The sequence below is a fragment of the Sturnira hondurensis genome, unplaced genomic scaffold, assembly GCF_014824575.4.
Source record: "Sturnira hondurensis isolate 20B ecotype Veracruz unplaced genomic scaffold, ASM1482457v3 Scaffold0002039, whole genome shotgun sequence".
NCBI classification, from domain to species: Eukaryota; Metazoa; Chordata; class Mammalia; order Chiroptera; family Phyllostomidae; genus Sturnira; species Sturnira hondurensis.
The window spans coordinates 507134-578077 of record NW_028074670.1 but is presented as its reverse complement, the minus strand read 5'-3'; the positions used below and the strand labels follow the sequence as shown (position 1 = coordinate 578077).

The 70944-nt window shown below is 48.8% G+C and overlaps 1 protein-coding gene across 1 annotated transcript; it reads right to left on the bottom strand.

Annotated features, from left to right (window-relative positions):
• Window positions 1–36392: 36392 nt before the first annotated feature.
• Window positions 36393–50773, bottom strand: SLC20A1 (solute carrier family 20 member 1). Its single transcript, XM_037038699.1, has 11 exons — window positions 50597–50773; window positions 49764–50361; window positions 49493–49633; window positions 49221–49306; window positions 44590–44686; window positions 42074–42193; window positions 40366–40635; window positions 39697–40255; window positions 38924–39109; window positions 38287–38371; window positions 36393–37505 (listed from the first exon to the last, which is right to left on the bottom strand). Exons 2-11 carry the CDS (start codon window positions 50095–50097, stop codon window positions 37344–37346), a joined length of 2040 nt encoding a protein of 679 aa, XP_036894594.1. The 5' UTR covers window positions 50098–50361; window positions 50597–50773; the 3' UTR covers window positions 36393–37343.
• Window positions 50774–70944: the final 20171 nt, after the last annotated feature.

Sequence of the window (70944 nt, the reverse complement as noted above, 5' to 3'; positions counted from 1 at the left end):
TGCAACGAAGAAATCTTCCCCAGCAGAGGCTGGCGACCAGCAGGTCCTTCTGGGGTAGAATGTCAGGGTCGTGGGGAGGTTCCACAGGGACTCACCAGCTCCAGGGCCTCCCAGTACAGCGAGCTGAGCAGGGAGAGCAAGATGCGGAGGCAGACGACCATGTAGCGGTCTGCATGGCGAGTCGGCTGTCTGGAGGAGGGCAGCTGGCGGAAACCACAGGGGAAAGGCTGAAAGCACAGGTCCAGCCCTCAGGTGACTGTCTGGCAGAGAGTCCATCACACCTGGGCCTGGGTCACCCACAGGCAAGCCCATCTCCTGGCCAGCATCTGTCACCTGGGTCTGTCACCGGAGACACTGAGGCTTCACCCACCACAGGGAATGAGCTGCGTTCCCCAAGCCCAGTGGCCACACACATGACGGACCAGCAGGTGCCCTGGGAGGTGGGCGGCTCCACACTTTGCCAGGGGCCTCACTCCCTGTTTTCCTCCCTGTTCCTGCCTGGCCCTGGAGAACGACCACCCCAGACACACCCACGGGGCTTGCAGAAGCTCACACCCAGATCACTGCTGCCCCCTACGGGCCCCTCCTTGTCACTAGGCCCTGCTTTTAAATAACTGGTCCGACATTTATTCCCAGAGTGACGGAAAGCATGCTGTTCTCCTCTCTGAGCCTCCGTTTCCTCCTCTGTAAAATTAAGGTGACAAGCCCTGCCCCACCCATACTTGCGGCTGTGGTAGGATCACATGGCACACAGCACTTTACACTCATCACTGTTGGCCCCAGCTGCCCCTGGCTGCCAGGTGCCCTGAATCCCCTTGGGGGCTGGTCAGCAGTAAGCCATGAGGATGTTTTCCTGGCTCCTTTTCCCAGGACCCATCAACACAGACCCCTTGCCTGCCCACTCCAGACACTGATCAGAGCTGCCCATCGCCCACAGAAGGACCCCACCCAGCAGGCAGGTGCTTCTCAAGGAGCAGTCATGGTGGCAATTGAAGGAAGGGCCACGTTCCACCAATCACTCCAGAGCAGAGCCCATTGCTGTCATTGGGAACATGGGCCAGCAGAGGGCGCTGCCTGACAAGGTCAGAGGGAAGTGCGTGGAGGCTGGGAGAATCAAGTGACTGGGCTGGGGCACCTGGGACAGAAAGCTGGGGGTCCATACCCATCCCACCCCCACTTTCCCATTTCCCCAACCCCACCCCCTACTCCCCACTGGGGCCTGTTTCCCTCCTCGCTGGTCACCTGCTCTTACCCAAATATCCCTCTAGGTGGAGCTGATGACTTGCCGCCTGTGATGGCTCCCACGTGTGACTGGACCTCCCAGCTGCAGGCAACAGCCGCCCTGACCCTTGGGGGTGGGCGCACACAGTGGGGGCGCTGGGCTGGGTGTGTGCATACATGTGAAAGGTAGGTGACCTGGGCCCGAGCTGGGTGGCTTAGGAAGAAGGACTTAGTGGTCAGAGTGTGGGTGGTCTCAAGGGGGTGAAAGTAGTTCCAAGGTCCAGTCCACTAGGAAAGCACAGCACGAAACAGGTCTTGACTCCTGACAACCGACAACCACGGCAGGACCTAGCTGCCAGGCTTGCACGAGGGCCAGCACCCTCATCCCTCTCTGCTCCCCTGAGCGGGGCCACAGGCCCCTCACCAGTACGAATGGCTCTGCCAGGTACAAGTCCAGCCTCTTCTGCTCCTCTATCCGCTCTGAAATGGATGGGGGACCGTGGGGTGAGTGACAGCCCTACGCCCTTCATCTGCCCCAGGCCCCGCTGAGCTATTTGAGAGGGTGGCAAGGGTTCACCAGGGGCCTAGGCACCCGCTTCCTCATATCAGTGACACTGTGCCCAGAGCAGCAGGGACAGCATAAGCCCCTCGGACAAGTAGAGCCAGTCAGGGGGCAGCTCACACAGTGACGCAACCCAAACTGTTCCGGCTCACAGCAACTCCTGACCCCAAGGACACTTCAGGTCATTCTTGGTGGGGGAGCTCCTTCCACTCACTCCACATCCTCAGAGCAGGTGGGGAGGTGGGGGTCGGGTGAGGGAGGAAGCCCAGGTCACAGAAACTTCTCCCTGCTCTGGACTCAGGAGACAGGGGTTTGAGTCTCAGCTCTGCCCTTGCTGAGTGTGTGACTTTGGGTGGGATGCCTAACTTCTCTGGGTCCCTGTTTCCTGGCATATAAAAATAGATCTGCTCATAAACCAGAGGTGACAGTGGGCACTGCTAACCCCCCACAGGAGAGGAGACAGTGACAATGGGACAGCTTCTGTGCTGGAGGCAAACTCCTCGCCTGTTCCCAACTCCAGGGCTCACCTTTCCCTCGGGCCCAGGTGCCCAGTTCCTGGGGTAGCTCAGGGACCACCAGGGAGTCCACCAGCCCAGCCCTTGAGAATGTCCCCAAGGATGGTGCCCAATGTACAGGATGTCCTTCCCTCGCACTCTGAGAAACTCACACATCACGTCCATCGATCTTGCCCATGGTGGAAGACAGGCTTACTCACGTCCCTTCCCTTCCCCGTGGTAGGTTGGAGACATGGGCTGCAAGTCCAGGGACGGCGCGGGTGGGATCCGGCACCTGCGGAGTAGACAGTACAATGCTGATGGGGCCTCATGTAGGTGCCTACACAGAGCTCAGCTGAGTCCTAGCGGGGGCTGGGGCAGCAGGGTGACCGTAGGACAGAAAGGGGAGGCAGGGGAGGCAAAGGGTCCTGATGGAGTCCCCTGTTTCCTGCCTCAGAGATGAGCCTGAGTCATGCCTGAGGGTGGGCTCCCTCCCCCAGCCTGGTCTCAAGGTCATGGGGGCAATGGCTTCTGCCACTACTGTGTTGACCTGTCTCAGCCCCATTCCCTACAATCAGGTCTAAGTAGGACTTCCAGGGCCCGGCTGAGGCCTCGGCCTGCGGGGTGGGTGGAGGGGCACATACAGACACGCACCCAGTCAGGAAAACCTGATCCTGCCACAGCTCACAGGTCCTCATCCAGTGGGGTGCTCCTGCCCACCCGTCCTGGCCTGTGCCCACCCAACCTCAGCCAAGCCCTGGGCTGGCGAGGGCATCCAGGCCTGGAGTCACAAGCCTCTTCCCATGCTCTCCTGCCTCCCAGCAGGATGAGGACCAGGGCACTTAGCCCCCGGCACACCAGCCCCAGTGGCACAGGGAAAGGCACCTTCAAGGCCTGATGTCAGGTACCAAGTGGGCTCCGAGGTAGCCTCCAGAGCTCCTCACGGCAAAGTCTATTCCCAGGGACACCTGACAGCCATGGAGTTAGAGCCCACGACACCTGCTCACACACTCCCTCCCCTGGGCCCACCACGGACTGCCTCCCCTCTCTTCCCCACTGAGCCCCTTCCCAAACGTCTGATTTCCTCTGACCCCCTTTCTCCTCCCCCCTTGGCCTGGGGGGAGGGTTTCAGGGAGGCCCACCCATGTGACACAACCCCTCTCACACTCTCGGTTCTTCTTCTGAGGGGAGAGCTGGCGCAGCCCACCCCAGCCAGGCACCAGGCCCTCACCTCACCAGCACCAAACAGGTAAGTCAGTAATGGCCTGAGAGGGGCAGAGCAAAGGCCAGAGCGCCCAGCTTGGCTGGGCGAGGGGCCACTGCCTGCCTCTGCCCTTACCCCACTGGAGACCACAGGAGGAAAAGGATGAGGAAATCGCTCGTTCCACTCAGGCCTTAAAAGGCCAAGAATTGTCCCTGGCCAGGTGGCTCAGTTGGTTGGAGCACCGTCCCGTACACAGGGGTGTACACAGGTTGTGGGTTCGATCCTAGTCAGGGCACATGCCTGGGTTTCAGGTTGGACCCTCCACCAGGGTGTGTATGGGAGGCCATTGATCAATGTTTCTCATATCGATGCCTCTCTCTTCACCCCTCGCCCTTCCTCTCTCTCTAAAATCAATAAACATAGCCTTGGGTTGGGATTTTTTTACAGATTTTAAAATTTTTTATTTATTTATTTATAGAAAGAGGGGAAGGGAAGGAGAAAGAGGAGGAGAGAAACATCTACGTGTGGTTGCCTCTCATGCACCCCCCCACTGGGGATCTGGCCCACAACCCAGGCGCGTGTCCTGACTGGGAACCTAACCCATGACCCTTTGGTTAGCAGGCCTGCACTTAATCCACTGAGCTACACCAGCCAGGGCAAGGATTTTTTTTTTAAGGCCAAAACTTTGACCCCGAAACGATAACCAGATGGTGGGGGTAGCAGGCAGGGCCTTGGTTCCCCTGCCCCTCGCTGTTCTGCGCAGGGTCTCAGTTTCCCCTGGGGCGCCCCCCGCCCCGCCCACGCACTCACGCCGGCGCCAGCGGAGCTGCAGCTGCCGGTGGTGGCCGGACCCTTTCCCAGCCTCCTTCATTCTGCCCCGTGGGGCAGCGATTCGTTCCTGGAGCAGAGGCGGAGCAGCTCCCCAGGTCGCGCCTCCCACAGCTGCCCTGGGAGCCCCTTCTCAGGTCTCAGCCACAGGGCAGGGGCCCCAGTCCAGGCAGGAAGTTGGGGAGCAAGGCCAGGGTGCAGGCTCTGGTCAAATCTTGAGGGAAGGAGAGCAGCCCCACTGCCCTGGGAATGAGGGACAAAGGGATAGGCCTGGTCATGACCCTGGGTCTTTGGCCACCCACACCCTTCTCCATGTAATTTTCCAGGTCCTCCGGGGTCTTCTCCTTAAGACAGAAGTGCAAGTGCACGCACGTGCATGTGTGCACCAGTGTGCATGTCCAAGATGGGGGAAGCCCAGGCCACAGTCCTCAGTGGGAAAAGGAGTGGAAACTCTGTGGGGCTGAAACCCCCAATGCCCTGTGCTCCCACCCTCCCTGCTGGCCAGAGTGCAATCCACATCGAAGCCAAAGCAGTGAATCTTCCGCAGAAGATTAGGCTGCAGTTGACAAAAATACTAGGGGGCAGAGAAGGAAGACATTGGGGTCAGCCCACCAGCCCCCAAACTCTTAAGAGCCAGGGCCATGTCCTCAGGTCTGACTGTGTCTGAGCACATGCATGTGAGCACACGTGTGTGCACACACACACATGTGCTCATGCATTCAGAGAAGCTGTAGCTCATGTCTCGCCACAGGGAGTGTATTGTGGGCATCTCTGAGAGCAAGGCATTGACCATCAGGGGTGGTCACTTTCCTGAAGTGTCTAAGTTCAGAGACAACTCATTTGTCACACCGCGTGCAGGGGAGTGAGGCGCACTCTGCCCCTCCCCCAGCATGTGTGGTCAGTGTGTCCACCCTCGCAAGCGCAGGCATCTGTGTTTTGAGTGTCACCGTATCTGTCTACTTAATGGAGCCACTCTCGGGGCTGCTGTGTTATGTGGGATAGGCAGGAAACGGGGTGCTTACATGCTGAGACCCCCGCCCCCGCCCCAAGTGCCCGTCTCACCACTGGTGCCAGTCCCCCTCCAGGCCTTGGGAGACCATGCCCCTTGGCTTCCCTCTGGGGTCCCTTGGGTCTTGCCCAACCACACTGGCCATCGCCACCAGGAGTCCCCTCCCCTGGCACTGCATGCTATCCATGGGACCCATCAGCTCCCCTCTCCCTCAAACCCTTGAAACACCACAGATCCAGCCAGCCCCACCCTGGGCCCCTCCCCCTCCCCTGTGGGGGAGGAGTCAGCCAGGCCCACCTCTGAAAGAAACTATGATTAAAGAAAAATTCGTCTGTAGTAGGCCACCTCCATTCTAGGGCTGACGCACCCAAGGACCTTAGCCACCTAGAATGTAGCCAAGAACCCAGAATGAAGCAAACATGGGGGTTGTAAAAGCAGAAGACTCAGGTACCTAAAAAATAAGAGTCATAAATGAATAAATAAATAAATAAATAAGTAAGTAAATAAAGGCTCTTACTTTATAGACAATTTTGGCATAGTTGTTATCAGCCCACAGCCATTTAAAAAATTGTTCAGAAACATACCAGAGCTATAAGAAGTGGCTGATAGCTAGAATCTCAGAATCAGGAAAAAAGTACAAACGTAAGCAAATTGGCATTATTTGCTCTAGAGCTGAGGGCTCACATTATTGCCTTTACACATTATTACTGTTGTTACACATTATGACTTCCATTAAGAGTTTTACCTGAATCATACGGAGAGAATTCTATGATGTGGTATATCCTTTTTCTTTTAAAAAAGAGAAGTTAATGGTGCGCTTTAGAGAACTTTCTTTCCAAAATGGCTAAACTGAATGATGTTCGGCAATCTAAAAGGAGTAAGAATTATTTGGGAAAAAGGTAACTCAGTGAAATAGTCCCTTGGCAAGGCCAGATGAGAAACCACTAGGGTGGTGGAGCAAGGCCTGGAGGCTGAGGGGCTGTGTCGCTCATCGGGTGGGTGGGTGGACAGAGGAATGGGTGGATGGATGATTAGACGGATGGATGATCGGTTGACAGATAGTGGGGTGGATGGATGGTTGGACAGATGCGCTATTCCAGATGCCCACAGCGGGTCCACAGGTGCCTTACAGCTCAGGACCTGCAACCGGGGGCTGAGGAGCCCTCCATCCCCCTGGGCTTGGAGAAACCTGTCAAGGTCAGTAGAAACCTCCCCAGTGAGGGGCTTCCTCACACACAAGGACAACTGGTATAGGAGACTGACAATAGTAATGCACCACCAAGTCGTTTTAACAGAGCACAGTCTTGAAGGACATCTTTAAAGAAATATGGGGTTGCCCTGGCTGGTGTGGCTCAGTGAATTGAGTGCCAGCCTGCGAACAAAAGGGCCTCAGGTTCAATTCCCAGTCAGGGCACATGCCTGGGCTACAGGCCAGGTCCCCAGTAGGGGATGCACGAGAGGCAACCACACATTGATGTTTCTTTCCCTCTCTTCTCCCTCCCTTCCCCTTGCTCTAAAAATAAAAAAAGAAATGTAGGGTTTTTATTAGTGTAGAGGAGAAGGAATTTCATGTAGCAGCAATGAGCCCAGTGCTGAGGTGTGGAAAGAAATGCCCACAGGGGACACTTGGGAGGTGGAGTAGTGACTCAGGCAAGGGATGCTGGGCACCTGAACCAGCCACCAGTGGGGGTGAGAGCCCAGAAAAATATACAGGAAAGAAAGCACGTTGCTTACAGACAGATCAGTGACGAGGGCGGGTGGGGAGAAGAATTAGGGACAGAGGCAGCTGTCTGCAGGGGGGCTCAGCATCACTGCTCCTGGGTGGAGCAGAGCTGGGAGACAGAGCTTTGCTGGGGACACAGGCAGTGAGAGGCAGGAGGAGGGCCTGTCAGAGAAACTTGCTGCAGGTCGGGGCTGGAGATCAGAGTCCTGTGTGGCTGGCATGAGTTCAGAGGAAAAGGTGTTACACAGCTTGGAAAGCTATACTGGACTCTAGTTCAGTCACTGATTCTGGGACAGGACAGTAAGCACGAGCGTGACCTAACCCGGAGCCCCAGCCCTGGGGGGTGGAAGGGAAGGTGTGGAGGGCAGGACGAGGTCGCTCTCCTGACTTTGAGTAAGGAGTCGCGTAAGAAGTCCAGCTTTTACTAGACTATTCCATCACAGACTTGGGACTTCGGGAGCAAAATTTAGAAGCAGGACGACAGAAGAGTTCCTTTCACCAAAAACAGGCCTTTTGTAGGGACAGGACTGTGCTTGCTCTCAGTTCCACTGCAGAGAAAACCTCAGTCAAGCACAGAAACTGTGACACCAAACAGGACAGCAGCCCCACCTCGCACTGGCTGCACAGACTGGGAACCAGCAAAGCCGAGGCAGCTTCCCTCCCTGGTCACCCTGGGCTCAGGGGCTTCCTGGTGCTCCTCCTGCAGGGGAGCGTGGCTTCCTTTGTGTGCTCTCCCAGTAGCACCATGGCTGGACGAATGCCACTTCGGGCTTGAGGCCTAGGAAGAGGCTGCTCAAAGGCCACAGCTGTGCAGCCTCCAAACCCTCTTTTGGGTTCCTGAAGGGCCCTGGAACATGAATTCCAAAGGGGCAGTTCCTTTCACCTACCTGGGATCCGTATCTCCCAGACCCACAAACATTCCTACAACACTTCACCATGCATATGAATCACGCCCGGTGGATCTGGTTAAAATGTAGCTTCTGATTCATCAGGTCCGGACCTGGGGTAGGGCCAGGATTCTGCATTCCCAACATGCCTAATGCATCAGCGGTGTGGTGCCCACCGTTTGAGCAAGGGTGGAGCATCCATTTGCACAGCCGAACCACCAGGACAGCAATCCAACCCTCTGACACGGGAGAACCAGCCAGGCAATGGCAGGGAGGGGAGGGGGCCATTCCAGCCAATGAGGGCCATGACCCGAGTGAGCGGCAGCCTGGAGGGTGGACCTACCTCCCGAGATTTATGTGAAACTGTCCCCAGGTGGGACCCAGGAATGGGCTTCTTTTCTTCCCCGGGTGATTCTCAATACAACAGTTCCAGGACCTCAGCTTTAAAAAGACATTGACAAATCGTGCTGATGCTGGATCTGGTGGGCGCACACAAGGCTGCCCCCTCCTACGCCCCGTCTCAAGCCCCAGGAAGCTCGTCTCTCAAGGGAAACACCCAGAGTTTATTGAGAGCAGACTGTGTCCTCAGTTCCCTTTCTCATGGGATTCTCACCTCAGCCCTGGGTGCAGACATTATTCCTAGGTTTGAAAGCTTGAGAGTTAGGGAGGCACGGGGGTGGTGGTTCCCTCTGGGTGACAGTTCACAGGCTCCTCAGCCAGCAGACTGAGCTAAATGCGGGTGCGCCGCCCCTCCCACCCCCCACCCCGGGTAGGGGCAGCACAAGCTGGGCCCTGTGCAGAGATGGATTCTAGGTCTGCAGGCGAGTGACCTAATTAAACACACAGGCTTATTCTTAGACAAGAGCCCAATTAAGGGCCCTGGGCAGCCGCAACGCAAAGGCGCAGCCCTAGAAGTGACCGGAAAAATTCTTTTTTTGAAGTAGCAATTATTTACTTCTGATTATAAAAGTGGTACCTATTCATCATGGGCCATTTGGAAATACAGAAAGTACAGAGAAGAAAACGCTGCCTGGAGAGAGCTAACCACTGCTTTTGCTTATTTCTTCTTAGCCCCTTTTTACACATACATATTTGACACTGGGAGAAAATGCTTCTCCACATAATGCAGGTGAGGAAAAGATACAAACTATCAACAGCACAGTCCCAATTGTGTTACTTAAATGAGAACTGTCATCCACTACATGTTCAGCTACTTGATTTCTCAGCTGCATAATGTCCATCACATAGAATAATGCGTATGTCCCATTCCCCTGCGATGGGCCACTGACACTGTTTTCAATTTTCAAATCACTCTACGGCAGCCTCCCTGTGCATCTCTCATCATTTTCTTGGGCTAGATTTGCGGAAGTAAAAATTATTAGTTTGCATGTTACACATTGCCAAATGGCTGTCCAAACATTCAAAGCAATTGGCCCTGCCACTTGCAAGTGTGGGCTGTTGGGTTCCTAAAATAATCACTAGAACTGTTTTTATCAATTGGTGGCAGATCCAGATCAAACACAGAAGCCGCTGTTCATAGATACTGTTCATCAGCACTCAGAGCTGTCTGGGACTTTGTGGCAGAACAAGCCCTGTATTAGTCAGCTTCCATTAGATTCAGCTGCTATAACAAACAACCCTGGAATTTTAGGGTTTATAACTGCAAGATTTGTCTTTCACCTATATTACTCAAAAGGTGTGGGTTGACTGTGCTTTATTCCAAACATCTTCTTGTTTGGGGACCCAGGCTGAATGAACAGCCTCCATCACCATTCTCATGGTCAAAGACAAAGAGACAGAGCAGAATCCACCTGGCTTTTCAGGCTTTAACATGATGTCACTCCCACTGTGGAGTGAGGCAATGTGGCCCGTGAAAGGAAGGAGTACACGCCTCCCGCAGGGACTTGCACGGGTCAAATCCAGGGTGCTGAGTCATCACAGAGTGGGCACAAGATAACAGGAACAATCACGGGAGCCCTCAGGACACCTCATGTCCGTCATCACCTGGGTCCCAACTCTGACCAGGTCCCACGCCCTCAAAGCCTTCCCCATGGCTTATGAAGGGGTCACCTAGATTTGCTTTTTGTGCAAACACAAGAAAAAATATGCATGTGTATGTTTACATGCATATAAGTAGTGTCATTAAAAAGAGTAAAGAAATATTATCAAATTTTAAAAAGACAAAAGAAAAGGCATTGTAGAACATACTATCATTTACTTATTAAAGGCAGAGAATACATACACACGATACATGTAAGTTATGCTTAGATGTGTATAAATCATTTTCAAAACATCAGTAAGAAGGTGGTGACAGCAGCTATTTTAGGAAAGTGAACTCTGTGACTGATGGTGGGGGAGGCTTGTTTTTCACTCTATTGTCCTTTTTACAGTTTGCTTTTTCCCCTTGCCTTTATATTGCCGTTTCCAAAAAACAAGTAATTAAAATTTTAAAAATTGCCCTTTCCCAATCCTTTCTCGCTGATGTCACAGCGTCTCTGCCTCCTGCTCGGTTGCTCCCACGCTGGGACCCGCCCTGATTCCCACACTGAGTGCCTTAGAAAGCAGACTTTCCAGAAAGCACTGGAAAACCCAGAAGAACAAACGGAGGGACTACAAAGCAAAATAAATAAACAAATAAAAGTTTTTTCTCCAGCCATGCTTTGTATGGCCTCCCAGACGAGCTCCTTTCAGTGAGGTGGTATGGAAAGGCAAAGCTAAGTCTCTCGCATGAGTCAGGGGTCTGCACCTGAGAGGGGGGTGGGGCAGAAAGGAGGAGACATCATGAAAGCAGCCACACAAGCAAAGAAGCTGGTGGTGCCCCTAAAACAGGGCCCTGGAACACTGGGGCTGCCTCTGTGTCCCCAGCTGCCTAGACCCCTCCTCTGCTTCCTTGTGTCCTGACGTCCAGATCTTCAGAAAAGTCCCGGGTGCCCCACAAGCTTGTGTGAGCAGGTCTCTTTGTAGACATCTGAAGGGCTAACGTTCACCATCTGAATGCATGGAGCAAGGACAGCACCCATGGGAACAGGAGCTACAGTTGAAGACAACGCGAGCACACTGTCACCAGGGAAATGGTGGGGGGACCTTGGGGAGCTCTTCGGAGGTCTAGATGCCATGGGACCTGGAGCGCAAACCAAGCCTGGGCTGTGTGAGCCTGGCGCCCACGGTGCCCACTGGGTCACACAAGCCACGGTGCTGAGTGTAGGATATCACCGAGTGAGTGGTGGCGGTGAGCGCGGTCACAGCTGAAGCAATGTGAGCAGCAAAATAAACAGTAGTATTGGCTTATAACCCAAAGCATAGAGTAAATATCTGCAAATTCCTATTGACTAAATAACTTAATAAATAAATAAATGGGGGGATAGGGACAGCTCTTTCTTACAGAAAAATTTCAGTGAATAAATGTAGAAGTAATGAGGGAAATAGACTCCCACAGTGGTAACTGAAGTCCCGTGCTTAGTTTAACACTCAGCTTCACCATCTTGAAATTCCAGTTTTTGGAAAAGGGGCCCCGCATTTTTATTTTGTTCTTGGCCCCACAAGGTATGTAGCTAGTCCTGGCTGTAAATGAGATCCACAGATGAATGCTAAAATTAGTGAGTGAAAGTTCAAGGAAAGATAGGATGCTCACATAACCTCAACACATCTGCCCTACACACTTGTCAGTTATGAAGAAGGAAATGGTAACTTCACACGCAGACACCCGGCAAACACCGTGCCAACCAAACGAACAGTGTTAATAACAGGTGCCCCATATGGTGGGCTCAGAAAGCAAAGTCGTCCTGTGCTGTTCTTCCCAAAACGCACAACTTTAATCTAATCACGAGAAAACAGTAGACACATCCACATTGAGGGACATTCCACAAAATACCTGACTGTGACTGTTAAAAATTGTCAGGGTCATGAAAGACATGAGAAGAGCGAGAAACTGTCACCAGTGGAAGAAGATAAAGAAGATGTGGCAAACTAAATGCAAAAGGGGTCCTGAGTTTGATCTTGGGACAGAAAAAGAGGACTAGCTGAGAAACAGGGAAACCTGAATATGATTTATAGATTTCTTTTTTTTGTTTTAATTTTTTTATTTATTTATCTTTAGAGAGGAAGGGAAGGAGAGAAGGAGAGAAATATCAATGTATGGTTGCCTTTCATGTGTCCCCTGCTGGGAACTGGCCTGCAACCCAGGCATGTGCCCTGACTGGGAATCGAACCACGATCGTGTGGTTCGCAGGCCCGTGCTCAATCCACTGAGCTACACCAGCCAGGGCTAATTTATAGATTTCTTAACAGTACTGAATCAGTATTAGCTTTCTGGTTTCAGTAATTGTACTATGTTGTGGAAGGTGTTAATAGTAGGGGAAGCTGGGAGAAGGACACAGGAAAAGTCTGAAATTATTTCAAATTTTTAAATTTGAAAGCAGTGATAATTAGGCTGAAAGAAGTGGCCAACAGCCTGCAGGGCAACGTACCCAAGTCGTTCTGGATACTGCGTAACTCCTGACCCACGACTGTCCCTCTGCGAGAAGGGCTCCCTGTGCAGAGACTGTGAGAAGCTACTGTCAGAAATGGAAGGAGAAGCAGGCACAAAGCCTGACAAAACAGCTGCAGCATTTGGACAAGGAAAGATACCTCCTGCTCCGTTCTCTGCCTGCCTCCTGCAGGGGAAATGATCCCACCGCCCCTCACCCCAGTCTTCCAGGCCCTCCTCACGCCGCTATGCTGCCAGCGCCCTATGCAAGGGTCCTCCCACGGTGCCAATGATGGGCCCTCCTCCTCCTGGCATGATGACAGTGGGACAAGCTCCCACAACGAGGCCACCTATGAAGCCCACATGCCAATGATGCCTGAGCCCCAGTGAGACCTCCCACCCATCCCATGATGGTGCCCCCTGGGCCAGGAATGATTCCGCCAGGCAGATAAGGAGAGTGGAGTCTCTGTCAGTTTCTCTTTACTTGTTTTACTTCCCCAGGAGACCATGGTGCTGTGACTCTGGACGTTCTCTACCTGCAGGACAAGGAAGACTCACGCCCTCTTCCTATCAAAGAGAGAACAGTTTTGGAGGGGAGTAGTGGGACCAAAAAAAAGCAGTTTTTATTCACATTGTGTCAGTCGATGGTCATTGGTGTCAATTCAACGCCAACAGAACCCCCCAGTTCGGGATGCAGTGAAAAAGGAAACTTCATTCAGTGCACAGCAGCTCAGCTGGGATACAGCGCAGCTCGGAGGTAGCCCTGTGGCCAGGCACCTCTCCAGCTAGACAGCCCTGCTCTGTGTCAGTCTGCTTTGCGCTCCGCAGTGCTGGTCCGGTCTGCTCCACTCTAGTGGGGTGTCTTCAGCGTTTCAGCCGAGCCCAGGAGATGCAGTCTTCAATTTCCAATGGAAAGGGAAAATGTGGTAACCTAGCCAGAGAGGAACTGGCTTATTTGGACAAAAGTCTTCCTAGTTCCTGCTTGTCCTTTCTCATGCAAATGAGGATTCCAAATCCTCTGTATTTGATTGGCCCAAAAGACACTGTCTTGATTGGTCAGAACAGTCACTCATCCATCTAATCGGATGGGGAAAGCCTCGATCCTATTTGTTGAAATAGGGTTCCAGAAAACCTCATAAGGGCTGGCTCAGATGGCAGGAACACAGTGTAGGCAGGCAGCTCAGCAGGGGCTTCTCCTTGGAGTGCAGTTTGCGGGAGAGGTCCCTGTGTAGAAACGGTGGCTAAGCTCCATTTTGTTTTGTTTTTCTTTTTTGTTGTTGTTGTTTAATTTGAGCCCAGTTAGCCACCAGGGGCCCTTCTTAGTAGGTGCCTTTTTCTCCCTTAAGTTTCACAATGGTGAAATGTGAAAATAAAATTGTCAATTCTTTCAGTTAAAAAAATAAAAAGAAAAAAGAAAAAAGCAATGATAATTAAAAGCCAACTATAAAATGCACCACATACAAAGCCAAAAGACATGAACTGCAAAGGGGGAGGCTTGCAACCCCTCTCACAAAGGTGACCTCTCCCCCAATACACGAGGAACTTCTAGAAGAATGTCAATAACACAATAAGAGAAATAACTCAATGAAAAATAATGCAATGGCTATTAAATGTAAAAAAAAAAAAATCGCCCTGTCTGGTGTAGCTCAGTGGATTGAGCACGGGCCTGTGAACCACACGATCGAGGTTCGATTCCCAGTCAGGGCACATGCCTGGGTTGCAGGCCAGTTCCCGGGAGGGGACCCACAAGAGGCAACCATACATTGATATATCTCTCCTTCTCTCCTTCCCTTCCCCTCTAAATATAAATAAATAAAATATTTTTAAAAAATCATCAAACTTACTGTGAGTAAGTACAAAAAAATCATTTGCACTTACCAACAAGAGAAATGCAAATTAAAACTACAGATACCACTTTTCACCTATCAGGTTGTCAAAAATCTAACCGGTTGATAATGCACACTGCCAGCAAAGCTGTGGAGAACGTGGAATTTTCACAAATCTTTGTAATGGTGTAAACTGGCACAGCCCCTTTGGGAAGGTAGTTCGGCGGCCTCTGTTAAAAGTCAGATAAACCCTTTGGCCCAACAGTTCCACTTCTACACTTCGAATGGACTTGCACACACCCGGAACGACCACATGCACAAGGATGCTCATTGCAGTAGTTTGTAATAGTGAAGTAAATAGCATTCATCACTTCTCATCCATGAAGGGCTGGGGAAGTGATGAAGGTCCCTCCCTCATGGGAGATATCACATACGCCCAATTTTGAAAAAAAGTGAGGAAGTTCTCCAACTGCTCACTAACAAGGAGAGATCGCCAAGGTGGCAGAACCGACGGCACACTACATTCTATGGAAAAAGAAGGGAGTAAGGGTCTACAGGCGTATTTGCTTCTATTAATACTCGCACAAAGAAACTCTAAAAGAACCTATAAGAAACTTTAAAACAGGGTTTCAGAGGACCAGGAAAGTGGTAGGAACTGTAGATAGGAAGTAAGGAAGAGACTTTTTATCATATAATGGCTCAGATTTTTGAATTGTGAGCCATGTAAACATATTACTTGCTCAAAAATTAAATTAAAAACTACAGGAAACAAAGTGTGATTGTAACCAAAAGTAAAATTATACCCTGAACACAAGAGTCATTCCTTGGCATGAAAGAAGTATTTTTAACTCTGTATTGACAAGACAAAAAGCATGCAGAAGACCAAACATTTTGAGATAATTTAAGTTATAAAAACACACAAAACGTTAGACTGACAAGGTGACGTGACACAGTAACACCAAGTCTTCACCCAGTAGCTGGATGCCACAGAACCAGCTGACCCACCTGAGAAATTGTAGCGTACCTTTTATTTTTATTCCTGTTTTATTACTATGGAAAAAGTAAAGTTTTCCTTGTCCTTATATTCTCTTTACACAAATAGAATATGCTGTTAATTATACTGCATAGTTATCTCTTCACTTATTACCATCACAGCCATCTTTCTGCTTCAGTCCATGCTGAAATCCACCTCATCCTGCTGAGTGCTGCATTTAGGGGGTCACTGTAATTTAACCGTGTGCTGGTGATGAACATCTGGGCAGCTTCCATATTTTTGCTCTATAAAGTATGCATTAAATATCTTTATATGCCACATCAGTTACCTGTCACATAGCTGTGAGAATGTGTTTGTTGGGTCCACTGACATCTGTCAGTGATGGGTAACTCTGAGGAGTGAGGCCAGGGGCAGTGGTAAAGGAGGAGATGGGGAAGACCACTTGGAAAATGTTCACTTTCTTGGACAGATTATGCTTACGAAGTGCATGTGTTATTGAGTTGACCCAAAAGTTCATTTGTTTTTTTCCATAAGACGGCTCTAGTAGTGCTTAGTTGTCTTTAAGTTCATTTGAAACAATTTTGTTAGGCTGTATTGTAACAGCTGTCAAAACTGTGAATTTTTTTAAAGACTGACCAAAATGGGTGAATTTTTGTGTAGTCATTTTAATATTGAAGATGGAAGGAAACAAGCAGCATTTTTAGTACATTATGCTTTATTATTTCAAGAAAGATAAAGACACAACTAAAACACAATAAAAGATTTGTGCAGTGTATGGAGAAGGTGCTGTGACTGATTGAACTTGTCAAAAGTGGTTTGTGAAGTTTCCTGCTAGAAATTCCTTTCTTTAAAGAGATTTATTTATTTATGTATAGACAGAGGGGAAGGGTAGAGAAGGAGAGGGAGAGAAACATCAATGTGTGGTTGTGTCTTGAGCGCCCCCTACCGGGGACCTGGCCCACAACCCAGGCACATACTCCGACTGGGAATCGAACCTGTAACTCTTTGGTTCACAGGCTGGCACTCAATCCACAGAGCCACACCAGCCAGGGCCATACTGGAGATTTCTTCTTAGATAAGGATGCTTCACGGTTGGTAGACCAGACGAAGCTGGTAGCGATCAAATCAAGCTGTTGTGAACAATCAGCATTCCACCATGTGGGAGATAGCCAACATTCTCAAAATATCCAAATCAATAGTTATTCATGAAAATGAAAACTATGTCTTTTATTTTATGGAAAAAACTGCACAAATATTTGGCCAACCTAACACTATTTTTATTATGGTAAAATATAGATAACATAAAACTTGTGTCTTTAACCATTTTTTAGTGCACAGTTCAGTACACTTACATGAAGTACCTTTAGACTGTTGTGCAACCATATTAACCATCCACCTCCGGAAGGCTTCACCTCCCAAACCGAAACCCTGTCCCCATCAAACACCAGCTCCTCAGTTTCTCTCTTCCCCAGTTCCTGGTAACCTGATTCTATTGTCTGTGTAACGTGGCCCGTTCCAGGCACTTCACGTAAGTGGAAACACACAATATCTGTCTTTTTGTGGCTGATTCATTTCGCCTGTTTTCCATGCTGTAGATGTTTATCTATGTTGTAGCATGTGTTAGGATTTCCTCCTTTTTAAGGCCGAATGGTGTTCCATGGTAGGGCTGTGCCACATTTCGCTTATCCATTCGCCTGTGAGGGACACTTGGGTGTTCCCGTGTTTCAGCTGTCGTGAATAAGCTGCTGCGAACATGGGTGAGCACCTACCCACACCTCCGCCTTCGAACTCTCTAGCTACTCCCCCCACCCCCACCCAGGGGCTGGATCACACGGCCGTTCTACGCATGATGTCCTGAGGAACCGCCACGCCGTCTCCCACAGCAGCTGCCCCATTTTACACTCCCGCCAGCAGTGCACAGGTGTCCCAGTTTCTCCACATTGCAAGTATTGCATTACTTTTGTAACTAAAAATGGGCTGAGTATTTTTTAATCTCACATTGTGGCATCAATGAGAAATTTTTTTTTCTCATTAATGATGTTGTTAGGTTACAAATTACTGGAGGACAGGAGCCTTTTTTAAAAAAAAATGCATTGACTGTTTAAAAAAACTGAAGTCAGTGGACTCCTACAGGCTGACAACACCATAAATAAATCATGTTTCATCCACTACCCAGCCATCAAAAGCAGAAGGCAATTCTAGTTCTCTATTTGTGTCAAACAGAATGATCTCCAGTCCTCACTGGTAGAAGCAAGGTGCCAACCACTGGGCAGAGGTGCCCTCACTTTGTATAAAACTTGCACACATATTTTGGTCCTTCTCACATGTGTGGATGGCAGGGACAAATTATTACGGTGTAAGTGTCTGACTTTCCCACCACCCCTGAGGAGAAGGGGCTGCACAGTGGGTAGGAGGGGAGGGTGAGCAAGGTGGAGAGGCAAGGAGACAGAGAGGGGGCAAGAGAGATTCGGGGCTCAGATAAAAGATGAACTTTTTAAAAAAAGATTTTATTTATTCATTTTTAAAGAGAGGCTAAAGGAAGGGGAAAGAGAGGAAGAGAAACATCAGTAAGTGGTTGCCTCTCAAGTGGTTGCCTGCAACCAAGCATGTGCCCTGACTGGGAATTGAACCAACAGCCCTTTGGTTCACAGCCCACACTCAATCCACTGAGCCACACCAGCCAGGGCAAAAGATGACCTTTTAAAGGAGTTTTGCAGGGGTACAGTAGAATGTGATTTCATTCCTCAGGCTGTCCAGCACCTGAACCTCTGACTCTGTTAAGGGAACCCCCTCTTTAGAGGGCAGAATCCCTTTCACAACAGAAGCAAAGATCCAGAAGCTGGCTTCCCCAGGTCACCTGACAGGTGGGGCAGGACCACATGGCTCCACCAGTGGGGTGGAGTGAAAAAGGAAACAGTGTTTCCCAGTGTTTGCACCAGAAATGGTGCCATGAAGCCCTCTATAAATAAAACCCACCCCAAAGGTTTTAATTTGGGGGATTGTCTCTCTGCAGAGCACCCCAGATGTGAACTAGGCAAAGACTGTGTAAACACCCAATACTGTCTCACAGAAAACAGAGCATCCCGATGGAGACACATGTGTGCCTTGTGCCTGGCTCCTTATCACCCTCAGACACCTTCAGAGCTGATCAAGCAAAGATCCAGAGTGTTGTCAAGGTGTGGCCAGATATGTTTCCTTTGGACTTATCACTGAGCCAAAGCGAGGACACAGAGGCCCGGCTCTGTTAGGGTTTAAACAAAATGCACATCGGACATTGAAATGCCAGGGAGACTCTCCCCAACCTGCTCGCAGCAGCTGCCCGAGGACTGAGAACGACAGGGGAGGAAGATGCCTCCTCACGTTTTACGATCTTCTGTACTGTTTAAACCTCTTTTAAACCATATTCATATATTGTTTTTAAATGTTTTTAAAGTTTAAAATAATTATTTTTTTAAATGTGATACATTGACAAATAAATCACAGTGTCTACATAAGAGAAAATAGGGGGTAAAATACGCCTCTGGCACAAGGCAAGCATTTCGCAGAGCAGGCGGTGAGGACCTGGCCGTCTGCTAAGGTCGGTCTGAATCCTAGATGCAAGCTTGGCTGTCAGAAGTGCACACATGGCTTCCATTTCTTTCTTTCCTTTTTTAAAGTTTTTACTTGGTGTCTCTTGATGTTACTGTATATTACTTGTACAGTAAGTAATTATTTTTAACACAATCTTAAACCACCAGCAGAAGAGTAGCTCTGTTTTGCAGGAGACCAAAGGCAAAGGAGGGGTGGCGGTGGGAGAAAGGGCCTCGTTTAGCAGGAAGAGGGAGGAGGCGAAAGTCAGCGCACACAGAAGACCTTCAGCGGCCCAGAGGGTCACACCCACTGGGAGGGAGGACTGAAAAGACCATCTCCTGCAAAGTCAAGAGTAAAAGATCATGGAGTGATTGTCCACTGATAAATGAATGGGTAAAGAAAAAATGGCACATATATACACTGAAATATTACTTAGGCAAAAAAAAGAATGTAATCTTGCTATCTGTGACAGCATGGATGGATATTATGCTAAGTGAAAGAATTCAGACTCAGAAAGACAAATACCACATGATTTCACTTATATGTGGAATCTAATAAACAAAATAAACTAACGAGCAAAATAGAAACAAACTCATAGATACAGAAAGCAAACTGATAGTTGTCAGGTGGGAAGGGTGTTGGGGGACTTGGTGAAAAGGTGAGGGAATTAAAAAGTACAAATTGATAGTTACAAAGCAGTCACTAGGATGCAAAGCATAGCATAAGTAATGTAGTCAGTAACATTGTAATAATTACGTATGGTGCCAAGTGGAAATACTGGGGAGGACACTGTGTAAACTATATTATTATCTAACCACCCCACTGTAAGCCTGAAACTAACACAAAGTACTATTGAACGTGAACTATAATTGAAAAAAATTTTAAATGTGATATACCTACACAGTGGACTATTACTCAGCTGCAAAAACACTACTGGTACCCATGGCAACGTATGAGAACATCACAGGCACTATGTTGACTGAGAAAGCCAGACAGGAAACAAAACACATGGCTGAATTAAATTTATGCAAAATTCTACAAAAGACAGAACCACAGTGACAGAAGCAGAAATGGAAGAGGTTGAATTTTTGGATCTGATAGGAATTGTTGATGATTGATTATGCTAACGTTTACTGCTGCACACATTTGTCAAAACTCATCACACTGCATAGTTTAAATGGGTGCATTTTATTACATGCAAAGTATGTATTAATAAAGTGGATCAAAAAAGTGGAGGAGAGGATTTGGCAGAGAACCCGAGATGCTGGGGGCACTTGCGCTGTGTGTACACTTGCTGGTGTTTATAGTTGGGTGATGAAGGGGGGCTGTTGCCCATCCGCATTCAGGACATGACCAGGCAGAGGCAACAGAGCCTCCCTCTCCCTCCCCACACCTTCAGCCCAGGCACCCAGGGATGCTATGCAAAGGTGAGGGACACTCCATCATCTCTCAGCAGGGCCAGCTGCCCAGCCCAGGACTTTGACCTCTCTTTCAGGACAGCAACAGCTGTGGGGCTGGCAGGAGTCTGCCAGTGGAGACTTGAATTGTTCTTAGAGGGAAATAGACAAGCAACCTCATGAAAGAAATAACCTTGAAGGCTGTAGTCAGCTCCGAGTTCCATCTGCCTGTGAGGCCTCAGCCCTGGGCAGTCACAAGCCTCCCCACTGGCTCTGTGGGGAGAGACAATGGGGACCTTTGGCCCCTGCCCTGCCTGCGCTCAACTCAGTCTGCTGGCTCTTTCCTTGAGGGAAAAGAGTCCTCACCCCTCCCTACCCATCCTTGATCACAGGACTGTCATTAACGCCTGACTTCAGAAAACAGAACAGGTGTGAGAACCTCTTATCTGATCATGAAAAGGTGTGTTCAGGAGGGAGAGACTGGAGCTGCCTGGAGCGGGAGCCACTGGAGCTCCTGCAGCTCCTGGCCACTGGAGGCGGGTTTGTGTCTGAGTGAGAAGGTGGGCCTGGGCTGAGGGCAAATTCAGGTTGTTGTTGTCCAGGGAGTTTAAGGCCGCAGGGTTTTTGGTAACAAGACTCTCAGAAGGCCCCAAATTAATACCAGTTGAAACTATAGTAAAAGAAAATTAGTCCCAGTGGCTCAGTGGATTGAGCACCAGTCTCCGAACCACAGGTTCGCTTGTTCGATTCCCAGTCAGGGCACATGCCTGGGTTACAGGTCGGGTCCCCAGTAGGGGTTTAGGGAGAGACAAGCACATGTTGATGTTTCTCTCCCTTTCTTTCTCTCTCCCTTCCCCTTGCTCTAAAAATTATAAAATCTTTTTTTAAAGAAAAAGAAAATTATTAATGATTAATCAGCCCTGGCAAATTGGCTCAGTTAGTTGGAGTGTCATACACCAAAAGTTTGCAGGTTCAATTCCTGGTTGATCCCTGGTTGGGGAATATATGGGAGACAATCAGTCAATTTTTTTTTTCTCTCTCTCTCTCCCTCTCTGGCTTCCTCTCTAAATTCAATGATCGTATCCTCAGGTGAAGATTAAAAATAATAATCATCATTACCACAATAACAACCTACATGTACCTGTAGCCTTCAGTTCACAGGTACTTTCATTTAAACTGTTAACTTACCTTCACAGCAACTTAAATAGCAGTGAACATATTACCCAGCACTCCACCAGTCATGTTGTGAAATTCGGCATCAATTCAGAAAAGCACTTTAAAGCACCGTTTGGCATGGTCAGATAGAGCTCTTTATGTCATTAAAATCACCTAGTGCGTGTTTGGATCTTTGTGATGTTAACGGGGACACCTTGAAGATCCCCACGGCAGGCAGCAGGGCCAGGCTGACGTAGTCTTTTCATCTCATCTACCTTCACTCACTCAGTAGCTTGGTCTCCTCCTAGGTGACCCATGCCCTTTTCTGCCTTCCACTTAAATTTTTGCTGATAGAGCTAGGAACTGATGATTGGCAGGTGGTTGATTTTATTTGAATAATGTTTCCAGTAGAAAAATCACCTAAATTCATGGGTCACATTGAATAATCTTTTAGGTGAACTCACCCAGGGAAAACCAGCCTGCAGTCCCCAGCAGGACAGCAGGACCCTGGTGTGAGGGCAGGACCCTGTGAAGGCCAGCCGTGTGCTTGAGAACAGGGGAAGGGGAAGAAGGCTGCCTCCCGGGAGTGCTGGGGACACTGCACTGCCAGGGGCAAAGGCGCTTCACCCTGAGCAGAGCGCCTTCCTATGATTATACAGGTCGTCGTACAGAAGTGCGTATGTACTCCCATGGTATAATGTTAATACAGCATCGCTCTATTTGCGGATGACACCTTCCTTCTATGGGGCATTCAAAGCCTCTCGGTGTGTGCGTGGGTGGCGGGTGGAGGGGGTGAAAAACCTCATGGAAACCCAAAATGCGGTGTACAGATGAACACCATGGGTCATGGAAAATTGGCAGGTAGGTCCTCAAGGTCTCCAGGAACCTGTTGTCTGGGCAGCTAATTAGGGAGACTTACCCTCCCCAGACCCAGGCCCTCCTGTGCCTGAGAGATAACTTGACCTTCTCCAGCCCTCACGGGCCCTCCTATCCTGGACCCCACTGAACTGTCTGCTGCGGCACTGAGAACTGGGTTTGGACACAGTCTAAGGAAGTATAAAACACATGCCAGCTACCAAAGACTTAATACCAAAAAACAGTATAAAGTCCCTCAATCATTGTTATGTTGATGATGTGTTAAACCATATTTTTGACATTTCGGTTAAATCAAATATATTATTAAAGTTAATTTCACCTGCTTCCTATTACTTTTTAAAATGCGGCTACAGAAAAAAGTACGATGACATGCGGGTGTCGCATTTCTCCTGTGCAGCACTGGTTGAGAAACAAGGAAGCCGCGGCACAGAGCTGTGTGGTGACGGCTACCTCAGCCCCGTTCCGTCCGTCCCTTCTTCTGCCTCCTCCCCCTGAGTGTGTGCACGCCACGCGGCTGGCAAATCCCTGGCCAACCTAAACGTCTTGGAGCTTTTCTGCTGAAAGTGTCGGCTGAAGATTCTGGGACCTTTGCCCCAGAACAGCCACCCCCAGTGAGAAAAGCAGCTGGACCTGCAGCAAGTTGTGCCATCCCCTCATTGGTCAACCAGTGAGATAGTCCTGGCCCCAGCAGTTTGGGGACCTCTGTCCCAGCAGCCACTTCCAAATGTCTTCTAAAAGTCAGCTTTCACTCTGATGAAACTGTTCCTGTCAGGTTCTTCTTCCCCTTCAGGCTCTGCCCAGCTTCCCTCAGTGGCCTAGTGAAAAAGGCACTCCAGTTCCTGCTCCGTACAGAGGCTGGGGTCAGCCGAGTCCTGCCGGGTGGGAGGGCACCAAACCCAGTGCCTCCCGCAGACTTAGCCTGCTGGGCCCCACAGTGGGCCCCGTCTGCTCTTTACTCTGACCTGAGGGGCAAAAGCCCAGCGAGGGAGCAGCCACACATGCAAAAACCGCTTACAGGTAAATCATCCTCCAAGAACCTATGAGACTCGCACTGCCAGCTGTGCACGGGTAAGAAGAATGAGCCAAGTTTGAGCTCAGATCTTCACAGGGCTTGTCGGCGCGACAGCAGCACCTGGGGACCACAGGTGGCCACGAGTCAAAGCTCATCCAACCACCCTCACAGGTTCTGCCACGCAGCAAACTATTACATATAATTTATTTATTTATACATAACAGTAAACTATTATTCTATTCCCTTGGGTCTGCTCAGTTCCAATGATTTGATGTCTATTCTTGGACTATATGGAAAACACCACGGAACTATTTTCACTGATGTAATTTAACTGAGCTTTAACATTAAACTAAGTATTAATTTCTAATCAGCTTATGCTCATGCTCTCTCAGTCTCTCTCTCTCTCTTTTTTTATCATTCACAGAGGATACTAAACTTTACTGATCAATTAAGTGGGGGAAAAATGAAAGAGGCCCAAGCAGACTCGGGGGCGAGGGAGGCCCCACCTCCATGTCACAGAGCCCACACCGGGTGGGACAGCAGGCTCATGGCTGCCCAGGGCTGATAGGGGAAAAGGCGCCCGATAGGACCTGGAAGCCACGTCCCCAGGATCATCTGGTGAAACCCAAAGGGAAATGGCTGCAGAAAACAGACATAGGAAGAGGAGACTGGGTTTTGAACTGCTGGGATTACTAAGTGGGGAGGGGGAAGAGGACATCATGAATATTTACGAGGTATCCAGACTCTGCAAAGGGAAGTAGCTCTTTAAACTCAGTGGATGGACTATATTCACACGGACATCACTGAGAGTAAAGTCCTTCAGGACTTGGGTTCCCTCACCTCTGGGAAGGAGGGTCCACTCTGCCAGGACTGTTGGGATGAATAGATTGGGTTTGTCTGCCCCAGAACTCACAGCTCAGGGTTCTGGAATTCCCAGAAGGGCCCAGGAAGTAATTCCAAGTTTTCCAAGTCATCTCCACACATCCTGGACCACAGCTCCTGTCAAAGCAGTGACTGGCATCCCAAGGTTACCAGTTAGGATGGTGTTTCAGTTGCCAGAAGCGGGAAACCTGACTCAACCTGGGTTGAACAATAGAATCGGTAGGCCCAGGTGACGAGGAGTCCACAGGAAGCTTGCCCCGGTCGCTCCCTGACGTTACGAGGTCCTGTTTCTCTCCTGGCTCTCGAGAGCCGGCAGCATCCTTAGGAAAGGCTGGGGCCCCCGAGGATGCCTGGGGCTTCGCGCCTCGCTCTGGGATGTGGTGGTAATCACGCAGCAGAAAATTCTCTGCCCCAGAATGCCCAGCACATGTCCTGATCGTCACTCTGAGGAGATCTCATCATTCACAAGTCCGTCCTGGAGGAGGGTAGACTTGGCTTGTCTTGGCTGTCATAGTTGGACCCATGGAAGTCCCCATCAGAAAGCAGGGCCTGCTGAGGTTCCACGGGTGTCCACTGCACCATTTCCTGCAGGAGCCTGGACCTTGAAATCCAAACAGAAATAGTTGTGTCATTGGAGAATGTTTGCCCTTTACATCGTAGATAAAAACCATAACATTGTTTGTCTTTATGGATCTTGGTCATTTCTTCCCAAGGGCAGGGCTCCGAGCCTGCCAGGCCCGGTGTAAGGCTGCGGAAATGCAGACCCAGGGAAGGGCTATGAGCAGTCGGAACCCCACACCCTACAGAGGCAGGTTCTCGCTGCCTGTTCCGGTCGCCCTTCCATAAAGGGACGTGCAGCTCTGAGTGATGGAAGCCATGTACCAGTGTTTGTCTAGGAAACAATTTGCAGGGGACTGTCACAGGAAAGAGTACCCCAGCGACACAGGCTGGCCTGCCATGGCTGCTGTCCCTCCTGAGACATGTGGGGCAGGTCCCTGACTTCAGGGCTTCTCCAGAGGAACCAAGTAAGGAGGTGCCCAGCCTGGCATCAGCTCAGCAGCTCTGCAAAGGCAATGCCTGGCACAGCCTTTCAGTCTTTCCAGAACACGGTTTTTATCCACGTGTCCCAGGGAGTTCATCTTGTACAATATCAGTGGCTCCTTCATGGACTCTGCTGTTTGACAGAAAGTTCTGCCGAGAAGGCTCCCCCTCTCACGGCGGGGGGGGGGGTCAAGCCAGGGCTCAGCCTGTCAAGGTGTCTCCGCAGGCAGCAGAGCCCACAGGGTTCGCTGGGGATGCTGGAGTTGTGCGCCAGGCACTCAGAAAATGCCAGCATTAGCAAAGACCTCAGAATTATGCTCAAGCAGACTGGGTCTAGTCCAACACTCCCCCTTGGGTCATCAATATGAGAGATCTTACCAAGAGCATAAGACTCCAGCATTAAAACCCCACAAACAGGAAACGGGCATTTCAAATTTGGAAATGTTTAAATGACATCCTTTGTGATACCCACGAAGGGTGAAGGATATCCTCCAGCAGCCGCCCGAGCAGCAGCTCCGGTGTCTACTGCTACAGAACAAACTATCTCAGAACTTAGCAGCTTAAAACGAGTGTTTCATTTTGCTCACAACTTGGAGGGTTGGGAATCTGGGGCGGGCTCAGTCTGACTTCTCTTCCCTGCTCCACTGCATCGGCTGAGGCACTTGAACTGAGGGTGGAGAACAAACCTCCAGCATCCTAACCAATAGCTGGCACGAAGTGCCAGCTGTCGGTCAGGTAACCCTGGTTTCTCTCTGTAAGTCTCCCTGGCCAGACTCACAACCAAGCCAAGTCAAGGTGGTCAGACTTCTCACACCGCAACCACCTCTTCCCCAGACCCAGTGCTACCAGCCTCATTAGACCGAAACCTGGAAACTGGCCGTCACTTCTGTTAAACTCGATGCTTAAAGCAGAGCCACCCAGATTTAAGAAGAGGGCACACAGACCCCACCTCTGTCCCAAGAGGGTCAAAGACTCTGTGGCCATTCTTAAGCTGCCACAGTTACCCTTTCCCCGTGCAGGCTTCGCATGCTGGGTGACAGACAAGCCATTAGTACCATTTCACACCTTGCAGCTGCCTCTTTTACCTCAGCCTGTATTCCTGCCTAATCCCGGTTCCTTGCCCACCGTCCTGCCTCACGGCAGCTGATGCGTGGCTGCAGTCGGGGTCACAACTTCATATTAATCAAGAGCTTTGACATCTGCTAGACTGGGGTTAGAATTAGCTGAATCAATTATTTGGGGTGATCCTGGACAAATGACTTAGTATCTGACACTTGATTCCTTCACCTGAAATAAGAAGTCTACTTCATGTCATGGTTGGGAAGATGAAGAAATCAGGTATTTGGCAAAAATTTTTTAAGTCTGACAATACCAAGTGTTGGCAAAGGTATAAAGCTGGAACTCTGATACATTGACAATGAGAGTGTAAACTGGTTCAATTTTTAGACCAGTTTGGTGAGATAAGATTAAAGATGAACATACACTACAATGCAGCAATTCTAGTCCTTGATTTAGACCCCAGAGAAATTCCTGTACAGGTGCCCAAAAAGACACTATGAGAAGGTTAATGGCAGCACTGTTTTTAATTGCCCAAAATTGGAAACTACCTAAGTGTTGACCAGGAAAACAGATAAACTGTGTGTGAACATGAATGGAGGAATCTCACACTACAAGGCTAAACAATAAACAGTAATTTGTATGAGAATGCATATAGTATGAGGTCATTTACATTAAGCTTGAAAACATGCAAAACAATGGTATGTATCCCTTAGGGATGTGTGCATGTATAATAAAACTAAAAGAAATAATGAGCACTAAATTCAGTCAGTAGTTAGTCGTCCTGAATGGAACCAGGGGAAAGCAAACCCAGGCCCTGGAATCTCATGCCACATGGTGGGTACATGAGTGTTCATTGTTTTATTCCTTATATAACCTTTTCTATGCATGAAATACTTCGTGTCAAATTTTAAAAGTTTTAAATGCCCGCTTCACATTAAGTGTGTAGCACCAGGGGGCTGTGCCGGGGGCTCGGCACAGAGTGGCAATGGCTGCCCTTTCACTCCGACTGCCCAGCCTGAGTATCTCCTCACCGTGGACTTTCTCCTTCACTCCACCCTTAGAGCAGAGAAACATGCTTCCATTTTAACCGAAGCTCACGTGAGCCTGCGACTAACGTCACAAGAGGCATTCTAAAACTGGTTGTCTGAATCTGGACCGGCTGAGGCAGATGGCATTTTGAGAACTGTCAACTTGTTTTTTTGAAAGGGAAAAATCGAATGTACAAATACACCATGTGGCCAAACGTGATCAGTGGGCAGAGTTTTGAAAATGCTGATTTGAAAGCAAGACCTGCCAGTAAACCTCACTCAGTTCCTTCATCCCACTGAGGGAACATAACAAAGGGCACTCATTCACCCTTGCGAGCGGTCTGTGCTCCTGCTTTCAGAGGGCTCAACCTGGAAGCCTACTGGCATCCTCGAGAGAGCCTCTGAAAGTGCTGATGCCCAGGTCACGCCTCTGCCAGGCACATCCCAGTGCTCTGGGTGCAACCCTGGGCCCCGGCTCTTCCGGGGAGGCCAGTGCGTGGTCCAGGCCAAGGACCCCTGGCCCATGCGGTCCTCTCAGGAGGATGACGACCCAAGACACTAGATGCCACCTGTGAAATCAGGTCGTGTTCTCTCAAGCTTTCCTAGGCAAAACACTAATTAATTTCTTCTCGTTCCTTCTGGAGCTTTTACAATTCAAGTCAATTGTGGCTTCAGGTGCAGTGACTAGATGGCGTGGGCTGGAACCGAGAAGGAGGCCAGCACCGGGCGGTGTCTGCTCTCCCCGCTCTCGGTAGTACGGATCCTCTGGCCACGGGGCCACCCGGCCGGAAACACGCTTCCCAGGGCAAGGGGTGAGGGAGAAAGGAAAGCTTTCCTTCCCCAAGGGACGCCAACTAATAAACGTACAAGGAGGGAGAAACATAGAAAATCACCTTATTACCACCACCTAAGTAATAACTGATTCAGGCAAGATTCAGCAGCAGACACTAAGACCACTGGATGAAAGACTATTGAATATTCATACAATCTGAAAGTTTCAGCCCATGATCAGGTACTTATTCCAAAGATGTTGTACTTTAAAGTGAAGACATCTGGCAGACACCCCTGTGCCAGTGGTAAAGCCTCTGTATTTTGTGGGGACGCTGGGGCCAGGGACTCCTGGGACCACCTTTGTCCACAGCTGCTTCCCTGCTGGGATCTGTGACAGGGGAGCTGAGAGGAGCCTGCAGAGAGAGGGACTTTCTGCTCGTCTGCTTCCTGTCCCTATGAAGGTCGCCTCGCATTGCTTCACTCCAAGGCAGCAGTTCGCTTCGCTGCAGCAGCTGATCCTGTTTGTGGATTTCCAGCCCTCACAGAGTCAGCCTCTCCAAGTCACCAGCCGCCACCATGCCCACCTCCGGGTGTGGATCTCAGGCCCACCAACTCTTCCAAGCTGAGATGCCAGCACCAGCCAAGCGGTGCCCCCTCCCCAGAGCTCTGGGGGCTTCTCAGGGCTCCTGTCCAAGCTCCAGAGGTTTTAGTAACTCCCACCTCTTGTGTGTTTCCCGGCCTCTGTAATTGCTACCTCGAGGACACCTTACTGTTTGCCTTGGGCCATTTCAGTTACATGATTGACAACTCCTTGATTAAATTCTGTCTGACACCTGTGACTTTATCCTCCGACTGGTTCTGATGCAGAGGTTGGTACCGAGTGGGGCTCCTATCACAGCACCCTCTGGTCATGTGCCTTTATCTTACCAAGGCCTCGGGATTCTTAGTGAACAAATTTAACATCATCAGTAACGCCAGCTGACATCTTTGGGTCCTGAGGTCCTGAGGAGGGAACCCCACGGTGCAGACGGAGCCCATCTTCCTGCTCTGGTGGCCATGGCACCACCACACCAGCACTTGGGCTTCTTACACTTGGGGGTGAAATAAACTTTCTTCTGTTCTTGGTATTTTCTGCCACTAGATTTAACCTAATCCTAATGTATACAATGTCTTATATACTCATCTTCAAAGGCAAGCCATTAAATTAAGTCCTTCATTTCAGATTGAAGAAATAAAGGATCATTAAGGAAAATTACTTGTCACACCAAAGAAGGTATCTAGGGAATCAGGGACCAGTTGAACATTACTATGCCAAGAAAAGTTACATATATTTACTTGAATGCTAAGATTAGTTAATAAACACTAACAAGGCATCAGGCACTGAACACTTATGTGCATTATTTTACTTAATCCTCATGAAAATCTGGTGACATAAGTACCATTATTATCAGCAATCCTTGGAGGAGGGAACTGAGGCATAGAGGGGCGAGATAACCTCCGGATACACAGCCGGGAGTGGTAGGGCTGGGATTAGAGCCCAGACAGGCCTGGCTCCAGAGCTCCTGTTGCTACCTCTACACCATGCTGGGCACAGGAGGTACCCGACTGCCTTTAAGACGTCTGACGCCCATAGAAACTGTGAGCGCACAGCCTTTCTCTACACCAGACAGCGATTCTGTGTGGGTGTGACGGAGCTGCTCAAAGAAAAACCAAGTGTCACACAAATTTTACATTCACAAGCTGACAGTATTTCCAAATAGCTGGCAAGGCCAACCGCATTATGGCTGATGGAGAGGCCACTGGAAGCCAAAATCTTAGCCTAAGGAAAATTACCTCCCCTCCAAACCAGTAAGAAACACACGAGATCCATCACATGACTGTTCAACTAAAGGGCAGTGCTAACTAATATTCCCAGAAGGTGGCCTCCCAAAATTTATAAGAGAAATTTAACTTAATAAAAGGTCCCAGAAAAAGACGTCAAATCAATAGGCACTTGGTTGTCAGAGGCAGAAGTCTGATCTCCAATAGTCTGTACACAGCACAGGTCTCCCCAGGGCTTCCGGAGGTCCACCATCCTTAGTGCTGAATAGGAGTGTTTCATTCAGGGACCAAACTGGCAACTCAGCTGCCAACTATTATTTTGCAAAGCAGGACACAGTGAGTTGAAAGTTATATTTTTCCAATTAGCACAGTGAGAAACACAGCTGAGGCATTCAGCCCAAGCCTGCAATTAGAGAGCATTTGCTTGCTTCTAGAAATAGAAATGAATAGGAGGTAGAAGCCCGCTATCTAGGTCTCCGGCAGTAACACTCGGGAGGGGAGGCCGTGCTGTAACCCCAGCAGTCCCGGAAAGCAACCCTCTTTCTCCCCTGAGTAAGCAGCACTCTGAGCAGCACCACGGTCTGTCTGTTCAGGTGAGAGGGAGAAAGCCACACCCTGTCTGAGCATCACAGGGGGGGTTCACACAAGAGCACGGTCATTAGAAGGGCAAGGACTACTGCCCGTCAGCAGCTCTGCTGTTTTATTCTCATAGAAAATAGTCTCAAGCCCTGGCTGGTGTAGCTCAGTGGATTGAGCGCGGGCCTGCGAACAAGAGGATCGAGGTTTGATTCCCAGTCAGGGCACATGCCTGGGTTGCAGGCCGGTTCCCTGCAGGCCAACTCCCAGCAGGGGACGCACAAAAGGCAACCATACATTGATGTTTCTCTCCCTCTCTCCTTCCCCTCTAAAGATAAATAAATAAATAAAATCTTAAAAAAAAAAAGAAAATAGTCTCAAAAGTCTCCATCTGGCACAGAGGTAACGGCTCGGTAGGAATGACTCAGCCGTCTCCAGCTAGCTGACCCTTCCCAGCTTTTCTGACACCCAGGCCCCTCGGTGAAACAGCAAATGGCTAAAAAACTAAAATTTAGGCCTCTCAGTCTCTCAAGCAGTGCTAAAGAGAAACGACTTTCACACCCCAGGGTAGGAGTTCAGTAGCCTCACTGAAATTTAGAGCACTGAACAAGATTTAGGCATGAGGCAAGAGAAAATCATTGGCAATTAAGATATTCACGAACCTTACATGCTGCACCAACACGGTGAAGAAGGGGTTAATAGATGGGGTGTCTCGAGGCCACTGCATTTTATAGAAAACAGCTCAACCCAGCTTTCAGGGAGCAAGTCTTAACTGTCACCTCTGCTCTCCAGGCAGCTTGAAGTTGCCTGAGGTCAAGTGCGGCAGGGTGACAACAAACCCATTACAGTACTTCCTGGCCAGTCAGAAAATGAACTGTTGAAACCACCAGCTGAGCCTAAAGCTTAACCCGTCTTGCAAAGGTGATGGCCGTGATGGCCGCTTGCAAGTAAACAAGTGCATTATTGTGTAACGTGTACCTAATTCTCAGCTCCTGTAGCAAGTGAACCAGGGGCCTCAACACTGATCTGCTTAACCTGTGAACGACACTGTTTAACTTTTGGACATTAAGGAGGCTTTACCAAGGAGGAAGCAGCTTCATCACTCAGAAAGATGCCAAGTGTGCGTGTGTGCATATGCGTGTGCCCATGTGCACACATACACCCACAAACGCACAGGCAAAATTCTAAGAAGATACGCAAGTGTTGACCTTTGGGTAACGGAACTAGGAAGTGGAAGAACAAGCAAGGGTTCTTCACCCTCCACCCAATATGCTTAACTGTTCAAACATTTTTTCAATTTAAACATTCCAATAGATTTTTCACTTTTAAAAAACATTACTGAAATATCAATTAGTCAAGAATTCCTGGGTAAAGACAGATTAAAACATTTACCTTACAATCCCTCTGAAACATCACCAAAATGACAATAAGGGACTGTTATAGAGATAGTCATCGGGCTGGGAGACAAAACCACAGAAGTGTGGCAGCTGGACAGCACGTGGGAACAGGTGGCCGACCAGAGACAGCCGAGGCTAAGCTGGCCCCCCGAAAGGCTCTGAACCAGAGTACAGGTAACTCCAGAAGAGACACGGGGGGGAACCAGAACGGGTGGGAGTCTAGGGAGCAGCCAGGACACCTTGTGGTGACATTTAAGAACAAAACACTATCGCCCTGGCTGGTGTAGCTCAGTGGATTGAGCGCGGGCCTGTGAACCAGACGATCATGGTTCGATTCCCAGTCAGGGCACATACCCCAGCCAGTTCCCGTCAGGAGCCAGTTCCCAGCAGGGGATGCACGATAAGCAACCACACATTGATGTTTCTCTTCCTCCTTCCTTCCCTTCCCCTCTAAAGACAAATAAATAAAAAATTTAAAAAAAAAAAGAACAAAACACTATCTTCTGGACATATCCTCACATAATGTACAAGGGAGATGATGTCTGGTTTAAAGTACTCCAGTAGAAAATGCCCTGGCCAGTGTGGCTCAGTCGGTTGGGCATCATCCTGTAAACCACAAGGGTGAGGATTCAATTTCCCAGCACATGCCTGGCTTGCAGGTCTGATCCCCAGTTTGGGCACAGACAGGATTCGGGGAACGTCCTGTTGATGTTTCTCTCTCTCTCCCCCTCTTTCTAAAAGCAATTTAAAAAAAAATGTCCTCAGGTGAAGATTTTTTTTTAAATGTGAGATAGAGGAGCAGAAACGAGAGCAGAATGTTGTTCCCGGAGATGGTTGGGGGGCATGTGGCACGTAGGGTTCATTACACTCTTCTATTTTCGGGCACATTTAAAGTCTGTGCAATTAAAACTTAAGCAGCAGCAGTTCAGCGCCCAGGCCCCATGTCCTGCTGCAGTCAGGCATTGTCCTCCACGCGGCGTTAGCTGGACGTGTATGTTATGAAGGGCAAGACGGAAGCTGGGAAGCAGTAGTGAACCCTGCCACACTGCGTGTGACGATCACTTCTTGCTATGATGCTTGGGATCTCTTCCAAACCTCAGCTAAAGAAATCGCAAAATCTCCAGTTGTAGCGTCAATAACCTGGCCCAAAGTTCATGAAAAGTTGAAATAACCTCTTTGTCCACTGGCTGAACCGGTGAGAGTTGTGTTTGATGGTAAAAACGCGTTTTCACCCTCTCATTCAAGCCCCTACGGGAACCCGGAGCCAACCCATCAGTGCTGCTGAAAGCACCATCCCTGCAGCATCTCCTGCTGGGAGAACAGGAGGCCACACCAACACAGGCTCTGTCACCTGTGCGTGAGCGGAGTAACAGCTGCACAGCAGCCAATCACCAACAGGCTCGGTAGGTCATCAATGCTGACGTGCATCTGTTCTGCAAATGCGATTTCTGGACCGAAGAGCCAGCATTCACGCTTGTGCATCACGCACATGCTTACCGTTAATGTACCACAGCAGCTGAAACTTGAACCGTGCCACTGGGTGACTGGGTATTTACCCAAACTGGGGTATTGAATTCATACATGTTGCAGCCACACAGCCAGAGCTACCCACACTGAAAAAAGGGAGATATGAATACAGGCAAGGCAAAAGTGGGTTTACAGTTGTTCATTGGAAACTAATGCAGTAATTAGTACATAATAATGCAAAAATAAACTGTTTTGTGTACTCACAACTGTACACAAGGAACAGTGACCTCTTCTCCCCCAGCTCCACAGCCCTGAGAGTCAGACTTAGACCTGACTATTCTGCAGGATTCCCCCAAGAAACAGTCCACCAGATTGCCCAGGCAGGGTTTCTCTACCTCGACACTTCGGACATTTTAAACAGATAATCCTTTGTTGTGGGGGCCGCCCCTGTACACCGGAAGGTGTTCATGACAACATCTTTGGCCAGAAGCATCCTCCAACTGGGACAACCAAAACTCTGAATACCGCCACATATTCTGGGAGGCAGGGGAACAAAAATCACAACTAGTTGAGAACCACTGCCTGAGACAAAGGCTACATAGTGTCAGCTACGCCTCCCACGTACTGAGTTTCCCACCAGCATTTTGGTCAGCTCTTAAATATGAGATGACACAGACTAGGAAAGCCTTTAGCATGACACAAGCCACAGCAAAAAGCCAGAGTGAAAAATAGGAAGCATTTGAATGAATTAAAATTATCATTATTTTCAAAAAAGAGATACTGACTGCATCCACAAAATAGGACATTATCCTTGTGAAGGACAAAGTCAGAGAAACAAAAATGTAATGAGCAAAAAAACCTGGGAAATTAGAGGGAAAGAAAGAAAGAGAGAGAGAGGAAGGGAGGAAGGGAGGGAGGGAGGGAGGGAGGGAGGGAGAGGGGATACCAAGGTAATTCAGGAAGTTCCAGGAACAGAAGGATGTGAATTTCCGGGCTTCAAAGGAGTGAGGTAGTCAGCCCATTGAAATATGAACTAGTTCACGGTCAGGTTTCCAACAGTAAGGAGTAACTATCCCAAAGAGCTTCCGAGAGGAAAGTGGGTCACACGCACAAAGTCATCAGATAGGATTTGAACTTTCACGGCAGCACGTAAGGCAGTACCATCAATACTCTGAAGGGAAATCATGTGCAACCTAGAGTCTATCCTCAAACTGTCAATTACATGTGGACATAGAATAAAAAACACATCCAGATGCAGTCTCAAAAAAATCCTCCCAACACTTCTCAGGAAGCTGCTAGAGGGTATTCTCCACAAAACAAAGGTATAAACAAAAAAAGGGAGAAGAAGAATGGGTTACAGGAAATGGGACGTTTAAAACGGCAGATAAAAGAAATCCCCAGAATGATAAGGAAGATTTCAGGACAGGGACGTGCAACCTGTCTGGACTGGAGCAGATCAGAAGTTGTGAGGGAGGCTTCCCTAAGCGATGGAGACCACTCCTGGCGCTTGTGAAGGTCCTGAGACAAAATCAGACAACCAGTGGAGCTTTGAGATGAATTAGTGACAACAACAAAAAGATAACTTACTGCAGGAAAAACAAAATGTACAGTCACCGTATGACTCAGCAGCTCGGCCCTTTTTACTCAGAATACTGATCTTAACCAACACTAAGACTCAGTTATACAGTGCAGGTGGGGGGTTAGGGTCTGTGTGTGCAAAGGGAAGTCTGGACTCAGCGTCAATGGGACAGAGTAACCAGGACTGAAAGCCTTAGCAGAGTCGAAAATGGCAATGGCAGACCCACAGCTGTCACAACCTAGCTGAATCCTTACTATGCACACATAGGACCTTCATTTAAAAGACAACAAAACCCACACCTTTGGGGGGGAGGGGGTGGTTATTTAAAGGCAATATACGTGCGGAAGAAAAATAGGTGAGGACTCCACATTGCCCTGGCCATGACGGGCAATGTCATGTGATTCAGCTGTGCAGAATCCCTTCCTCCGGTCTCTCCTTCGGTCCTGGGGTCCCTCTCCCCCAGGTCCAGGTGCTCTTCATGTCCTTGGTTCTACTATTTTCCCAGCTGTCCCTCCCGGAGCCACTGGGAGGACGGTGAAGAGGGTTACCATTCTCCATTCAATCACAGGGTAGACAGGGTCTGGACAGTGTGGGGCCATCTGGCTCCAGGAGAGGAAGCCAGGACTGCAGCTCAGAGGGTCTCCCCCAGAACCCTCAGCTCAGGGCGTGCCACCAGTTTCCCCTTTACCACAGTCCCACTTCCTCCCTCAAACCCCAGCCAGCCCCAAAGGCTAAAACTAATTTCCGCTTTCTGCTAAAATTCATTGTAAAACATACGGACGTTCTCCAGGCCTCTTTCATCATCTACAAAATAAAAATGAGCCCTATGCTGGTCCCAAGGGCTAAATGTGCACAGAAGCTCAGAGCAGGGCCAGATAAACACTGAGTCTAAGCAGCTCCATGGCTTGCACCCAGCCAGTGGTCTGAGCCCTCAGGCACAGGTAGGCAGAACCTTATCTTATCCTTGTTAGTCTGGTTGCCAAAAACATCCTCCCAAAATTAGTTCGAGGCAGAACCCATCAGCCTGGTGTGCAAAGGAACACTTTCCATTAAGAATCCTGACCAGGGGTACGAGATGATGGTCAGGACTGAAAAATCCAACACCAAGAATTTTTAAATGAAACTGAGACCACCAGACACACACACACACGCACCAGAGCATTTGTTCTAATAGCAAAGCTAGAAACAATCATAAAATAGTCCATCCGAACCGGAAATCCTTGTGCATGTTAAAAAGTGAGTACATCTGCGTATGCCCACATGAAAATGTCCAGGCTGTGCTAGTTAAAGAAAAAATGCATACACCTGAAACTAGCATAAGGCTGAATATCAAACTATAATTGGAAAAATGTTCTTTAAAAAAATGTTCAAAGGGAAAAATGCCACACTTCCAGTAGTCCCCCTGGTGGGTGTCAGGTATCCTGAGACCACGGGAACCTGACAGGGAGGAGTGAAGAACTTGACGTGTAGGTCCCACTCGTTAACGGCGTAAGAGCAACTGATCAGGAACCCCCATGCCTCACACACAACAAAAACCACGAGAACAAATTTTCTAAAAACTGTAGGCTTCTTTATTCAGTTAAGAGGTAGACAGATGAACATGAAAGGCTGTCCCATCTAACTTGCCCAGAGTCCACGCTCCACTTATTCACTCATCCCACACTGCCAGAAATCTTAAAGAAACAACCACGACTGCCAGAGGCTTTTCTTCCTACTCCCTCATGGCAGCAAGTCAGTAAATCGGTTGCAAACAAGTTACTAACTGAATGTCTCACTGTGCCCAAGAACCTTGTCCCTCCACAAGTCCCCACAAACACCAGCAGAACCCACCACTGCCGAGAGCAGGGCTGAGTGCAAGGGACTGTATGTCTAAGAGGCTACGAGGGAAGCGTCAGGTATGTCTTTGTTGTTAAGTCCCTGTGCGTGTCGGGCAGAAGCTGGTGACGCCACCAAGCAGAGCACACTGTCAAATGGCTCTGAATGGCATTAAAAAAAATCACAAGTCATCTTCATTAAAACATAATGGAATCGCAGCTGGGTACAAAAGATAGATAAATACGTACAGGAAGTCACAGCCAATAGAAACCAGTGGAGACCTGGCTATTTAAATAGCTAGTTTTGAAACAAGTCATATTTAGCACAAAAGCAATTGTAGCACAAGAACAGTTCTCGCAGCTCCCAAATTCTGAAGATTGTCCTGGGTCTTCTGTAACACTGCAGTTGCTCGGAGAAGCAGGGATGCTAAGGTGGCCCAAAATGACACGGCTCTCATCTCAAATGGCTTCCCGCTCAGAGGATAACATTTTTCAAAATTTATTTTTTAGGGAGGGGAAGGGAGAGAGAGGGAGAGAAACATTGATGTGAAAGAGAAACATCGATCGGCTGCCTCTCACTCGTGCCCCGAGCAGGGACAGAACCCGAAACCTAGGGATGTGCCCTGACCAGGAAACGGACTGGCAACCTTTCGCTCTGCAGGACCATGCCCAATCGAGCCACTCGTCAGGGCCAGAGGATGACATATTTGAAGACCGCCATGATAGCAGCGCTGATTAGGCCGGAAATAGGGACTGTGACAAACCAGGCCATGAAAATGTTTCGAAAAAGTCGCCAGTCAACAGCCTTTTTGGATCGGAGCCAGCCAACTGACACCACAGAGCCCACCTAGGAGAAAAACAAGCAAGGGTACTGGTTACCAATGGTTACCCAAATGCCAATGGTAGCCTGGTAAAGAGACACAGGACCTAAAGTAAATAAAGAACCCCATCTGCTGAACTAGACTGAAGGCAACATGAAAACTCAATCATTAAATCCGTTAACTGGGGTAAAATATGATAGGAAAGGAACACTTCCTTTTTCCCTTCTGAGCTACTGGAATTCAGTGAACTGCACTAATAATAATTAGCTGCTTTATAGGTTACTTTAAGCTGTAGGTTTTCCAAAGATCATTTCTAGAGGGAGGCTGATGTTAGACCTAATAGCTGATCACCTGGCAAGAGATGCTGAAAGAAAAGGGTGACTCACAGGCTCCACGACAAGCCAACTTAAATCCCCCTCTTTAGGGAAGTGTCTCTTCCTGTCCCGGCAATGACTACGTGGTCGCCAGGCAACCATAGGGGCTCAATACGCTCCTATACGCTTCAGCCCCCAACAGGCTCTAAATACTGCCCTGCCTTTCCACTGTCCAGCAGGCCTCACAGACTTGCTGGCTCCACATGAAAGGACTTCTGCATCATCTGGGGAGAATTTGTATGATCTGCCTCAGTAAGAGCAACAGACACAAGAAACTGTAAAACGTAAGCCTTCCTATTCTTGACACATCCTAAACTCGCCACTCTTCAACGCTGCACTGCATTAAATTTTCTAAACCAAAGTATCAGGGGGGAAAAAAGCCTTCCTATTCCCAGAATCGTTCAAACGACGCAGCACGTGCCACCCCACTTACTTTACAGTGTGTGGTGCTGATGGGAAGGCCAACGTTGGACGCGATCACCACGGTGAGGGCAGATGCCAGCTCAATACTGAAGCCACTGCAGACACAAAGACATGACGGTCAAGACTGGAATCGGACTTCTGCGGGAGCCAACACCGCCTCACGGCTACCGCCATCTCACGGCGCCCACTCAGCGACAAGGCCTCCACGGGCCTCTTTAATTTGCTAGAAGTCTTTGAAATCTACTTTCCATAAGTCCTTGCGGATTCTCTTCTCCCTTCCTCTAACGTTTTAGGTTTGAAGGTTTTCTGGAAGCCCATTATTAACATTTACCCTCTATTTCGAAGAATTTGAAAAACGTCAGTCTTGGCTCCCAAATAAAACAAAGGCTGAGCATGCACAGCAATTCGCCCTGGGCACACCTATCTTCCCAGAAAAAGTTAATGCTGTCGTGAGACCACTGGAGCTGAGTAAGTATTTGAGCAAAGTTAGATTTAGGGGCCAGACAGTAAGTAAAATCTAAATAGTTCACAGCAACAAGAATATCAAAAACTTCTACAAACTGGGTTACTTCACCTAAAGAGTGACTGGTGTGGTAGCACCACACAGTGCCATGTACCTAGGAACAAGGCCCGCCTGCCCGGCTTACCTAGAGGGTGTGATCGGCGTCAGGTCCTTGCCCATGGTCTGGATGACTCTCCTCCCCCAGACCCACAGACCAATGCAGATCCCAACACCGCCATACAGCAGCAGCCATATCGGGGAGGCTTGTTTGGAATGCACATCTCCTGTGTTATAAACCAGATACAGAGCAACCAGAGGGCCAATGGCGTTGCTGAAAGAAAAATGAGAGCAGAGATAGCTTCTTAGGCAGAAATGACAAGCTCCAGTTTGCTCAGTAATTTACTAGTTGTCCTGAGTGAAGCTTGAAGCTCACTTAGCAAACACGTCTGTCTCACGGGAAATGAGCAACACCCACACACTGAACAGAAGAAAAGGAGAGCCGCTCGGGGAGGGCGCCGTGCCTGAGGGGCCCCTCGGCCCACAGGGAGCCTAAAGCAACCAAGGACTCCAACGACAGTTTGTGAACCAGAGAACCAAGGCCAATGGCCTGCAAACTCACCCCTCAGGGAATTAATGTAAGTTTTCCATCTTATACCCCTGAATTTCTTATCAAACAACTGGGTCCCGTTTCCATATACAAAAAAACTTCTCTAAACAATATCTGTGTTTATCATCCAAAAAACTTCTCTAAAGACAAAAATTTTAGTCCTTGTTAAGTCCACAACTGCTATTGCCTTATCCTACCTAGACCCTCAGAGCCCACAGACAGCACCAGCACCGTGGCCACACGCTCAGCCTTATGAAAACGTGAGCAGCATGAAAACAGGAAGAGAGGAGCAAGACTTCAAAGCCACTGACCTGACGTCATTGCCACCGTGGGCAAATGAGCCAAAGCAGGCCGTGAGGATCTGCAGGAACTGGAAGAGGAGAGACACTTCTGGTTTGTCCTGGTCGTTCCATTCTTCCAGAGAGCTGCCACTTCCTTTCCTGTCACCCAGGCTCATTTCTGCCTTGCTGCTCATGTCCATCTCAGAGGCCGAGTGAATATCTGACATTGCATTGCAGTAGCTGGTGTAACTGTCCATTCGAATTCGCTTCTTGCTGTCTGTGTTCGGCCACGTCAGCTTCTCCATCTCCTCACCTTTCTGCTCCCCTTCTTTGGCACGGAATGAATCCAGAGGCATGCCACAGATCGCCATAGTATAGGAAGTGTAGCTGTTGTTGCGCCTCAAGGGTCTGTCACCAGAGTCTCCCATGCAGTCGCCCACCTTGGCGAGATGCAGCTTGTGCAGCAGCTCCTTGTACAAGCCGGAGTCCTTGTGCACCGTGTGGTACTGGTAGTGGCCACTAGAGTTGATGTGGTTACTGACAGCCTGGCTGAACTGAACGAGGTTCCCATTCGGCAGCTGCACTGCACCTGGTCAAGTACGAAAGGTGACACTGAACCCAAAGAGCACCAGGACCCAGTGAGCCTCCACACCAGCAGAAAAGTGAAACTATTCCCCGCCCCCAAGAAATTCCACTCACCATTCATGGCCCCATCCAGGCTGGTTTCCTCTTTCAGGTCCACGCTGGGAAGTCGCTCTCGCTCCGGCGCTTCCTCCAAGTCTCCCAGCTTGAAGGAGACAGTCCTCTCCTCCACTGCAGCCCGCAGGGGCACGGTGGCAGGCCCCGTCCCCGAACTGGGACTCCTGGCGTCAACGTCACTGAGAGACAGCTTTGCTTCTTCGTGCCCTTCTTTCAAGCTACTCTTTTTTTCCATCAAGGGACTTTCTGAAGGACTAGACTTGATTTCTCCTAGAAAAGGAGGAGTTTGTGTTTGGTTTTGACCACACCAACCTGTTCCACTTCTCCCTTTTCTCCACCTCAAAAAGAATCCATCTCAAAATATGAACATATGTGAACTTCAGTAAATACCCAGAATAACCTTCTTGTCTGTACTTGCCACATCTCTTATTTTGGGGGAGGAAATCAGCAACACAAGACACCTGGTATCAGAGGTTACAAAGTCTTTGCATAAAGGGCCAGAGTGTCTTGTGTCTCGTGCTGTACAAACCCTTTACACTTAAACCGTGCTTAGCTCCCTGCCAGCCTGTTCTGCAGTGAAAGGTGACTCAAACCAGGCCTGGTAAAGGGTGAAAAATTTGGACTGTATCTAGTTCATGTTTTAAAAAAGGAATTCCCCCAAAATCCCCTCCATGAGTTCAAGCCAAGCAACGTGTTCAGTTGCGGGCAGCTGAAGGTGACAACTCTAACTTCCACTTCTGTGAAACAGAGGTATGTCTATGAGTCTAAATTCCACAGCCAGGTGGGAGTAATTTCTGCCCATCACACCAACGCCCAGTGTCCTTACATGTTCATTCAGGCATCGCAGTCGAGCTACAGACCAGGATATATAACATCACTGAGACCTGTGTCATCTTCTCCCAGACTGAGGGGAAATGAGGTCAGCGAGTTCCAAGGGCCTGCTCCCACCACGCGCTCAGGCGCCTTAGTGGGGCCTCGTGACACAGGGCTGTTCCCAAGGCCACTGTAGCCAGGGCTGCCTCCCTCCCAGAGCGCAAACTAAGCCACTTAACTGGGCATTTGCAAGTGAAAAGGGCAGAGAGAGGCTCTATTAAGAGAATTCCACCAGGAAGGAAAAAATACAAGATTTGAGACTGACACTAACCAACATTTATTTCATGCTTAATTACACGATACTGTGTGTAGTGATAGCCTGCCTGAATGACGCCTGATGCTTGAAAATGTTCACCTTTACAGTCTGTGCTACAATTCAGAGAACTGTCAATTCAGATATATACATTAACCGTAGCTTTGAATGTCTAAATCTGAAGTGGCACACTGAATTCAGGAAATGTTTCCCCTATGAAAGCATTTTGTACCTGCCCCTCATTTTCCAGTAAGGCACCCGTAAGTGTCCTTAAGTATTCTCACTCACCGTAGGCTACAAAGTCTGTATTTGTCTATCACTGGCAAGTGATCAAGGTATAGCAAAATCATAAATTAAATGCCCAGCGTGTGTCCAAAGCACAGGCACCACACTGCTTCAGGCCAGTCTCGTGTCATTTTAAGTCAGTAAGAACTTTGAAAAATAACCCCATACCCTCAAATACCCATTTAAAATTTCTGACTTTGCCAATCTAACCAAACAGTGGATTTGTACAGGCGGCCAAACAATAAGTAATAAGCACAACATTACAAGTTAGATTTTCTGCTACAAAGTGTTACTTACGTTCAATTTTCCTCTTCATCCTGGGACATACAAAGAACCAGACGATAAGAGCACAGAGAACTGCACATCCCACCGAGATGAGGATGGTGCCCCACAGAGGCAGTTTGTCAAAGCCCAGCACTAGGAAATAAAATGGTGCATCTTGAAACCCCCAGGGCTACAGCCCTTGCAACAGCGAGTAAACCCTCCTGCGAGGACTCAGGCCCCCCCAGCCAGCCCTACACCCTGACAGCAGCTGCCAGCCTCAGGTCCGCAGGATCTACTACGACTGTGCTTGCGGCTGTACAGGCAGGAGGGAAATCCCGTTGTCACCTGAAACCCACATCGCTACAGCCCACTGTAAACACCCACTAGACTGACGTCTCCAAGCTCCTTCCCAAACCAGCCTTTTTCCTTTCTTTGCTTTCCACGATGGTGGGGATCATTGTACTCTGAGAACCTACAACGACTATGAAAAAAATGGAACCCCACCCACACCCTCCAGACAGGGGTTGAGCAGATTTCGTGGGTGCCCGCAGTCACATCTGTCCTACTAATGTAATTCTCTGTGCGGCCACCACAGCCACTGTGCTGGCCTCCAGCAAAATCCTTTAACCAGGTTATCTCTTAGACTCATTACCAAACTAAGACAAAAAACGGGGATATTATCTATCAAAAAGTTAGAACAGTTCAAAAGACCATCTTTCACAGAAGAAAAGAAGCTTAGTGGTAGTTTCACTCATAAGCCGTATCTTAGAAACTTGTGTACTTTTCAGAAGGCTCAGGAATCATTAATATTAGTCACAATCTGCTTATCACTGAAATGCCAATAGGCTTCAAGTGTATTATTAATAACAGAAGCAAAACACCAAAGAATCTTATTTAAGCCTAAGATATTATAATTTCTAGTTTATCCAAGAAGAGCTCAGTTACTATGGTTGTTCTGCTTTCTTTTGCTTATTAGGAATTAAATTACTTATAAAAAACAGAAATTTCTCTGGCACCCCCAAAAGGTTACTGTTTAAAAATCAGCTATAAACTGAGGACCCTTCAAAATGAAAGTTTTACAGCAACTATAATATTTCCATTTTAATTCCTGTTATCAAGCTTAATCATGTAATTAAGTCATATAAACTAAAATATACATGAAATCCAATCTATTTCCAACAGAATTTAAATTTGCCCACGTTCCATGTTAAAAAGGGGAAATGAGACTGCTTTTTTATTGTACATAATCCACAAGGGTCAGAACAAAAATATCCAAGTTCCCTTTTCAAAAATGACATAAAGTGTAGTTTCTAATTTCACTCAACTACGAGCTTTGCTGCCGCCACATGAAACAGCAGCGCTGAGAGCCTCTCAGAAACGTCCTAGTTTAGCACAAAAAGCCCAACCGAAAACAGAGTGCAAATGCTGCACGAACTCGCTGTGCCCGCACTACACGGAACGGTGGCTGGTGCGCCCTGAGGAAGATCAGTATTCTCATAAAGGTGTCCACTTTCTCCCCTATTACTAGAATAAAGACGAAAGTTCAATATACTTAACTAACTCCATTTTTGTTTGGTGATTATTACTTCAGTGAGGTAATCCATTAGTCAGAAGTAAAATCATTTTAGTGGGCCACAAATATTTTTAAAAAACTAAACTAAAAAGAATTATTTGAAAATACGAGTGCACAGCATCACTGCAAAGTTGAGTAGCTTCAGGACCTCTTTCCCCTCCTCCTTGCTGTGGGCACATGTCCTGGGCAACACCGCACATGTATTTCATCCAGTGCATCAGTCAAAATTGGAAAGCACTGACTTGAAGGTCAAAGACCCTCACACCAAATGAATCTGGACACATGACTGAGCTGATCAGCACAGGCACAGCCCTAACCGACAAGTCACAAGTTGTCCATCTTTTTCAGTTGCTAAATTAAACATGCATGATAATTTAACCCATAAATTGCCTTAGCCCCAACACAATCAGTACTTCAATCTTTACATTCTCACAAATTACTCTTCCTCTTAGCTGCATGAATTCTTCTTCCACGTGCACTCAGACCAGGTGTTAAACATCCCAACTCTTCTCATTCGAGCAGGCTCAGGGGAGTAAATTTAGTACTCAGAAACAAAAGTAGCTCCCTTTGGGAGAGAAAAATGAGAATAGCCAGCACACCAGTGCTAAGTGGCTGATTACTGAAGACCAGATATAACTAAGGTCTCTTCAGCAGTCGGCAGTTGAGGCCCCTACCAATGCCAGTACTTTCAGCATAGACAGGAGAAAGGGAGGGAGAAGACTGTATTATCTTGGGTCCTGTGAAGACTAAAGAGTAAAGGTCTGTAGTGATTTAGAATCTGAGCAGGTCTCTTTGGTTGAAAAACTATCTAGGTTAACTCAGCATACACTAGCCTGCAGCCTTCTGAAATGGGTGCAGGCCAGCCACCTTCTAGGAGATTTCAGCCCTGTAAAGCAAAAAGGGGTAAATCGGGCATTTAATGTAAGTTTTGTAAACAACTTTAAATTTACATCTAAATATTCTGATTTGTACTTACAAGGTGCTCCAGTATACATGATGGAAAACAGGTTTATCCCAACCGTGCAAGCATAGAAAACCGGCAAAGCTCGCAAACCATTAGGAACTGGATCTGCCTGCAAAATAACATTGAGATTAACACCTTGATAAGCTGTGAAAATTAACCCATATCTAGAGTCTTGTAAAAGGGCAGGTTCAGGAATTCCAGGGCCAATACCTGTTTCTTCACACTAGTTCCCAAAGCCAGTCAGGCTTCCTACCTCTGTTCCTGTAAGTCTGGCCATCGAGGCTGATCTCCAGCTGCCTGAATTTAAGTTTGTTTGGTTTTGCAGGAGAGGCATACTTTCTGTTTGGTTGTTTTTTTTGCCCAGGTTTTAACAAGACTACCTATACTAGTGACTACCAGTCACTAAAACCAGTTTCAACACCCAGGATCCTAAGATATAAATCTGTTGTCCAGATATAAATCTAAGCACACACCTGAAGGTGCACTAGATATTTATAAGAGGTGTCAAGAAGCAGACAATGAGATGTTAGAACATTTCCCACCTGACTATATACCTGCAAAGATTTCTTGAAAATACAGTATGTTGTGGAATATACCTACTTATTAACAATCACCTCATCTACATATCTGATAAACACACCATTAGTAATGATTTACCAAAGTGCTAAAATAAAAACCAATCCCGCACTAGATTACCTATCATTCAACAGACCAGGCCAAGCACTATTCTGGGCACTGAAATACAGAAGTGAATGAGACCGAGCTCCTGCTCTCAAAGAACTAACAACTACATTCTAGCACAGGGTAATACCAAGTTCTGACTAAAGGCATAAAGAAAAATAAAGTGTAGGTAAGGGGGCAGTCATGGAAGGAGGAGATTTTAATTCAAGGGGAGATGAATACCAGTGGAGCAAAGACACAAATGCATAAGTCAACAAGCATGTATACACCCAGGGTACCTGAGTGGGGGGGGGGGGCCGGGGGCGGGCAGGATTCCAGACAACAATTTCAGCAAGTGCAAAGCCCCTGAGGCAAAAGCTTTAAGTATTTAAGGACTGGCAAAGAGGCCAATTTGATGGGAGAAGAGAGTTCCACTGATAAGAAATGTGTACTAATTCTACAGGAAAACACTGAAGTCAAACACTTGAAAGAATGACGAACATGGGCCTGAACACACAGAAAGGCTAAGCTGTAACGTTAGCTCCACATTGGTGGAGATGGGCCCCCACTGAAAGCACACTGGAGTTTCAGCCCCCTTCCTACCGGTCACTAGCCAAAATGGAAACAAGCAACTACAGACCCCCGGCACTGTTCAAGCATCCCCGAGCAACTCACTGACGTGGGTCACACTCCCAAGGGCAGTTGATACGTTATGAACCTGAGGTGTGTATACATTTTTCTTTTAGAACTATCCATGGTTTCAAGAAAACTCTCCAAGGAACTTAAGACCCCCACCCCAATCAAAACCCATTAGGGTTCCACAGACTTAAGTAGGGACTTCTCTTAACAGATTTTCAAATAGTATTTGGTATTCTGGTACCAAATCAAACTGTAACTGGTTGGTCAAAGAGGAAGTAGCCCACGTATTTGTTTATTTTTCTGTATAGCACAGTTACATACTCCAAGCTAACCAATAACAGATCACCTGGGGATAGGAAAGGGAATGAATGACACTAATAATAATTTATTATGAAATGACAGGCTCATGGTTTTAAAAAGTCAAGGTTCATAAAAGGCCAAGAAAAAGGAAAAGCCTCAGCAACCTAGCTCTCCCTTTCACTCCAGACTCCTCAGTCACTCCCAAGAGGTAACCAGGGCTGACAATTTTATGAAATACTTATTACCCTGTGGTCCATCTAACACTCCCTTAAAACTTTTTTTAATTTGTTTTTTACTGTATTTTTTTCATTACCATTTATTCCTGTTATGCCCCACCCCCAAAACTTTACCTGGAAATGTGTCTCATCTTTCATTTACGTGGATTAGGAAAGGGGTCTCCATAACCCTCCCATCTTTAACCAGAATAGTTTTATATTTTACATATTGAATGTTCCAGTAAATTTTGTCTAAAAGAGAAGCTTCCTCTGAGTTTGAAGAGATGTCCTAGATATATTCAATATGATTCCTAATAGAAGGGAGAATACTGAAAGACCCATTTTCTTTGACTAGAATTTAAATACCCAACAGGAAAACTTCCCTTTTCCCTATTCCTGTTTATTGCCCTAGCCCTTAGAGCGGTATCACACCTCCATTCTGTTTTTTCCTACTCTACTATTCAATGCCCTTGGAACAGACGTTTAGAGAACAGAAACTTCTTAAAAAGCAATTTCAGCCCTAGCTAGTATGGCTCAGTGGATTGAGTGCTGGCCTGAGAACCAAAGGGTCGCCAGTTCAATTCCCAGTCTAGGGCACACACCTGGGTTTCGGGGCCAGGCCCCCAGTGGGGGTCACATGGGAAGCAACTGCACATTGATGTTTCTCTCTCTCTCCTTCTCCCTCCCTTCCCTTCTCCAAAAATAACGTTTTTTGTTGTTGTTGTTTTTAAAGCAATTTCAATGACAATTTCCAAAACAAAAACTTAGGTTGGAAGATTTTAACAGCCAGGACCCCCAAAAGTTACCTAAGGATGTCTCTTGAGATTTAAAACCTACCTTACCAGAAGTATGCACACTCATTGCCTGAAAACGCATGTAACTGAAACATTGGACACAGAGTGGATGTGTAAGAACAAGCACCCCAGGGCAGGAAGACAGAGGGGGTTAAAGGTGAGGAAGACCCTCAATGTTGTTTTAAAACACTATTTCAATCACTCTTGATCGTGTCCACCCTCACACTCAAACAAGGACTGCAGGGTTAAGAAGTTAATACATCTAACTGAAGTTCTCAGTCACTGGAGGTAAAACACCTGGCATGCATTCCTCAAACAAGAGGTCTGGGCACCTCAAAACCTCCCTCTGGACGCCAGAGTCCCACCACTCCCCAGAAAGAAGGCAAGTTTTTTTGTCCCAAGACCCACGAGACCCCTCCAGAATCAGATGCATCTGCTTCCCAATAACCAATCAACAGAGACCTGGTGTAAAACTTTTACATGAACAGGATCCCTAACCAGCGATTCTGTCAGTTCCCCGGGTTCTCTGGGGTGAGGCTGTGCGACTGTACAAGGACACTAAAACCTCCAGTCTGGGCCTAGTGGTTTGCCTCCACTTTAAGCATCACATCGTCAGGTGAGACAGCTGTGGGAAGGGGACGAGTCGGTGCAGTCATGTTGGCCTGCTGTATAAACAGCACCACACTCTGAGTCAGTAAATACCAATGAATTGTTCCCGCTTAAATTATTCCTGGCTGCAAATGTTGTAAGTTTTCAAAGTACTGAACTGCTTTATTCTGTCAGACTCATGCCATGGGAAACTGTGATCAGGATCAGTTCACCAGTCACAGTTTCTAGAGAGAAGGGGTTCAAATCCTTCCCTAGAGAAGCCTAGAACTGGACCCAACAAATGAGTCTAAACATATTCCTCTCACTCCTGAGGATTAAGCTACCTATCTTCCTTCACTCAGATTTCTACAGTTTAGAAGCATTTTTATGAACTTACAATGGACAGTTAAGAGCTATTCACCTAAGAAAAAGGACAACTTTGTTTCCTTAGAAAAATGCATTTATTCTTGCTGTAACTCAGTCCAATGACAACACCCTTTCTTGTCCACTTTGGAGCCAGCATCAGACTTCTTGATGAAAGAGACGTTATCGGGTCCCTGAAAAGGGATTTTCAAGTGGACAGGAAATTAAATGGCTGTCTGGATTATTTTTCTGGCCAAGAAAAACAAGACAAAAACTACCTTTACTGGTTCTTTTTACCTAGTCGGAAAAATGACAGTCTAGTCACTGTGAGAAGCAGACTCCCCACCAAGAAGCTTATAAAGAGGCCACGATAATCAGCTCTACTGAATCAACTGAGCAGACCCACACTACTTCAGTGGTGCTAAGAAAAGGCCACAGGGAACATTGTGACTTGCTGAACCCCAAGCTTGCGATTCAAAACAGTCTGCACAATGGTGGTTTAAAGTAGTAATCTGCTTTACTCATGTGGGATATAAAACTGAAACTCAGAGACAGCAATGCCGTGGTTGCCAGAGGAAAGTGAGAGAGAAGGGGTAGGGGTGGAGGGTGGCCTAATATATGGTGACAGAGGATGGTTTGACTTTAGGTGGTGGGCACACAGTGCAATATACAGACCTAGTGTCATAGGAATGTACACCTGAAATCTGTATGATCTTATTAACCAATGTCACCCCAATAAATTTAAATTTTTTAAAAATCCTATAAAGTAATAATCTACATACAGTTAGACAGAGCAATCCTAAACACACTTCCCTAATTTTCCACTCCCAGCCTCCCCTATTCTTTGGTACAACACAGCACTCATCCAATGTTCCCTCCTGAACGCCCTCTTAGGTACAGAAAGCTTGCTTCTTTCAGAGAATGTAGCAACATATAAAAGGTGTATAGACTAAAGAATTTTTCAACTTTCCAAGACCATATACCCACACATCAACCACATTTACAGGAAAGCTATTGGTTTGAATACCACTGAATGTGACTCGTTAAAGGTCATAAAAGGGGGGAAGGAGGAGAGAAAGATTACCTTACGGAGGATGAATGCCCGAACAAGGAAGAATAAAATTCCAGACATGATACCAGAAAGCAGTGGAGAAATAAACCAAGACATTACTGGAATAGAACACATTAAGAAAAATGTCAATTAATGAAAAACAGGAACCAAAACACACTTTCAATTTCAGTATTGTTTTCATAACTTTAGTGTGTCCCTCCCTTTTACACAATATGCTCCCATATGTAATACCCCAGACCATGCCAAGAAAAAAACATTAAGAAGCCATTCTGAATTAAACTTACCAATTTTTACCAGTTCAGACCACTTGACACCGTCCTGCCCTTCTGCCACAAGAGAGAAACCAATGGTCGCACCAACAATACAATGGGTCCCAGAAATGGGAAGCTTCAAAAATGATGCCACCAGTTGCCACACAGCAGAACCTGAAACACAGTCAAGTTTTATCAGTAAATGGCAAAATTCCATTATGTACGCATTGCAGTCTCAGGTGAAAAGTACAGGACGGGCATTTGCTCACCCAACACGGAGAGGATGACCTGTCACAGAACTTACCGAACATAGCACTGACTGAGCCGGCCATCAGCCACTTCTGGCTTGATTTGTACATGTCTAAGTCGATCAGGCCCTTCCTGATGGTCTCACTCACTTTGGCTCCCAATAGGACGGAGCCTACGGTCTCAAAGATGCTGGCCAGAATGCAGGCCTGCTTCAGGGTCACCACCCCAGAACCCACAGCCGTGCCGAACGAATTCGCTACGTCATTGGCGCCCACGGAGAAGGCCAGCACGAAGGCGATGATGAAGCCCAGGATCAGCATCCACAGGTAATCCACCAGCGGGCCGGCGGCCACGGTGCTGGCCACCAGCGTAGTCGCGGTGGTCGCCATCCTCAAGAGCAGCGTCTTTAACCAACAACTACTGCGCGGCTTTCAGGCGTGTAAACAGAATGAGTATGAGGTATCACAAACGCTCTAATAAATAATATATATATATTATATAAAATTAAATACTGTAAACTGCGGCAGACACCGGGCGGGTCACTGCTATACGCTGCGCGCGGGTGTCTGAGGTCCGGGACGCCTCGGGCTCCGTGGTACTAGCGGCGCGGCGCGGAAGGCCATGGCGGGGTCACGCGGGGACGCGAGATCATCCTGGGAGGACACAAAACCACGCTGGCTTACGCCCACCGCCCGCGGCAGGACTCCCGGCCAACACGTGGCGCGCCCCTCCACGCGCCAGCCCAGGCGCCTTCGGCGGACACCGGAACAGGCAGCTCCTGCTCCCGCGCGCCGGGACCGCCAAAAAGGCCGCGGTCTGGGTGGAGGTGTACAGCACGAGGCCTGAACCCCACCCGGGAGAGTGCCGTCATCGCGACGCCCCACTCACCACAGAAGACCAGGGCGGAGCGGAGACGGGGAGGTCCAGGCGACGAGCACACGGCAAGTGGGGTTGGGATCTCCGGGAAGCAGCCGGAGGAGTCTCAGCAACCGGGGAGAACAAACCAGGAACGCACGCCAGCAGCCATCACCCAGACAGCACCCCCAGCCACCGCACCTTATAGACTGCGAACGGCCCACGTGACCCGCCGCGCGCCCGCGCGCGCGAGAGAGGCCGGAGCTCCGCCCTCGATGACTCAAGCCCGCGGGCCGGGACAGCCCAGCGGGAAAACCCAGCGGCGGCGCTCATTGGCCGGTGGAGCGCTGGAGGCTACTTCTCCAAGAACAGCTGATCACACTGGGAGGAGGCGAGCTGCCGCTCCCGGAGGGCCTTGTGGCAGAGCCGGCTGACTGCCGGGCTGGTCTGCGGGGATGCAGCGACCACGATTGTTCCTGGCTTCTCCCTTAAGCTGCGGTTTTACCGAGCGGGCCGTGCTGAAGGCGCACTTCAAGCGCATCTGAAACCCGCTGCGTCCGGCGTCCACACCTGGTCGGTGACGCTGCGGGTTGAGTCCCTGCAAGTAGTCGCCCCGTGATGCCCTTGGCCAGACTGGTGCTGCCCCGCCCTGGAGGAGGGAGACGCTCACGCGTTGGCTTTGCTCCCGCAGCCGAGCACCGGGTGGAGGCAGAATGGACAGCCACGGGAATAAGCCATCTGCGGGAGCTGACGGTCCCCCGTGTACGCCGACGAACGCCTGTGATTTCTGCGGCAGGGCGGTGTGTGAAAAAGGACACCGATTCGGAGTCCAGTCCTGACTCCTGCTCGCTGCGCTGCGTCACCCAAATCTCCCGCTGCGCCACGAATGGCAGTTGTTATCGATCAGTACCTGCCTCGTATCGGGAATTCAGTGTCTCTGTCGCAGTGTGACTAGAACTCTGGACAGGAACCGATTTCTAGTTACAGGAACTGCGTGGTCGCAGCCTCAGTGTGACTAGAACTCAGTGTGACTAGAAATCAGTAAATACTAATTCCCAGTTCGCTCATCCCTGAAAATACCTGTTTTAGGATGTAGGGCAGTATGGAAGGTCATGTTCTCTTTGCCTCTCACCCGGAAGATATATTCACTTCTGGTCTCTATGTGCTTTATGGTGTGGTTTTCACATTAATAAAATTTGCTCTGCACATTTGGTGGCATTTCATTATACAGCTTGAGATTAAGACAATCAGGCCATGGAAGAGTAAGGTCGTGGTCTCTTGTCAGGGCTGTAGTGAGACTAAAGAATTCCAACCAGAAAGACCAAGCAGGCTTAGAATGTTCTAGAGCCCTCCCTCTCCCCTTGCCACCTCTAGCAGCTGCTCACTGAAGAGCAGAAACAAAGATATTCTAAGTCTTTGCTATGTCTGAGCCAACAGTGGAAGGTTAAACTCCACCTGAGCATCCTCTAACCTACCAATAATCGAGGTGTATGAGTGATTTACAAAGTTCTAGGGCCCTAGGGCCCAAGGTCATGTCCTGAGGACCAAAGTGCACGTCCAGGAACACTGATCCTGGAGTGCAATTCAGATCCAATTGTGGCATTCACCTGTCTCCCTCCATCCTACTTTTTTTAAGGTTTATTTTATTCTCATTCAGCAGAAAGGGAAGGCAGTGAGAAACACTTATGTGAGAAAGAGACGCCATTGACTGCCTCATGCACACACCCCAGCTGTAGATGAGCCCACAACCTGGGATGTGCCCTGACCAGGAATCAAACCTGCAACCCTTTGGTTACAGGATGATGCTCCAACCAACCAAGCCACACCAGCCAGGGCAACCCTACTGCATTTCAAGTTTATGAAAAACTTGAATAAAAGGACTCATCTGTTAAAGGTCCTCAGAGTTCTGCCATTTAAACAATTTTCAAAGCAGTTATAAGGAAATTGCCTAGAAGTCTTCCCATTATGTTTTTCATTCTGTCTGTGGGCATAGTTTGGCCCATCTGTGGTGTAGCTCCTAAAGTTGGCAAACACTTGCTGGACAAACGCTGTGGGAGGTGGTGGAGGTGGTGGGGCAGCCATTCAAATATCCAGCCAGATGATTATTCATCCAGGTGAGAGAGCACCGCCCAAGCCCCTTGGGTGGGTTTGAGAGAGTGGGAGATTCCACAGAAACCCCCTCACATTACAAGTGAATTCTGTCCACATATTCAGGCTCTAGAATGATCTTAATCCTTTCCCCTGGACGACTCAGTGCCTCTGCCAACCCCAGTAGAAGGGAAGTGAGGTGGGTCCTTGCCACCTCACCTGGGGAGAAATGCCTCTAGAGGCCTAGACTGGCCTTGGTCTGGATGCCTGCATCTCCCCCTAGGGGACGAAAAGCAGGGCTCTGCCTGTGGAGAGAAGTTACGGTGCCTCAAAAGTGGGGGAAAAGAGGAGGTATGAGGACCATGAGTTCGCACACAATCACCCTGGGTTCTGACCTTCTGGCTGAACACAGGGGAGAGGGCAGAGATCCTGAGGGTGTGTTAGGATGCAAGCACTGGCACACACTCTCTGGGGCCTTAGTGAGGCCATTTGGTCCACTGGTCGAACCACGACTATGAAGCCAGACCACGGGCTCCGCTACTCACATGTCATTAGACTATAGCTGAGCCCCTTGTGATTTTAATGCTCCTAGCATTTTGGAGAGCTAGAATTTTAACTCTTAATTAAGGTATAGGCTTTAACTAAATGTTTCCATTGCTTTGGTTGCCACATAGCTTATAGTCAAAGATTAAGAAAGTATGTTTGTCATGCTCCGAGCGGCTACCTCTAAAGCAAGGTCCAGAATAAATGTTTAAAAGTATACTTTGCTCCAGATAATAGAAAAATATATATATATATATTTTGAGTAACTCAATATATACAGCTAGTTGAGCATTAAACAATAATAATAGGCTAAACAATGGCAATAGCACCGAGATGTCTTGTTTCTCATTTTACTTTAAAGATGGGCATAAAGTAAGCATCCTGAAAATAGTCAACTTGGATGAAGGGGACCTTCGATGGGGATGCAAACACTGTGGAGTCAGGACCACAGGCAATTCAGAGGCTGCCCGTTAGGACTTGGATGAGAGCCTAGGGGTGGGTGGGGAGATGTCCAGGGAGGAGAAGGTAGAAGAATTTGAGGAGATGAGAACATTCCCCTCTCTACCTACTCCTGCCCTCTGCTTGGCTACAGTCTCAGATGAATGAAGTAGTAATAACTGTATCTACAGTACAATTGTATGCCTACTGTGCCAGGCATCATTCCGGGTGCTCTGCATGTATTGTCTTATGTGACTTTCTCAGTATCCCTCTGATGAGGTACTTTTACCTTATTTACAGGCAAAGTAACTGAGGCACTGCTGATGAAGCAAGCAGTTAGTGAGGATGTAACAAAGTTCAAGTTTCTAGGTGCTGTTTTTCCCTGGGTGTCAGTGAGGGCAGAGGCAAACATGATGCCCTTGGGTGTTAACTCTTATTTGCACTTAGGTTAACACATTTACTTCCCCTTTTTTCTCCTTATGTTTTAATTCCCTCCGTTGCTTTTACAGCCTATATTTTAAGCCTCTTCAAATCCTGTTGGAATAGAAAAGGGCATTTCTAGGAGACCTGCCTCCAAGATTGTCCACAGCTTCCCAGTAAGAAGAGGCAGGAAGCCAGGGCACATGCTCTCGTCAGAAGTACAGTTGATGCAGTGGCCTGACCATGTCTTAGAGTTACTGCAAACTGTTCTCTTGAGGCTTCTCAAGACAGGAAATCTTTACGCAAAGAGGAAAAAGGACTCATGAACAAGAACAACAGTGTGGTGATGGGGGGCAGGGAGGCAGGGACTAAATGGGGGAAAAATGGGGAAAAATGCAATAAAAGAAGGAATAAAAAGGAAATCTGTCTTGCCCCCACCTATGGTCAAGTCCTACAGCAATAGATTTAAAATAATGCCTTAAGGACGACACATCACCATCACCACCACCCCTTCCCGTCTGCACCCGGTGTGGTCACTCTCACTCCGCATCACAAAGGACTGCGCACCTAGTATCTGTGGCTCTGCCCCCACAAGTCCACAGAAAGTTCCAGACAGAGATGGCATGCAGGGGGAGGGTGCTTCCAAGCACCCAGACGGCCAAGCTGTGATGCAGAGACTCACTGGCTGGGGCAGTTTCGGGCCAGCGTCCCAGAGCAAAAGAGAGCTGGATTTTGGTTTTGCCAGGCAAACTGACCTGTTCCTCCACGACACAAGGCATGGGCGGTTGCCCCCCCCATTCCTCCCGAACTGCTCACTGCCTAATTTCTTCCCTTTGGCTTTGAATTCACACATTTGGGTGTGATGTGACTCAGGACCCAGACGGAGGGGGCAGAAGCACAGCTTTTGGAGCTTGAAATAGTCCCAACGTCGCCGGTTCCCCCGCTGAGCCAGCTTCAGCACAGCCCAGCGTCCTTGAACACTTCTTCAGAACGACTTCTCTGGAAACCTAAACTGAGACCCTGTTTTCTCCAAACGCAGCTTCTCAGCACATATCAGGGAAGCAAGGATAAAAGGCAACTTGCCAGAAACGCTAGAAACTCAGGAATTCTGTGTCATGAGGATCCTGTAGCAGAAACAAGGCGGGGTCGGCTCGCTGCCACACACCCCAGGACATGTGGCTTTAGGCTGAGAGAGTGAGTGGGCAGCAGGATATGAGTCATTCCCACAGCCAGCCCAAGGAGGAGGTGAAGGGCAACAGCTCCAGGCGCGCCCTCTCTTTCCCTAGCTCTTCTTCTATTCATTAATTCACTCATTTGACAAATAGTCTGCTCTGAATCGGATGGATCAACAAGATTGACCAGCCCATGCCCTCACAAAACACAAACTCCTTACACCTGGAATTTCACACTGAAGCCCAGCCACGAACATCACCACCAAGGAAGCAAAGTCAACCTCCTACCCCCACCAGACCGCCCCCTCCTGTATCCAGCCACGCCGCAGCTCTTCTTCCAGCCTTATTTATCATTCACTCTCCCAGCAGACATTTCCAGAGCACAAGAGCTTGTGCCAGGACATGCATCTCGCAGCCCTCCCACCCTGCAGAACCTCCCGCTCTCCGCAGGACACCACACCCCCAGGCAGCTGAGAGCCTCTCATTCAGCTGGAGAAAGCTCTCTGAGGAGAGCACCCCTTAGGGTTCAGTGGGCAAAGCTGGAGAAAAAGCTGCCTGTCTTGGGGCAGTGACCACAGCCTGGGCCTGCTCCTCAGCTTTGCAGGCTCTGGTCACTGACCAGAAGTTAAGGAATTCTGGGGCTCAACAGGGGCTTCAGCTCTTGGGAACTGCCTCCTGGGCAACTGCAGTTCCAAACAGCATCCATCTTTTTCATTTTCAGTGGAGAAATCTGTTTCCAGTGATGGGGACTCTCTTGCCTCAACCTCCGGCCTTGCTGTGCTCAAAGCGTGGCCTGCTGGCCAGCCAGTGGGAAGGGTGTTTGCATGATCTCAGGCCCCACCAAGACCTACTGAAGCAGCATCTGCACGTTAACCAGGTCCCCCTGTGGTTCACACGCACATTATAGCTCGGAAGCAGTCACAGTCACGCTTAATGACCCATATGTTCTGAGAAACACGTGGTTAGGTGATTTTGTCATGGTGTGCACATCACAGAGTGCACTTACACAAACCTGGATGACACAGCCCACTACACGCCTGGGGGCTGTGTGGTGTAAGCCTATTGCTCCTGGGCTAAGGCTTTTAGCAGGTTACTGTCTGAATACTGTGGGCAACTGTAACACAACGGTATTTGTGCATCTAAACAAAGAAAAAATACAATAAAATATAATACAACATAAAAGTTGGGGCACCTGCAGAGGGCACTTTCCATAAATGGAGCGTGCCTCACTGGAAGCTGCTCTGGGCGAGGCAGTGGACGCGTGGCGAGTGGATGTGAAGGCCCAGCACATGGCTGGGCACCGCTGGAGGCACTACAAACACTGCACACTCAGGGCTAACCTGAGTGTGTAAACAATATTTTCTTTCATAATAAATTAACCTTAGGATGCTGTCACTTTTTAACTTTATTAACTTTTAAATTATGCCAACTTTTTTACTCTTTTGTCGTAACACAGCTTAAAACACAAACATATTGTATAGCTGTACAAAATTATGTTCTTTATGGTTTTTTTTAAGATTTTATTTATTTATCTTTAGAGAGGAAGGGAAGGAGAGAAGGAGAGAAATATTAATGTATGGTTGCCTCTTGTGAGTCCCCAGCTTGGAACTGGCCTGCAACCCCGGGCATGTACCCTGATTGGGAATCAAATCGAGATCATGTGGTTTGCAGGCCCGAGCTCAATCCACTGAGCTACACCAGCCAGGGCTGTTCTTTATGTTCTTATATGCTTCTTCCTACTTAATTTTTTTGTTTTCAGACTTCATTGTTAAACACTAAGACACAACGGCATACATTAGTCTGAGCCCACACAGGCTCAGGACCCTCAGTCCACCGTCTTCCGCCCCCACAGCACGTCCCTCTGGACGAGCTTCGGGGCAAGAATGCGCATGCAGGCAGCCCCCCTCTGACGGCAACGCCTTCCTCCGGAATGCCTCCCGAAGGACCTGTCTGAGGCTCCTCTCAAGCAGCTGTCTCTCTCGGAAGTATGGCCATGGTGGTTCACTCGGTTTGTTCCTTGCTCCACTGTAGATTTGCTTATGAACAGAAAATGCACCATGAATATTCCCTCTACAAATAAAAATTTTTTGGTGTTGGGGTCCATATTTTCAAACTTTTAAAAAGATTTTATTTATTTATCTTTAGAGGGGAAGGGAAGCAGAGAGGGAGAAAAATATCAATGTATGGTTGCCTCTCATGCGTCCCCTGCTGGGAACTGGCCTGCAACCCAGGCATGTGCCCTGACTGGGAATCGAACCGCAGCTGTTTGGTCTGCAGGCCTGTGCTCAATCCACTGAGCTGCACCAGCCAGGGCCTATTTTCAGACTTTTCAAGGAGCTTGTTGAGGTCTACAAAAGCTTCTGCTAAACCTTCACTGTGAGTTTTCTCAAGGGTTTCCTTTTCTCTCATCTCTTCCTCAGCTGTGCGTTCCTCTGTGCCGGCAAACACAGCATACTGTTGTACAGGACATGTTTTACTAAGTAGAAAGTGTATGTGTTAAAATGGTAAAGTTATAGCATAGTAAATACACTAACTGGTAAGAAGGTGTTTGTCATCATTACCAAGAATTATGCACAGAATTGTACGTGCTCTACTTTTATTCGACTGTTGGCACAGTATCGTTCACATGAGCGTCCCCACAACACGTGAGAAGCGAGTGGCGGTCTGACCTGGCAGTGGCTGTGATGTCACTGGGCAATAGGGATTTCTCAGTTCCCTCATAATCTTATGAGACGACCATCGTATATGCAGTGAGCCATTGCCCAACATGGCATTATACATGCACGACTAAATGCATGTACAAGAATAAGGATTCTTGTTACCTGGTAAATTTAGGAGCTACATTGACACATTCTTTTTCAGACAGATGTTGAATAACTGCCGCTTCTGTATGAGGTCCTGTTTTCCCGAACAAGCCCATCAGCCACTTTAGCTAAGCAGTGGCTCAGCGCTAGCCTCGGGGTCACACTGGCTGGAGTTAGATTCCTGGCTCCACCCTTCCCTGCTATAAACTTGGGCAAATCACTAAAGCTCTCTCTGCCTCACATTTCCCCTCTCTGGAGTGCAGGTAATAGGGTTGTTGGAAGGATTAAATAAAGTGCTTAGTACCGCACCTGGAGTTTAACAAGCAATCAATACATTTGGACGCTCATTGGATTTGGGTGTCCCCAGGTTTTCTATAAACTACATTTACTATCTTTTAGCATGAAATGCTTCTGTAATTGATAGTCTCATCTACTATATACAGATTCTTCCCAGTTTTATTTTCCAAACATGACTGTATTCCTAGGGGCAACTTACTGTTACTCCAAAACACGTTAATTTATTCCATACCCACTATCTGCAGGGTATCAAGCTTTTTGACTGTCACCGTGGATAATTCCTCAGACGTTGAAGTATAAAAACCTTACGTTTGAGTGCAGGGCTCTTACCCTCCTGGTTCCAGGTACCTTCAAAGCATTGTTCCATTTTACCTTCACATCTGTGTGACGTAGGAAAAGCCAGAGTTACTACCCCGATTACAGGGAAGTGCACGCCAAGAGCCCACAGCCACATGGTGAGGAGGGGTGGGCCTGGGGTCCTGGCACAGTGGGACTGGGCAGGGGTTCGGTGAAACCCCAAGCCCTGTGTTCTTCCCACTGCTCTGTGTTCCCTCCAGATTTAAACTACACGAGTGACTCAGGGTGGAGCTTTCAGGCCACGTAAGGGAGAGAGAAAGAAAGGAGAGAGTGCTTTGTTTTCTAGGACCATGTCATTGGGAATATTCTGTCCCACCGTCCCCGTAAGAATGTATATTTATCAACTTGAGTTCTCCTGTTCAGATCACAAAATGTGGTCACTGGAACCTCAGGCTAACTGCCCTGTGCCTGCGCTAAAAACGACACCACTCAGAAGTGCCCCTCCTCAGAATGCGGCTCCCTGGTCTAACCCCAAACAGCTACTATCCACCGTTCTTGTGAGCTCTCAAGTTGCAGACATTAAATATGTGCAGATTTTTATATGTCAATCATACCACAAAAAAGTAGTTTCTGAAAAAATTCTGTGTTCCACGCAAACACACAAAGTATATTTTTCCGTACTATAATAAATACCATTGTTTTCATCAAATGAAATCACGCTATGCACAAGAATGCAACTTGCTCTTCTCACTTGACCTGGTCTCAGAAACACTGCATACAGAGTCCCTGATTCTTGTCTCTTAATATCTGCACAAAGTCCATGATAAATTGTGTGTGTGTCCTGGTGTGAGGATCATGGGCTAGTTCTGGGCCTCCGAAAATGGTTTCATCCTGCGTGGTATTGCCCAACTGTGCCGGTTAGACACCCAGTTGGTCTACACTCAGAAACACCAGTTTCAAGCCTGGGGATGTTCAGATCCTCATACTGCACTTGCTTGGGGCCTCAGGGCCCACCCACAGCTCCTTTACCAACACCAGCCTCCCTCTGAGCACCTCTCCACTCCTGCTCAGACAGCAAGGCTTTTTCCTTCCCTTCCCATTTATTCTTATCTTGCCTGAACTAACCTGTTCTCTCCCCAGATACTGTCCCTCCCAATTCCATGAAGTCCTCTTTCCTTAGTCCACCCATCCTCGTCCCACTTTCGAACCTCAGAACAGTTTACAGCCCACTGCTAGTGGCCCCTCCCCCAGTGTGTATGTTTTCTCTCAGTCGTGTCCTGGCTGCTGATGTCCCTCCCTCCACAGGCCCGGTGGCATGGCCGTTGCTATAGGACCATCGTGGGTGAGCAGACCCTGAAGACACAGACCTTGCCGCTCACAACTTTGAACCCATAGTTACTCAGTATCTCAGCCAAGGCTGGCTGAGTGCTCACCACCAAGAACTCTGATGATCAACCCAGTTCTCTCCCTCCCTTCTTCGGGGCTTAACCACTTCCACTTCCCATCTGTCTGCTTGTTCTGGGGCACCTGGAGCAAGGGCCATCAGAGGGTGTCACTAGTGTTTACAACCCTCTGGGCGATTTCTGGCCACCAGTTCTGAGGGGAAGAACTGACAGGGAAGAGAGAGAGGACTCCACAGCAAAGGGGAAAGGCATAACGGCTGGTGCTCTGGGTCCCAGAAGGTGCGCAGCCTGGCCAACAGCCTGACTTCCCTCTGTGGCCCACTTGCAAGAATGAGGACCACAAACAGTGGCGGGCCCCGCCCTGACAGCAGTTTGAGGAGCGCGAGGGTGTTCCTGTTGTGAAACCCAAGATCAGCGTCTCCACCTACCCTTCCACCACAACTGGCCCTTTCTCTTCATTTTCGCCAGTCTGCTTAGCAGAGCCAGTACCTCTCCCACAGCTGCATGCTTTCCTTCTGCCTTCCAACATCCATGAGCTCCCTTTTGTTCCACCGTCACGTCCACCTACCCACACTCCTTGAGATAATGGTTTGTATTCATCACCTTCCTTCTTCTCCACTTGCTCTCCTTGACTCTGAAATGCCTTGCCTCCTGTCCATACCCGATGAAAGCCTTTGCTTTGCTTTGTTCTTCCCACAGCCTCTGCAGTAGAAAATGCTGGTAGAGCTCTTTCTTAAGGTTGTTTTTTCTCCTGGCTCCTGTCCACCTCCACTCAGTCTTCTTCCCCAGCTCCTCCTCCCATCCCACCACAGTGTCTTTCTCCGTATCTCCCTTGGAGTCCCACCTAACCCACTGCTGCCCTAGATCACCACATCCACCTCCTGGTCCACAGTTACAAATTCCAGCAAATGTAACACACTTAAAGCAAAGATTCTCAACTCATGCAGCCTCCCCACCAGCCTTCTGAGGACCTCCCTGTGTCTCTAGGATGCTCTGAGGCTTCAAGACTCCCTTCCTTTGAGTCCTTCAACTCACATGAGTCTTGCAGCCTTCAAAATTTCTCCCTCATTGGTGCCTCTTTTCAGCTCCCAACCCCACCCCTCACCTTTCCTGGTTTTGTGCCTTCACCCCCGCTTCCCCCAGCACACATCACAGAGGTTCCCCTGCGTGTGGAAGGCAGCCCAGCTCTGGAGACCTTCTCCATTAGGAACCCTCCTCCAGCTCCCCCTGACCCTCCCCTCCCAGCAAGGCCCATTCTGCAACTCCCTCCACACACCCTCTTATTGTGGCCACAGTGGGAGAAGATGTCTTGTCTGAACTCCGCTCCAGAACACAGGGTCTGCCCTATAGTTGGATCTGGCTGCTCAGCCCTCTTGGCTTGTTCTGTTTTCCTAGCCATGTCAGAAGGTCCTGGAGCATCTCTGAATTTCTCCATGCCCTGCTAAGATGGGAACGTAAACTCATAGGCTCTGGGTTGAGACGGAAGGCAAGTACACGAAGTAGGAAGGGAGAGAGGGGGATACATAACATCACAGAGCTGGGGGGTTAGGTGGAGATGTGCAGACCAAAGCCCATCCGCGCAGGGTAAACCAGCCGAGAGCCTGACCAGGGGCTTGCCCTGGCTGCTGTTCCATGATCCTCCTTTTGGGTCGATTCCTCAGAGGCAGCAGTGGGTCCCTCAGCATCTGGCAGGGTGTACGGGGGCAGGGTGACCTGATTTCCTTGGCCTGAATCAGAGGAAGCAACTGCCTCAGCGGGCCCCGAGGTGTCACCTCCTCTTCTCACCCAGCAGCTGTGCTGCGCCTGGTGCCAGGTGCTCCCAACTGGCTCTAGCTTCCTGTGAGGTCTAACCAGCAACAGCTTTTCTCTCTCACATTCCAAAGAAAAAGTGGGCTCATGACATCCTCACAGCCCCTCCTGCTGATGACTCTGGCAAAGCCAGCCGAACCAAGTCAACCCCTGGGCGGCCTGCTGGCCGCATCTCTCATCTGAAGCATTTGCTGACCCTCTGGACGTACTGACTCAGGTAATGGAAAGACACAGGCTGCTATGGAGAGGTAGGGACAGAGAACATGGAGGCGAAAGGCAAAGACCAAGAGAAGGATGCAGTAGGGGGCCCCAACCTGAGTCCTCCTGTGGCCCCTCATCTCACAGCTCCAGCCTTTTAAGTCCAGCACTCACCGCTAACTACTCAGCTATTGGCTCCAGCCTCACCCCTCTTGCAACCAGCCTCACAGTGGGCCACGTCCATCTGTTAAACCATCTCTTTCATGAATTCTTTCCCTTGTACTGAGCTCTGTCTGGTTGTCTGGCTGGGGCTCTCACTAAGGGCCTTCTCTGTCCACTAGCTTTATTTTCCACTGACTCCCAACAGGAAAAATGTACTCTGCCCCATCTGGCTCGTCAGCTCCACCTCTCCTCTGTGCACAGAGGCCAGTGGGTTAACCTTGGTCACTTCAGAAAGTTCCCACTTCCCCAGGAACGTTAGCCGCTCCTGTGTGTATCTCCTCCTTTCCCCCTCGCAGCCTGGGAACAGTACCTTTATCCTGATCCCACAGGTGACGAGAAACCAGGGCTCAGGAGCAATCAGTCGCTGCCCAAGACCACAGGGCTTGCGGGTGGTGGAGCGCAGTGTTAGCTCAGGCCCTTGGTACTGCCCAGGACAGGCCTTCGCTCCGTCCTTACCTAAATGACAAAGTAAGTTCCTGGGAACGAGGGCCGCGTTCTCTCTCACGTGACGGACAGTGCACGTGACGGGCCACAGCCAGGGTGTGTAACAGAGCACAGGGCAGATAAGTGGTTCAAAGGGACATTTACTGGGTTTTGTTTGTTTTTAGTCTATAGAGTGGCTCCAATTCACTTTAAAAATTAAATTCCCTCTCCTCCTGGAAGGCATTCAATAAGGTTGAAAGGACAAAGACACAAAATGAGCAGGGCCCAGGCAAGGGCAGAAATGAGATAGAACATTCTGGAATGTTCTGACCTGGTTCCTTTCTGAGGTGGTGGACCTGCTATCGAATACAGCTGCTGACAGTTGTTCTTTCCTTCTTTATGAAAGATGTGTGACTTCCGCCATCACAGGACAAACTGGACCACAACTTAGGTCCCCATTGCAATGCTGTGACTCATGCGTTCTGATCTGTGTCGTTTCTGATGGTTACTAAGTTTTCCAAATGGAATATTGGTCTGCTGGAGTGGGCGGCAGGGGTGGGGCGGGGGTGGGGCGCCCACCCTCCCACACAGGGTTCCACCCACTCGAGCTCAGGTGAGGCGCAGTGAGGTGGTAGGTGCTCCGAAGGCACCAGAGTTGGTGACTTTGCAGGGAGCAATGCAGGTCACATGGGACTCTCCGTGTCCTGCCCTGGGTTGGTTGTCACCTGCCATTCTCACTGCTTCCCTCAGCAACTCCAGTCCTCAGAGCCACTTCTGAATGCCAAAGTTTAACCTGAATCCCAGGTTCATTGTCTTAATGTCTTAATTGTGAGGTTTCTGTACAAAGAGATGACTGGGTTTTATGCATCTACGGCTGACCTCAGTCCCTGGTCTGTGCCCCCTCTGCCCAGGCAGTGATGGGGGCACACAGGCACGGTACAGACCCCATGCCCCCTGACACTTGTCTCATCAGTCAGACAACACCTGCTTGGTGGCGGGCCTCCCCAGGGCAGGCTCCTCCCAGGAGCTCTTCCAAGCAGCCAGCCCCTAGAAAGGACCCACAGTGCAGTCCAGTGTAATAAGAGCAGTCAGAGAAGTTGGCACAGAATGCAACCAGGCAGCAAGCTGTTGAGGAATGCTTTGAGACAGGGGTGATTGCATGAAGGAAAATTACAAAGGGCTGAACAGGAAAACTGCTAAGGGCAGGCCCGGGACATTGTCGCCTGCAGCTGAAGGCCCAGACTCATCCACATCCCAGCTGGTGCCCTTTCTCCTGCAGCTTCAACCTAACCTGATCCCCACATGGAAGGGAAACTCTTCTCATGTTAGCAACGACAGCTTCTGGTTGCGCCTGAGCATCCTGGCTTTCTACCTTCCAGTCCCAATAGGCAGCAAAGAAAGAAAGAAAGAGAGAGAAAGAAAGGAAACGTCAGAATGCATCCACCATGGTAAATACTGTTTCTTGACACTTTTATTTCCATGATACATGCATGTGAGTCTGCGTCAACTGGCTCACATGTAAAAAAGATTTCTTATCAAGGGTGTAGTTAAAAACGTTTAAGAAACATTGCTTTAAGAGGCAAACACCCATTCACCAGTATTAAACAAATATCATCAAAAATTGTATCTGGTTCTCATGTTCTAGGGTAAAGAAGAGCATGACTTGGGTTCTGCCCTTAAGAAGCTCTGAATCCGGGTGAAAGACTGGGATACTGTGCAGGACGTGAAAGCTGCACTCTTGGAAAAGGGGGCCCAGTGCTCCCGGAGGAGGGGGCCCAGGGCTGTTCCTATAGAGCGGCTGGGAGAAGACGGGCAAACGGCGTCCCATGGGTGTGAATACAGAGCTTGGGAGGGGGTGTGGGGGAGGGTGCAGAGACAGTGGTGACACAGGGGTGAAGAGATCAGGAGGGGACACGTGATGGCTTGTCCTGTGGGATGATTGCTGCTGTTCCTGATGCCAAGGGCGTGGAGGGCCGCGCAGTGAGGGCCAGTGCTGCACGTGTTCAAGGATCTTTCCAGGTTTCTCTGAACATTGGTTCCGATGAAAAGTTAGGATACAGTCCATCACTAGTGTGATACAGATATTCCTATTTTGATTTTCTTCATGCTTCCGCCTTGCTGTGCGGCCAGGCACAGAGCTGGTGTCTGCGCTCCAGCCCAGGCTCCCTGCTTTCCCTTCTGTTTCCTCTCACTGCCCCTGATGAGCACCAATGGGCACTGATGCCTGGGGAGGGCACGAGAACCACGGCCTCTTTGCACAAACCCATGAGCAGCTCTAAAGGGGGATTTAGAAAGAAACTGCAGGGCTGGTTCCCAGCTCAGCAAACAGGGAGTGGCCTCTTCCTGCCTGTAAGTCTGCTGAGAAAGTAGAGGTGGAAGAGCAGAGCAAAGCAACTAAAGGAGCCATTTCATTTTATTTCCCCTTCATGCAAAACAGCGTTTACCTGTGGATCCAGAATACAGTGTCTACCTTTCCCAGTAGTGTAGGAGCCCAGTAACTGGGACGGACTGACAAATGTCAAGTATATGTGTGCAGCTGCAAGGGGCCAATGTTAGGGGCTGGGGATTCACCAAGTGCACCCAGCCGCAAGTGGACCCCTTCCTCCCACACAGTCACCCCCACTTTGAGCTCCACACGTCACAGCTGCCCTAGGTGTGGACCGTCTGCAAAGGCTGGTCTTCTCCCTGGCTCCTGCATACCAGTCCCCTCCCTCTCCACACCTCTGCTTCCGGCCGTTCTGCTGCCTGAAATTCCTTCACCCTTTTCCACACCTGCAGGAATCCTCCCTGCGAGGTCTGGTTCAGATGCCGTATGCTCTAGGAAGCCAGCCCACAGGAGTGCTCAGAATTCCGAAAGTTCCTGTGGGCTTTGAGTCTTTCGGAGTGTAAGGAACTTATTATTTTCCTTCATTTCAGTATCTTTTGTTTATCAAGGAGACCATAGATTCCTGGAGCCCAGGGACATTAAGCCATACTTCTGTGCCTGACACAGAGCTGAATAAGATGACAGGAGCTCAGTACTGAGATCTAATGCAAGCTGGATATGAAGTTTGAGTTCAAGGCCTTGCACCTTCCTTAGTCCCGCGGAGACCCGCCATCCTCTCACAAACCGGGCAGGAAACGCCACCCACCACTCAGAGACGGGGCAGAGGCCACGTGAAACCACAGGCAAACGTCTAACCCGTAGTGAGGGGCAATTATTTTCACTATCAATTAGTGCGGTAGATGTCAAAATGCTTTCTTTTCCATTCGCTTATTTCTGTGTATATTCAATTTTAGGGTTTTCCCTATCTTTGTGAGTTTTATTTATTTTTGACAATAAACATTAAAATGGTTCTGAAACTCAAGTGAGGACAAGACGATATTTGAGGACATGTCCTCTGGGTCCTTCTTCCCATCCCAACATGCCCTGCAGGTGACTGATATCATTCGTCTCTTTTTTTGTTTCACTTTATTTCTCGTTCTCTTGTTAAAGTCAGAAACGTCCAAACCTATAAGAATTTTTATGAGTGTATCTGAGCCTCACTGACAGCAATTGCCAGAAAGCAAGATCTCAATGGATGGAGAAAATGCTCCAGAGAATGGCAGCTTGGCACCTCATTTTATATTGAATGCATTATAATCAAAGGAGGGGGCATAGGGGGTCGCATGAAACCCTCTGGTGGTAGACTGGGGAGGCAGGAAAAGCCGAAGGGAGGGCTGAGTCTGCGGGGTTGGATAAAAGGTAAAATGAGAGACGCGTACTTCTTCAACAGTCACCACCTAATGCAGTAACGCTAACACTGAGGGACTTGTGGCCTCCGCTCTGAGGTGTCTGTGCTTTGAGGGGTCTAGGAAAAAAGGAAATTATTTTGATATTCCAAAGTTATGTTGTTATCATAGGTGGAAAAAAATAAAAGACAATAGATAGGCTCCGTTAAGGTAAAGATTGACCTTTGTTAGAGAAAAATACTGGCCTAGGATTTCAGACCATCTTTTATGGTTCCTGAGTTTGTCTCTGAGTGCGTGAGGCCAAGCAAGCATGCGGGCCTCCCTGAGCTCGTCAGGTGCAGTGCGTGGCCCCTTTTCACCCACACTCTTTCTTTGTCCCGGAATAAAGGGGCAAACGTCCTTATTTCTTCCTCTCAAATGATGTTCTCGAGACCAGGTTTTCAGAGCCCTCGAGCAGGCTTCCTGGGAGGTGTTGCAGGCAGGGGCTTGTGACGACGGGGTCAGTCGCGGTGAGAGTGCGCTGATGTCTTCACGTGGCTGGCTCCATCCGAAACACTTGCTCCGGGTCCCAGAGGGATGCCCGTGACCAGTAATGGGGCCACAGCCCAGTTCCTGCCACTCGGAGGCTGAGACTGAAGCCTGTGGCAGCCCCTCCCTGTGGCTGTCTGCTCCTCCTGCCAAGAGGACAGTGCCTCGTTGCCTGAGTGTAAAAGGGAGTTAAAGACAAAACAAAAAACCAGACACCACATGCTGCATCCTGCAGGTCGCATGTGATGAGAAAACAGCACTCCATGCTTCTAATCGTTAGTTCTTGGTGAGATCTGACAAATCGAGGTTAAAAGGCTCCTGGGTACTTTTCAGTTGGACCTCATTTTAAGGAGGAAAAAATCCGAGTAAACAAAGGTTCCCGGCCACAGGGACGTGGGCAGAGGAAGTGGAGCGCGGCAGCTGCAGGCTCTCACTGGAAAAAGCAGTGGACGGAAGGAGTCTGTCTCAGAGTCAAGCTGCCCCAAGTCAGCTCAGAGGCTGACTCACTGCAAAGAACAGGAGCGCCCTGTGTTCTCAGGGAGGCTGCTTTCTCCAAACAGGATCGGGGGCCGAGGAAGGAAATGAAGCAATCCAAGGCTCCTCCAAAGCCAAGGGCTGGCAGACCCCGAAGTCCAGGTTATCCCACAGATGGCAGCTTGATGTTTACCCCATGCCCCCAGGCACAAACACTAAGGACCCAGGATTCTGGTGAGGAAGGGGATTGGGGCCTCTCTTGCACAAGCAGCAACCCCCTTCTGGACCTTGTTTTTCTCACTATATGAAGAAAAGGAGACCTGGAGCCAGTGTCCCAACTCCATCCGTGGCCATGTGTCATTTTACTCCCACTTGCATCTAGGAGCTTTTGCACATGCTTGTCTCTCCAGTTCACTGCAGCCACCATTGTCCCCACCATCTCACCCAAAGTGGGCTTCACCATTCAGCTGCTGCCTTGGACAGTATTTGAGGTGGTGAGTCCCGAGCTAGCAGCTCCCAGGTGGCTTCCTGCTCTGGGTCTCTAGGGGTCTACACCTCCAAGAAACAGATTCTGAGCAGTTGTAGAAACAGGGCCAGTGGCTTGCATTAGGGTGAGAAGCAGATGACCCTTGGAGGCAGGAGATAGGCAGGATGAAGAAACTCCAGAGGCACCACAGGACTAAAACGAAGGACACGGATGCAGAACGGACCCTGTTCTAAGACCTGCTTCCTGGAAAAGCGCTGAGCCCTGGTGAACCTGACCGCACTTGTGCAGAAGATGCTGCATGACCCCTCCTCCGTTGTAATAGCGTTGTAATAAGTTAGCATTGTGTGCCCCACAAAGTGGGCAATCAAGGAAAATCTTGGGAGATCACATGCGCAGTAGCTTTAAAGTCATATGACGACATGTCAGTAAAAGCCCCTGAAAACTAACCAGGAAATGTCTGCCTTTTAAGAACATAATCCCTGCCACCGCTGGGCTGGTCTCGGAGTTGCTGTGCTGCTGTCTACTACCACTTACTAAATCTGCCCTCTCTCTCTGCGGTAAATTCTTTGTGTGTTTGGTCCAAGTCCTTGTCCATGATCACCAAGCACCTGGCTACCTGTGCCCAGCTGTGACAGATTTTGGCGAGCCAGCCAAGGAGAAGACACTGGAGCACTAAGCCCCCTTTGCTGTCCCAGTGCTTGGTGATATCCCCTTTCCATCGCCATCTACTTGATTGTATGCTCCCATTCTGTCTTGGTGAATCTGATGTTCCCTGATGGAAGATGGGCTGCTAAACTGTGGGCACAGGGCAGGCAGTTAAAAGCCACAAGGGCACCGACCTCTTGAAGACACCTGTGAGAGGATAACCTGGGTGCAGATCGGAGTGAGCACTTAGTCTCTGAAAGGTGCAAGAACGTGTCCACACGCCGGTCAGGCACACTGCGAACAACCAGAGGACACTGCCCCAGCCTGCGGCTGCATCCTCCTAGGCACAGTGTGACCTTCTGTGCAAGACACCAGTTACCGCTTCACTTGCGCAGTGACTTCCTTTTGCAGTCTCCTCGTCAGGCCCACAGATAGTCTTTTACACTAGTCCTCCCCAGCTGACTTTTGGCCTTTATACCTGCATCCGAGCCCCGCTTGCCTGTTGGGTAGGAAGGGTTCCTGCTGTATTTGTGCCCAGAATATCTCCTTCCATCTTCCTATGGCCAAGTGTAGCTGCAGGAATGAGTCACTCCCCTATTTCGCATGTATACACTATCAAGGCCAGCAGCAAGGTCATCAGAGCTGCTTAATGGGCACCTGCTGGTGTTTGTTACAGGAAATGGCCACATGGGGACACTCTTACCCAATTAGTTGCATTTAAAATTCTAAATTGGTATACTCACCTCTATACGGATGTTTCACCTTCCCCCCTCCTGCAGTCATCCGTCCCGCTATGACACCCGCCTCCAATGCGAAGAAGGGACCTCTTTTAGACACCCCTTGCTGTCCCTTCTGGGGAAATTTCAGACTCAGCGACAATTTCTCAAATCTCTGGAAAGATTAGTTAGAATACCTAAGTGTCCTCTTTGTGATTTGGAAAAGGATCATTTTTAGTAAGGTCGTCTTGGTGCCCCTCTTGATGGTTTACGGGGCCGGAAACTATTTCGCTAGTAAGACACCTCCTCTGCCCCAGACCTGAGGCTTACAGAAAGATGAGGGTCTCCGCAGGTGGGGGTACAGGAATGGCAACGGGTTTTTTTTCTGCCCTTTAGTTCACATCCATGAGTTGTACAAGTTCTTTGATTTCTACATTCCCCATACCACTCTTAACCTCCCCCTATTTTCTACCTACTATTTATGCTTCTTTTTTTCCCAATTTTTTTATTTAATTATTTTTCAAGTACAGTTTTCTGTCTATTACTCCCATCCCATCCCACCCCCCATCCTCCCCCCTCCCGGGAATGGCAACGTTTTCAGGCCACCTGGGCAGAGCAGTGGGTCTGGGGTCTTCAGGACTGTAGGCAACTGCTCAGGGAGGCTGGAACAGTTTCCACCTACAGTTCACAACCTGGACACTCACTAGGACCAAGAATTATGCAGATAATGTCCAGGGAATTCAAACTTTCAGAAAAGAAATAGAGCTAGTCCATGGCGATCCAGCTCTCAATTCTCAGATTTCTGTCGGCCAACACTCACTAGGGCCTCTTTTGCCAGAGCCATCTGGTAGGACGGTGGGATCCCAGGGGACGTCCCGTGGCCCGCTAGGAAAGGCGCCTGAGGCAAGCAAAGAGGGGTGTTTCCAGATGGCAAGGGAGCATCTTCCTGTTTTCTCCTCTTTAGGATCATCGTGGCTGAAATGGGAACCACACCTGCCATCCCCATCAAATTGCCATTGGGTTGCATTCTTAGAAACTGGGATACATTTGACCCTAAAATTTTTTAAAAGGAGAGGTTAGTTTTCTTTTGTAAACTAACTGCATGGCCCCAATATAAATTAGACGGCAGAGGTCTGGCCTGAGAATGGGAGTGATAATTATAATACCATACTACAAATCTGCCACAGGGAAGGCAAATGGTCCAAAACTCCACATATGAAGGCCGTTATGGCTCTGTACCGAGATCCCTTGTCTTGCTCCAAACCCACCCAGACAGAACCTATGGCCTCAAGTGTTGAGCAGTTAGAAGATACCTTCCTCAGTTCCCCACCTGCCTCTCAGGGGGAATTAAGTGGACCCCCAGAGTCCAGGAGCTTCTGCTCCTACTTCAGAGAGACCGACCTCTTCACCACCTTACCTCCGGTCTGCCCAAAGCCACCAGCCAAGGAAAAGGCCAGCCCAGCAGGACGTACTAGGAGTGGGGCCTCACATCTCTCTACCAGCCCTACACTCCTACCCTTGAAGCAGGCAGCAGGTGCCCTAGGCTCTACACGACCGCAAGTGCCTTTCTCTGTAATGGGTCTACGACAGTGCAAGGACAGGCTGGGAAGTTTCCTGGAGGACCTCACATGCTTCACTAGTCATGTCCAAGCTCTTACTTTGGCCTTTGATACATCACGGAGAGACCTAAACATGCAGACCAATTG

Excerpts from the sequence above, each read along its gene's own strand:
- SLC20A1 (XM_037038699.1), bottom strand. The coding sequence starts at position 50,097 with ATGGCGACCACCGCGACTACGCTGGTGGCCAGCACCGTGGCCGCCGGC. Across the intron at positions 42,194-44,589 it reads CATGTATACTGGAGCACCTT|TGCTGGGCTTTGACAAACTG; the intron begins GTAAGTACAAAT and ends TTTATTTCCTAG. Across the intron at positions 38,372-38,923 it reads ACGCCGATCACACCCTCTAG|TGGCTTCAGTATTGAGCTGG; the intron begins GTAAGCCGGGCA and ends TTGTGTCTGCAG.